This window comes from Triticum urartu, chromosome 1A (genome assembly GCF_056163025.1).
Source record: "Triticum urartu cultivar PI428250 chromosome 1A, HENAU_Tu73, whole genome shotgun sequence".
Taxonomy (NCBI): domain Eukaryota; kingdom Viridiplantae; phylum Streptophyta; class Magnoliopsida; order Poales; family Poaceae; genus Triticum; species Triticum urartu.
Window position 1 is genome coordinate 503885401 of NC_141873.1, and position 72089 is coordinate 503957489.

The 72089-nt window shown below is 44.6% G+C and overlaps 5 protein-coding genes and 1 non-coding gene across 6 annotated transcripts; 1 reads left to right on the forward strand and 5 right to left on the reverse strand.

The window, feature by feature from the left end:
- The first annotated feature begins 20044 nt into the window (after positions 1-20044).
- Positions 20045-22480, forward strand: SIC (hydroxyproline-rich glycoprotein family protein). The gene is made up of 2 exons (XM_048687862.2): positions 20045-20492; positions 21238-22480. Exons 1-2 carry the CDS (start codon positions 20177-20179, stop codon positions 22188-22190), a joined length of 1269 nt encoding a protein of 422 aa, XP_048543819.2. The 5' UTR covers positions 20045-20176; the 3' UTR covers positions 22191-22480.
- A 574-nt stretch (positions 22481-23054) lies between these two features.
- LOC125522814 (phosphoglycerate kinase, chloroplastic) lies at positions 23055-25980 on the reverse strand. Its single transcript, XM_048687852.1, has 6 exons — positions 25303-25980; positions 24654-24731; positions 24291-24551; positions 23814-24131; positions 23529-23687; positions 23055-23441 (listed from the first exon to the last, which is right to left on the reverse strand). The coding sequence occupies exons 1-6, from the start codon at positions 25963-25965 to the stop codon at positions 23223-23225; spliced, it is 1698 nt and encodes a 565-aa protein (XP_048543809.1). The 5' UTR covers positions 25966-25980; the 3' UTR covers positions 23055-23222.
- Positions 25981-29142: 3162 nt separating this feature from the next.
- Positions 29143-30664, reverse strand: LOC125522839 (uncharacterized). The gene has a single exon (XM_048687879.2). The coding sequence runs from the start codon at positions 30501-30503 to the stop codon at positions 29328-29330; it is 1176 nt and encodes a 391-aa protein (XP_048543836.1). The 5' UTR covers positions 30504-30664; the 3' UTR covers positions 29143-29327.
- Positions 30665-34164: 3500 nt separating this feature from the next.
- LOC125522802 (polyubiquitin) lies at positions 34165-38251 on the reverse strand. The gene is given in 5 exon segments (XM_048687840.2): positions 34165-35646; positions 36945-36989; positions 37241-37314; positions 37560-37632; positions 37743-38251. Coding segments are annotated over 5 exon segments (1581 nt in total). The 5' UTR covers positions 37929-38251; the 3' UTR covers positions 34165-34443.
- Positions 38252-63886: 25635 nt separating this feature from the next.
- LOC147991992 (uncharacterized) lies at positions 63887-64522 on the reverse strand. Its single transcript, XM_087538894.1, has one exon. It carries the CDS (start codon positions 64520-64522, stop codon positions 63887-63889), a length of 636 nt encoding a protein of 211 aa, XP_087395020.1.
- A 2764-nt stretch (positions 64523-67286) lies between these two features.
- TRNAY-GUA (transfer RNA tyrosine (anticodon GUA)) lies at positions 67287-67372 on the reverse strand. Its single transcript is given in 2 exon segments — positions 67287-67322; positions 67336-67372. It is a non-coding gene; the product is annotated as a tRNA-Tyr (tRNA).
- Positions 67373-72089: the final 4717 nt, after the last annotated feature.

Genomic DNA, 72089 nt, shown 5'->3' on the forward strand with positions numbered 1-72089 from the left:
CCTTGCTTTTTTTTATATTTTCAGATTACAAAAACCTTTATCTACCATCCATATTGCACTTGTATCACCATCTCTTTGCCGAACTAGTGCACCTATACAATTTACCATTGTATTGGGTGTGTTGGGGACACAAGAGACTCTTTGTTATTTGATTGCAGGTTTGCTTGAGAGAGACCATCTTCATGCTACACCTCCTACGGATTGATAAACCTTAGGTCATCCACTTGAGGGAAATTTGCTACTGTTCTACAAACCTCTGCACTTGGAGGCCCAACAACGTCTACAAGAAGAAGGTTGTGTAGTAGACATCAGCACTAAGTATTCAAATGTTTACTTTAATTTTTTTCTCAAACTTGAATTTTGAACTTCATGGAAAGAGTAAGGGAGGAAAGGGGATACACTGATTTGGACGTTTCTTACTTAATATTCAATGAAGGTGCTCATAGCAAACGCAAGCTTATGGTATTCGACCTACTTCCAGTCCAAAAAATGTACTCTACAAATCGAGATTTCTTGGAAGAAATAGACTTTTTTATGAATTCTGATCCATTTAGGTTTACGGACTCATAGTCATGAAATCATCAAGTTTCCGTATTTGAGATGGGGTGAATGGGAGCAACACTTTATTTGGGAATCAAAATCCATGTTTATAAGTATATGATTTGCCAATATCATCAACATGCACAAGCTATGTTCGAAATTCAGAACAATGTTAGTAATAGTATTATTACCCCTCCTAAACAAATGGTCATACTTTGTTTGTTTCTTGTGCGCCCTTTCATACGTAGTACCGTCCTACAAATAACTACGGAATTCATTCTTGAGATACACAAATCGTACATGCTTCCAGGTGAGACACTAAAGTCCTAAGTTACAACACGACTTCTCTCTATAAGATACCAACACTTAAGCAACTCTATCATGCCCATCTCCTGTATGTATAGGGAGAACATGGAAGACAAAGAGAGTGTGTAAGATGGCAATGAACAACATCACAAGTTTAGTGGCGTCATGTGTTGAGAATGGGATGCATCGGAAATTTGCACCACATTGGCAAATGGTCTTTTAGCTAGCATAATTCATAAACAATCCGCCTTCAATAGTCATCTAGTTCTAATCGGCTTTCCATGTCTAGTTCTAAGCAAGTTGACTGCATGTCACAAGATTGAACATGTTATGCACCCACATGAGGATGGTCGTCTCACTCATAGGCTAGGACAGTTTCAGTTGGAGCTGCTCCTAGCCAAACCATCTCTTCTCCCTTGTCGCTAAACTAAATTTTATCCCCGACAAGGAATTTACGCTCCAAGAGGATTTTATGCTCCTCCCTGAGATTTTACGCAACCTTCTTCCTCACAGTAATGCCCCTCAATAACCCCCCAACAGATGTACTGAAGAAGAACACAATGGCTTTGCCGAGAGACGCTTCTTCGGTGATCATTGTGGCTACATTGTTTCTCCTTCCGGCACCTTTTCTATTGTTCAGCGCAATGCATATATACAACAACTAACACCATGATCCATTTCCTATGCTCCCATTCAGGTCGTGTGAAACAACCATAGTAATACAAGACTCTCTAACACATGACTCGGCAAACATGCAAACAAACTTACTAACTCACCGACTCTCTTCGCACAAACTGATCGTCTAGCCCGTCTGGATCCATCCTTCACATGCCTTGCCGCTTCACACGACCATGCCGCATCACACAACACCACATTGTTCACGTCGCCATAGGCATCGCAAGGCTTCTTTTTATGAGATACCAATACTTGAAGCAACTATACCAACACTTGCTATGCTCCTCAATGCGAAGAAAAACTCAAGAAAGCAAGCAGGCAACTAGCACTCCACTTGCCAACTATAGCGGCATGGGAGAACTTTTGTGATATTTGAAGCGAAAGAGCCATGTATAGATTTTGAAATTTATAAATTGGGATGATGGAGACTGGAGGAGTAGCATCCGGAGAGATTGGGGAGAAGCGGCGTGGTTGATTGGCTGGTTCATGTAGTAAAATAGATTGTGTGCTACTTACTTGTACACTACTTCCCCAAGCAAAACATGAGTGACGTGGTGGCTTGCTAGTTTGATCGAGTTGTGTGTAGAGAAATGTGTGAGGTTTGTGACTCCCCAACTGCATTTATTTCTAACTACTTAGTTCATGTTTTACTTTCAACCTAGGAAAGGGTCTGGTGGGTCTTGCATGGACGATGGGTATTCTAATTAAGTGGTGGGTGAAAGATCGTGGATGTGGCCTAGAGGGGGGTGAATAGGCGCTTTAAAACAATTACGGTTTAGGCTTGAAAAAATGCGGAATAAACCTAGCGGTTAATTTGTCAAACACAAAACCTACAAAAACTAGGCTCACCTATGTGCACCAACAACTTATACTAAGCAAGATAAACAACTATGTGATAGCAAGATATATGACAAGAAACAATATGGCTATCACAAAGTAAAGCGCATAAGTAAAGGGCTCGGGTAAGAGATAACCGAGGCACGCAGAGACGATGATGTATCCTGAAGTTCACACCCTTGCGGATGTTAATCTCCATTTGGAGCGGTGTGGAGGCACAATGCTCCCCAAGAAGCCACTAGGACCACCGTAATCTCCTCACGCCCTCGCACAATGCAAGATGCCGTGATTCCACTAAGGGACCCTTGAGGGCGGTCACCGAACCCATACAAATGGCAACCCTCGGGGGCGGTCACCGAACTGTACACTTTGGCAACCCTTGGGGGCGGTCACCGGTACCCGTCAAATTGCTCGGGGCGATCTCCACAACATAATTGGAGACCCTGACGCTTGCCCGGAGCTTTACACCACAATGATTGAGCTCCGAACAGCACCAACCATCTAGGGCGCCAAAGGACCCAAGAGGAACAAGCTCAAAGGTACCAAGCACCCAAGAGTAATAAGCTTCTCAACTTGTAACTTCCACGTATCACGTGGAGAACTCAAACCAATGCACCAAATGCAATGGCAAGGGCACACGGAGTGCCCAAGTCCTTCTCTCTCAAATCCCACCGAAGGAACTAATGCTAGGGAGGAAAATGAGAGGAATACCAAGAACTCCAAGATCTAGATCCAAGGGGTTCCCCTCACCTAGAGGAGAAAGTGATTGGTGGAAACGTGGATCTAGATCTCCTCTCTCTTTTCCCTCAAACACTAGCAAGAATCCATGGAGGGATTGAGAGTTAGCAAGCTCGAAGAAGGTAAACAATGGGGGAAGAACATGAGCTCAAAGGATAAGGTTCATTGGGGAAGAAGACCCCCTTTTATAGGTGGGGAAAAATCCAACCGTTATGCTCACAGCCCGCACCGAGCGGTACTACCGCTCCAAGGAGCGGTACTACCGCTAGGGCGGTAGTAGCCCTTTGAAACACAACAGCGAGGAGGCAAAAAAGCCAGAAGAACCGTCAGAGCGGTAGTACCGCTTGACCTCACGGTACTACCGCTAGGGGTAGCGGTACTACTGCTAAGGGTAGCGGTACTACTGCTTGCGAGCGGTACTAAAAAATTACATCCGTGCCTACCACCGCTGGACTTGTGACGAGTTTTTGGTCCCGAGCAGAAGTAGCCACAGAAATAGCCACGGTAGTACTGCTCCAAGCGGTAGTACCGCTCCCAAGAGCGGTAGTAAAAAACTACATCCGCTCCTGTCCGCGGTAGTACCGCTGCAGCCTTTTCAGAACACCAAAACTGACAACTTCTGCAAACGGACTCCGAATTCGACGAAACCAAGTTTGTTGGAAAGCTAGCGACAAGGGCTAACACAATCTTGATAGAAATTCCAATAAGAAGCAAATGAGAAAAGTCCCAAAAGAAAATGGTGAGAACCCTTCCTCGGATAAGACCGGTAAAACCTCCAACACCGAAAACATCATAGAAGACGCATGCAAACTCCGTTTTCGATGAACTCAAGCTTGTCATCAAGATGACCATAAGCTCTAAGACTCACAAAGAGAACCAAACAAGAACCAAGAAACATGATGCAAGGATGCAATGGTTTGAGATCTCGACGAACGATACGATCAAGCTACTCACTTGAGAGGCCCCCTTGATAGTACGTCTATCGATCCTATAACCCGGTCTCCCAACTACCACCATGAGACCAGTAAAATACAAAACCTATCAAGGGCCTTTGCCTTGCACATGATCCACTTGAGCTAGATGATGACGATCTTGTCCTCCTCAAGATGGACCACCTTTCTTGATTACGTTGGGTCGATGGAGACTAGATGATTGCTCCCCCATACTCCACTATGGGTGAGCCACTCTTCGGCACATCTTCACAAGTCCATTGACACCACAATGGATGGCAAGCTTCAAGCACTTGATCTCTTCATGATTCTCCACTTGAACTTGCACACGGCAATCTTGATGACGATCACCACTTGATGTCATCCTTCCCATGGGTTGTATGATATCATCCTCTTGACGCAAGCCCATGGACACGTACCTAACCCCACATAGACTCTCACATATACTATGGGTTAGTACACAAAGTGCAATGGACAATGCTTACCATACCATGGGATCACTTGATCCCTCTCGGTACATCTTCTACTCTTTGTGAGTTGATCAACCTGATTCACTCTTGACTTAGTCTTGATCAACCTTGAATCTTTCCAACTCTCTTCGTTTGGATGATGTCTTGAAGGTAAACATGAATGATCACACAATCTTCTTCTTCAAGACATGCTTGCAATAAGCTCAACACTCACATGACCAATCTTTGGATAATTCCTTAATAGCACCTTGGTCAACCTGTAAACTCCTTGAAACCAACACATGGACTTCAAGAAATGCCTATGGAAAAATCCTTCAAATATAACTCAATGCAACCATTGGTCCATAGAGAATGTCATCAATTACCAAAACCACACATGGGGGCACCGCATGTCCTTTCAATCTCCCCCATTTTGGTAATTGATGACAATCACTTTCAAGAGAGTTTATATAAGGAATTATGCATCACCATGCAATGCAACAACCAATAATGCATGCGTAGGAGATGCGTATGCTTAGGAACAAACCAAAGCCAGAAGATACAACTCTCTAAACTTCTCCACAAAACTCTCTGAAACTTCTCCCCCATTGGCATCGATTGCCAAAATGGGCTAAAAGCTTAGAAGGCCAATATAAAATGTGTTCCTCCATAAATTGTGTATTTCTCAACAAGAGAGTGGAATGCAATACACATATCCAACGATAAATACTTGGAGGAAGACAAACTATATTGAGGCCCAAAGATTGCAAAAGGAAGCTATGCCATAAAGACATAATCAAAGAGAGAAAGAAGCAATCAAGCAATCAAAAGATACCAATTGAAGCAAGCTATCAAAATATACCAATTGAACCAACTAGGCCAATGATCCTACGAGCCACATGAATAAAGGATATTATGATAAGAGCGGAGCAGTGTTCTAAAGAAACTAGAGAAGCTCCCCATGATTTGTGCACATCAAGAATTTTTGTATTTGGATACAAAGTGCACAAAATAGGATCATAGCTCCCCCAAAATCAATAGAAACTTACAACAAGTGCAAGAGAGCATATAGGAAACTAAGCCTAGTACTTGCAACAAAGACATGGTTGAGCAACAAGTAAGAGAGGCAACTTAAGACTGGGCTCAACCAAAAAGATGTGTGTGAGTCAAGGCAATGCACTTGAGAAGACTAATGTACAGAAGAGCATTAAGCATCAATAAAGTCTTCAAAGAATGAGGCACACGGTGCAAGGCCTATCATTTCCACACACAACTAGCAAATGGGTTCACAAGCTTACTAATAAGCATATAGAGAACCTATGCTTGTGACAACCCGCGGTGAAGATAGAAGATGAAAGGCGCATCAAGACGAGGGATGCCAATTAAGATGGCAAAAACCTCGTAAAGATAAGCATGAGGAAAATAATCTTCACCACACAAGAGCACATCAAGATGCAACGATAGAAGACACGCACTCAAGGCAAAATCTTTCACGGAGCCACCAAAGAAATAACATAAGAAAGACAAGGTGGACGTGAAAGAAAGGATATCATCTAGATATGCAACTTCTTCAAGTGTATAAGATTCTAGGTAGACGAAATCATGATATATATATATATATATATATCTACAAAGAAGGATGTACACCCGAAATAGTTACAACACGAAGGAACAAGATATCCAAAAGGAAGTCATACATATACCAATAAGATATTTTCTTGAGAGCATAGCACATGGCTAGATATGGTCTTATTGTATATAAATGAATTCCAACCACACGAACATCAAAGACATCACAACTAGCAACAAGACATCATTGTTGGGATGCTTTGAGAAAGAAAACAAGTATCACAAGAAAGAATGGATAACATGCCATGATACAACCTACACAAGGTTGATGCAAGAAATGTGTGCATGAAGTATATGAAGATACTTGTTACTGAGATAACATTGGAAGGATGTAGTAGATACCAATTGAAGGTACAAAGTAGTTCATTGATCATCCTAGCTTGACTCTAATAAGCACATGGTGACAACACCTTCCTTGTGAGTGAGCCGAGCATCCAATGCATCTCCACTTGTTCCTAGAACAACAACACAAACAAAATAGTACCCAAACTCATTGGGACCAAAGAGTTAGAGAACCAACAACACCTAGGACAAACTCCACATAAATATGTGCATATAGATATGAAAATGAATTTCATGCACATCTCATCCAATTTGAGACTTGGTGGAGTTCCCCTATATATTGGGTCGAAGAAAGAAAACATGCCAAAGAAACTACAAGAAGTAAATATGCATGCTCAAGACTTTCAAGAACCGAGACCAAAAGACAAAGAAATACCAAGCGAAGAAAAGATACCAAATGAATAAATCATCACTTGGAGGATATCCATAAAAGATACATCAAGGAATGAGATATCCATTTATACACTCAAAAATAAAGATGTCAAACTCCCAAAATAGAGAATGGTTCCAAACAAACCAAGCCCTCTACAAAGTTTCATGATGGCACAAAGCGCCAAAAAGAAACGGCTTGCCTTCCACAAACACACACTTGATAAGGATCACAAGATGAGTGTTTTATAGAGAATAGGATAGCTCCCCCAAGACTAGTGCATTATAGAGAATTTGCATTTGAATACAAAATGCACGAGGTGGGATCACTACTTTCACTATATCTAGAAAACACTAGACAAGGTCAAGAAATTAATAAGATCCACAAGTGGTATGGAATACAATGGGAGTTGACACAATCCTAGGCAAGAGATAAAGCAAATAAAAGCAAAGGCCAATGTAAAGATGATCAATAATTTCTACCACACATAAGTGAGTACCAATTGTCAAAAGGCAAGAAGTATTTGGAGATAATTCCCGGTGGTAGATAACAAGGATATCCGACATCATCTTCACACCAAACAAAAAGCAAATTGCAACTTGTAGAGCTAACATGCCACCTAGGAATAAGATAATTTACAATATCAATTCTAGGTGACAATATCTCAAATGTACACATTTTCTAGGCTAGTAATATACACATAGCATATTACTCCCCCATAATGTGATACCAATTAAAGATAAACAAGAGGCAAAATAACGATCCAACACGAGATAATTAATGGACAATATAGAATTTGAATTTCTCATGAGAAGACATACCACATAGCGACTAGATAATCTTGAAATATCAATACTATATGGTATTACTCATGTACACACATATATAGGATTGTGAGGTGCACAAAGCACATCACTCCCCCATAATGGGATATTCCATTAATCTCTCGCAAGAGCCAACTAAGAAAAGAACAAGATGCAAAAGGCTCAATGCATGACACACATGTACATGATGTGCAAACCAACACACACATACTTGATTGCTCAAGATAATCAAGTTGGAAGCACAACATATAAAAACACATGCAAGGAACAAAACCAAACATGCAAAGGGTTAAGAAACTATCAATATAAACACTTTAAGCACGAGTTATCGCATGTAGAAACATTGGATATAAGATAGAAACTTGATAATTCGAGTAACTTGGCTTGAGACAATTAGAATGATGAAGTCCCCTTAATTCTTCATAAAGTAGCCAAGTCTCCAATGCCCTCCAACAACACCTATTGATCAAGTTTGAGCTTGTTGGTCCCCAACCAAGTTGGGTCCTAAGAGGTTAGTCACAATAGGCTTGGCTACCCAAATGGTTCTCTTCTTGACACCACTTTGAGTACCAACAACTTTGGCAAAAACATTGCCAACCTTATCCTTCCCAAGAGAATAGATATCATCAATAATAATTGGGTTGGATAAGTTACCACTAGTGCATGAAGAGGCGAGGTGACCTTTCTCATGACATAAGTAGCAACGTCTACTCTTCACCTTCTTCTCACTTGATTTCTCAACTTGAGAAGCATTAGCTTGAGGATTCTTGGGAAGAGGACTTTCTTCAACTTGTGGTTGAGCATGAGATCAAACTTATGGCCGCTTCCCTTGTTGCTTGTCACTAATGGCCTTCTTCTTCAATGGGCAAGATCTAACATGATGCCCTTCTACTTTGCACTTGAAGCAAACAATCTTGGCCGAATTCTTGACTTGTTCTTGGCCCTTATTTTTGTTCATCTTGGACTTCTTCTTCTTCTTGGAGTTGAATCCAAATCCACCTTTGTCATTGGGGGATTTTTGCACAGTCAAGATATTGTTGAGTGTGAATTTCCCTTCATGACTCTTTTCCAAGTCTTTCTTCAAAGAAGTGACTTGGGCCTTGAGCTCTTTGATTTCCTCTACATGGTTAGTCTCAACACAAGTACTAGAGGAAGTATAAGTTTCATTGTTAGAGCAACAAGGCAAGGAAAGCAATTCATCACAAGATGTACCAACAATGTGAGTAGATGAATTACAAGGACTAGCACATGGCAACATAGCATTTTGACTAGTAGTGCTAGTATCCACATGAGGCTCACTAGATGTTACCTTAGCAATCATGGCCTCATGAGCTATCTTTAGCACATTATGGGATACTAGAAGATCATCATGAGAGCTTGAGAGCTTTTCATGACTTTCTTCCAATTTCCCATAATTGCTAGATAGCAACTTAAGTTGAGCCCGTAGCTCAACATTCTCCTTCAAAATGGATGCTTCACAAGTAATAGAGTTAGTAGCACAAGCATCATCATTAACAACAAGAGGAGAGGACAACTTGGAAAGATCTTTTAAATAAGAAGCTTCAAGTTGAGCATGAGACTCGGTGAGTTTGATGAGCTCACCCTTAATGACCCTTGAGCCATTTTCGAGGTGCTCAAAATCCTCAAGGAGTCTAGCATGAGCAACTTCAAGCTTAGCATTTTTAGTTTAAAAATCATTGGCCACCACAAGAGCTCTATCACGAGATTCCCTCACTCTAGATAATTCTAGAGCAAAAGTCTCCTCAAGAGATTCCTTGGTGGTTTGTTCAAGTTCAAGAGCTTGAGAGAGGTCCGCAATCTCATTAGCGTAATCACGCTCATGACCTTCCATTTTATCAATGGTGACCTCATGCTCCTCAAGACAAGATTCCAACTCATCAATATATTTCTTGCCCTCAGTAGCAATAGACATGATTTCCATGAAGTTGGAACGAGCAATTTTATTCTGAAGAAGAGTTTTAAAAATCATTTCCCCCTTAATTTTTAAGGACGCAACATCATCATTCTCTTCATCATAATCAACATCATCATCACTCTTGCCATCATCAATATCATCACAAGATATATTGGGATTCAAAGTGGGAGATACCTTTGAAGCCTTGGCCATAAGGCAAAATGCAATAGATGATGATTTAGGATCCCTTGAAGCACCATCCAAGACCACATCTTGTTCCATGGAGTGTTGGGTTTCCTCTACATTGTTAGCACAACAACTCGAGGAAATACATGCATTTTCATCATGGCAACAAGATATAGCAAGCATATCATCATGAGATTTAGTCAAGCAATTTCTACATGATATGCAAGGACTATCAACACAAGCATGTGAAACATTTGGAGTGCTCGAAGTGCTAAAGTCCAAAGATGAAGCATTGCAATAAGAAAGTGATGAAGGATTATCAACAATGAGCCCACTATCATCATTGCAATGAACACCACTACTCACCATGTCATTACCTTGTGGCAAACCACACGTAGGTGAAGTAGAAGAAGTTGAGAACACAACACGGATGGAGGTGGAGGGAGAACAATCATCCCCACAAAACTTGGACACGCCATATTTATCTTGAAGCTTTGTCCACAACTCATGAGCATCCCGGAACGGCATGAGTTGAAATATAACTACATTGATCAAAGCATCGAAAAGCACATTAGAAGCTTGAGCGTTGAGATAAGAGTTTTTCTCATCCTCTAAAGATAATCTTAGGGGATCCTTTGGAGGAGAAAAACCCATATCTACAATTCGCTCTAAATTTGGGTCCATGACCCTAAAGAGATTAAGCATGCGAATTACCCAAACATCAAAATTTGTGCCATCGAAACTAAGAGTGTCAGAGAATCCTAATCCCCTAGTCGACATCTTTACTCTCTAGGTGGTTAAGCCTAACAAAGAGAGACGAGACTCTGATACCAATTGAAAGATCGTGGATGTGGCCTAGAGGGGGGGTGAATAGGCGCTTTAAAATAATTACGGTTTAGGCTTGAACAAATGCGGAATAAACCTAGCGGTTAATTTGTCAAACACAAAACCTACAACAACTAGGCTCACCTATGTGCACCAACAACTTATACTAAGCAAGATAAACAACTATGTGATAGCAAGATATATGACAAGAAACAATATGGCTATCACAAAGTAAAGTGCATAAGTAAAGGGCTCGGGTAAGAGATAACCGAGGCACACGGAGACGATGATGTATCCCGAAGTTCACACCCTTGCGGATGCTAATCTCCGTTTGGAGCGGTGTGGAGGTACAATGCTCCCCAAGAAGCCACTAGGGCCACCGTAATCTCCTCACGCCCTCGCACAATGCAAGATGTCGTGATTCCACTAAGGGGCCCTTGAGGGCGGTCACCGAACCCATACAAATGGCAACCCTTGGGGGCGGTCACCGAACCCGTACACTTTGGCAACCCTTGGGGGCAGTCACCGATACCCGTCAAATTGCTCGAGGCGATCTCCACAACCTAATTGGAGACCCCGACGCTTGCTCGGAGCTTTACACCACAATGATTGAGCTTCGAACACCACCAACCATCTAGGGAGCCCAAGCACCCAAGAGGAACAAGCTCAAAGGTACCAAGCACCCAAGAGTAATAAGCTTCTCAACTTGTAACTTCCACGTATCAAGTGGAGAACTCAAATCGATGCACCAAATGCAATGGCAAGGGCACACGGAGTGCCCAAGTCCTTCTCTCACAAATCCCACCGAAGCAACTAATGCTAGGGAGGAAAATGAGAGGAAGAACAAGGAGAACACCAAAAACTCCAAGATCTAGATCCAAGGGGTTCCCCTCACCTAGAGGAGAAAGTGATTGGTGGAAACGTGGATCTAGATCTCCTCTCTCTTTTCCCTCAAACACTAGCAAGAATCCATGGAGGGATTGAGAGTTAGCAAGCTCGAAGAAGGTCAACAATGGGGGAAGAACACGAGCTCAAAGGATAAGGTTCATTGGGGAAGAAGACCCCCTTTTATAGGTGGGGAAAAATCCAACTGTTATGCTCACAGCCCGCACCGAGCGGTACTACCGCTCCAAGGAGCGGTACTACCGCTAGGGCGGTAGTAGCCCTTTGAAACACAACAGTGAGGAGGCAAAAAAGCCAGAAGAACCGTCGGAGCGGTAGTACCGCTTGACCTCACGGTACTACCGCTAGGAGTAGCGGTACTACTGCTAAGGGTAGCGGCACTACTGCTTGCGAGCGGTACTAAAAAATTACATCCGTGCCTACCACCGCTGGACTTGTGACGAGTTTTTGGTCCCGAGCGAAAGTAGCCACGGAAGTAGCCGCGGTAGTACTGCTCCAAGCGGTAGTACCGCTCCCAAGAGCGGTAGTAAAAAATTACATCCACTCCTGTCCGTGGTAGTACCGCTGCAGCCTTTTCAGAACACCAAAACTGACACAACTTCTGCAAACGGACTCCGAATTCGACGAAACCAAGTTTGTTGGAAAGCTAGCGACAAGGGCTAACACAATCTTGATAGAAATTCCAATAAGAAGCAAATGAGAAAATTCCCAAAAGAAAATGGTGAGAACCCTTCCTCGGATAAGACCGGTAAAACCTCCAACACCGAAAACATCATAGAAGACGCATGCAAACTCCGTTTTCGATGAACTCAAGCTTGTCATCAAGATGACCATAAGCTCTAAGACTCACAAAGAGAACCAAACAAGAATCAAGAAACATGATGCAAGTATGCAATGGTTTGAGCTCTTGACGAACGATACGATCAAGCTACTCACTTGAGAGCCCCCCTTGATAGTACGGCTATCGATCCTATAACCCGGTCTCCCAACTATCACCATGAGACCGGTAAAATAGAAAACCTATCAAGGGTAAACCTTTGCCTTGCAGATGATCCACTTGAGCTAGATGATGACGATCTTGTCCTCCTGAAGATGGACCACCTTTCTTGATTGCATTGGGTCGATGGAGACTAGATGATTGCTCCCCCATACTCCACTATGGGTGAGCCACTCTTCGGCACATCTTCACAAGTCCATTGACACCACAATGGATGGCAAGCTTCAAGCACTTGATCTCTTCGTGATTCTCCACTTGAACTTGCACACGGCAATCTTGATGACGATCACCACTTGATGTCATCCTTCCCATGGGTTGTATGATATCATCCTCTTGACGCAAGCCCATGGAAACGTACCTAACCCCACATAGACTCTCACATATACCATGGGTTAGTACACAAAGTGCAATGGACAATGCTTACCATACCATGGGATCACTTGATCCCTCTCGGTACATCTTCTACTCTTTGTGAGTTGATCGACTTGATTCACTCTTGACTTAGTCTTGATCAACCTTGAATCTTTCCAACTCTCTTCGTTTGGATGATGTCTTGAAGGTAAACATGAATGATCACACAATCTTCTTCTTCAAGACATGCTTGCAATAAGATCATCACTCACATGACCAATCTTTGGATAATTCCTTAATAGCACCTTGGTCAACCCGTAAACTCCTTGAAACCAACACATGGACTTCAAGAAATTCCTATGGAAAAATCCTTCAAATATAACTCAATGCAACCATTAGTCCATAGAGAATGTCATCAATTACCAAAACCACACATGGGGGCACCGCATGTCCTTTCAGTGGGGAGGGGTGATTGAACTCACCACCACCATGAATTTCATTTAAAGATAGTAGAGAATAGTCGATGAGGATGCTCACAATACTTGCAAGCTTCATGGTACTCCCAAATTTGAAAACACTACTCTAAAAATAAATAATTAAGAGCAAATAGATATTTTTGGACAAACAATGAAATAAATGTTGTAGACACAAGAAACCCATTGAAAGACTATAAAATCTCTAAAAGTGGATAAACTCTTCGGTTGAGTGGTAGTATGGAAGTACCCCGCTTGAGAGAATTTCCTGTACAATCATAAACAAAAATCCTCTATATTTTATTGAGAGTAAAATTTCTTTTTTCGCTGGAACGACTTCTTCATGTATTTTCTGCAATGACATATACAAACACATGGGTTCTCTCTTCTTTGAAGTCTAAACAATAGCCAAGCGGTTGGGGTCCCATGGCCTCCAAAGTAGTAAAGTTGTAGCCGACTTGGTCAACGGGGGCCATAATCCCAACAAGCCCAGGAGGAGTCACTGGCCAATCATTGGGAGCACCTTCTCGCCCTTCGCTCTGCCGCATCCTCCTCCTCAAAAGAAGCAGCGCAATGCCACATTGCCTCTCTTTCGATGAACACATGGTGATCCAACCGACGGCATCAGCAGGGAACATATCTGGTGCACTTGAGCATTTGGTGCTACTGGTGTCCCGGTCACCACAACTTCCTTCGGAAACATAAAAAAAGTTGTGAAATTTTGTGAGGATGTAAGTATAATACATATCAACCATGGTATTAATTTTAGATCTAAGTTCAAAGTTCAAAACTAGAAAATGACAAACCATGGTGTGGATAGTAGCTAATGTAAACTAGCCCTTGAATTTGAACCATTTATTCATCGACAATGAATTTTCTTTATTTTTTCTCATACCATGTTTTGAATTTGGATCTGAAATTCGGTAGCATGATGATTTTTTTGGCTACTACAGCATAATATTTTTCAGAATGTTTAACATTCATAAAACAGTTATGTAAATCGGGTGCGTGGATATCACCAAATGCCCTAGTGAACCATATATTTCCCTGGCAACATCACAAAGCCACACATGGGTTTAGATTAACAGACAGAAGAAAATAAGGATTTGCTTTATTGCCTGGATAAGCGAGAAGAAGTGAGTTCTTGAATCTTCTGCACTTCATTTCTTCATTGGCAATGGGTACAACCTTTACTTGTTTCTTTTAATCTATGCTTAATCCGTTACACCACGGCCTTTTTCCGGGTTTTTTGTAGCTAGAACAATGGTGGGCGGCGGCCCACCAGAATTTCATCTCAAAAGGCTAGAAAAAGCCAACATATACATATATATACAGTAGTGGCTTATCAGACTCCCATAGGAGAGAGTGCACCGCATCAAGGACTGGTACATCAAGTACACCCACGGAATCGGTGCAACACACTCAAAAAAGAGGGGAACACCAGAGATTTATGGGGCAGAGATCAGCACGAAGGGGTGATCAAGTGATAAAAGTCCTTTTTCAGCGGTTTTATCCCATCTAATTGATTGATTCTTATGTGTTTGATTTGTAGTTTGCACAGTTGAATCAACCAAGGGAAACTTGGAGAAATTTCCTGGTGCCTCCCAGGCCAAGCTTTGTTCATCATCCTCGAAGACCAAACTAGCACTTTTTATGTGTTCGCCCAATGGCAATGTGATAGCTATAAACTTGATGGGCGAGCTTACACTTTGGTTGTGCAATCTTGAGTGTTCAACTATATACTCGTCGGGACCATGCAGATAGGTGCAAAGTAGCTATTCAACACTACATTTATGGGCCGGGTGTTGTTGATTTTACCGCCTCAATAGCCATAACTCCATGTGTACGACTTGTATTGGTGCCAGCAATCCTAAAGAATTAATTTTGTTCCAGATAACTAGAAGTCTAGTGTTGTGCTATGTGTAATCTAGGTGAATTTATGAACCTCCGTTAATTAGAGGTCTAGTTGTAACTCAACTTATACACATGTTCAACACAGTTCCAAGAGAAAAACCTGCTTTAGGTTTTCAATTTGTTTTACTTTAATTTATCCTACACAAAATTTATGTTTTTCATTTGAGTTTTTCCTAGCCTATAGTTTTGAAATTTACGAGAGGTGAGAAGAGAAAATAGGTTGATGAAAGTGGTTTGCATGTCTCACACGCAACTAGTGAGTGTATGTAGTTGACACCCACTTTCACAAGAAGTTGTCATTAAATTAGTTACTCCCTCCATAAAGAAATATAAGAGCGTTTAGATCACTATATTTCTTTACATAGGAAGTACATCACACATAATGTAGTTATTTGCCTTTATACTCTAATCAATACTCTATGTAGAGAAGAACATAACATAACAGTGGTGAAGGAGCAACATGATGGTCTAATTAAATTCGAATGAGAACAGTGTTCTTTGATCGAAGTCCATGTGGTTGCCTAGGGGCTTTTTTTCTCGAATATGCACGAGTGTGCGTACTATGTATTAAAGAGAGGATGGGGAGAAGAAGCCCCTCCACGTTGGATATTACATATTACACATACACCAACTCTACTCGGAATCCACCTAATACATATCTAACTTCTCGCGTTTTCCCATGTAGCTAATGCATGCAACATCGGCTCCACGTCTCCCTTGAAGATCCCCGCTTGCTTCCATCTTGTGGCTTCTTGTTCGATCTTCATAACTAACTGGTGCATAGAGGGAGAATCCGCGTCAAACACGATGGAGTTTCGATGCTTACAAAGCTCCATAGGACCAATAGCAACATTGCTCGCACATCCTTCGTGCATGTCGTAGCACCATGCCTGTTGGCACACCATTGTGACAAGCTGGACTGATGATGAGGGATCCAGTCTCATCTATTTAGGCCGGTGCATACAATGGTCCAAATTTGTCTCGCAAAAACGCGAGTGAGGAGGATGTTGTCAATGGTTTCTTGCTCTTGCCCGCAGAAAGGGAAAGCCTCCTGATGCTCTAGTCCATGCCCCGCAAGCCTGTCCGATGTCCAACACCTTTTTTGAAGTGCTAGCCATGCAAAAAACGGCATTGTAGTGGTGCCTTAGACTTCCAAGTGAAATCAGCCATGGGGATAACCTCTCTTCCCCAAAACTTGGCTGCATAGGCCGATCGAGCTGAGAAGACACCATCCTTTCCCCAAGCCCAAACTATGGAATCTAGGATGTCTCGGTTGAGCTCTACTTACTCCATTGTAGTCCATAGGTTAAGGTACTCCTAAATCTCAAGGGCCGACATCTTCGGCCCGATGTCCATGATCCAGTTGCCACCAATCACCGCCCGGTGCACTATGCACAATCTCTTGACACCATTGTTGACTCTGTCGTATAGGGCCGGTGCAACCTCCTGTATCCGGAATCCATTGAACCATTTGTCCTCCTAGAATAGGGTTGAAGTGCCATCACCCACATTCGCTCGTGTCGCCTCCTGGAAAAGTTGTGTCACCTCTTGTGGCACCGGGATCTCGAAATCTGCCCATGGTCGTTGTTGATCAGTTCGTTGAAGCCATGGCCACCTAGCATGCACCGCGATGTTCCTCCACCTGAGATTAGGAATATCGAGGCCACCCGCCCATTTTGGAGAGCATACTATCTCCCAAGCTACCATACACTGCCCACCGTTAGCCTGATCTTTTGCACACCAAAGGAAACATCTGCATATCTTGTTCATGGCCTTGATGATCTTCTGAGGGATGTCCAAAGCAAGCATTGCATGGATTGGAATCGCACATAGCACAGACTGTACAAGGATCATTCCTCCACTCTTGGGCATAGATGGTGATTTCCATCTTGGCAAGCAGCTAGCAAGTTGGTCCATGAGCCCCATAAGCTGAGTCGCGCTTTGCTTCCTGATGGTTAGAGGCAGCCCAAGATACTTACATGGAACATACCCACTGGACATCCAAGAACTTGGCTAACCCTTTCCATCATCTCCTCACTGCATCATATTGGCAGGGCAGCACTCTTCATCAAGTTGACACGAAGGCTGGAGGCTTCGCCATATAGTTGGAGGATTGTAGAGGAGACTTGCATTGTAGATCGAGCTCTCTCGGTCTTATGAATAGCATGACATCGTCATCAGACGTTGACACTCTCTGTTGGAAGCCAGTGCGAGAAAGTGGTGCAAGTAGTCCATTTCTTGCCGCAAAATCCATCGTCTTGTGTAGTGGTTACATGATGAGTATGGAAAGCATAGGAGACAAAGGACCTCCTTGTCTCATGCCTCTTCAGATGAAGATCGGTTTTCCTGGGCATCCATTCACCATTGCTCTCGTAGAAGAATTTGCCAGGAGGCCACAAATCCAAGCAATCCACTTTGCACCAGAGCTCGTTCTCCTAAGAACCTCGAGTAGAAAAGGCCATTGTACGGTATTGAAATCCTTTGAAATATCTAGCTTGAGCATCATTGTTGGCTCTTTAAGAGCATGCAAGCGATGTGTCGTACTTTGAACCAACATGAAGTTGTTGTGAGTAGATCTCCCCTTGATGAAAGCACATTGATGGGAGCCCACTAGCTTGGGGAGCACGGCCACGAGGTTGTTTGCCAATACTTTGTCAAAAAATTAAAACCCCATGGATGACGCTCACAAGCCTGAAATCTTTCACTTCCACCGCTCCATCAATCTTTGGCAGTAGAGAGATGATTGCCTTGTTGATCGCCAGTAGTCCACGCATATCCCCTCGGTGGAATAAGTCAAAAGCTCGCATGAGGTCTTCCTTTATGATGTGCCAACAAGTGGCGAAGAAACGACCGGTGAACCCGTCGGGGCCCTGAGCTTTGTTCGAGGGCATGTCCTTGACCACCTTTTCCACTTTCGCCTTCGAGAAGGGTGCTTCCGGATGTACCATGTCCAAGGATGGCAGATCGAGCTTGTCTAGGTCAATGGTGTGATCTCTCGATGGCGCCACAACGAGGAGTCTGCCATAGTAGGAGTCCACCATATTGGCAAGCTCCTCATGTGCCGTAGCAATGGTGTTAGCATGTCGTAGTGATGTGATCATGTTATGACGCTGGCAGTGGCGCGCGTATTGGTGGAAGAAACCGGTGTCGTCGTCTCCTTCCTTAAGTCTTAGCAGTCTCTGTCTTTGACACGCTATTGTTTGTTCCAGAGAACAAAGCCTATGCAACTTCATCTTCAGCATTTTGCGTAGCTCTCCCTCTGGCTGTGATAGGGCCCTGATGTCCATTGCAGCATCAAGCTGCGATATGACCTCAAGGGCGATTGCAATATAGAGTTTTATATTTCCAATCCACCAGTCACTCCATTTTCTCAAACTTTTGGTCGTGGGCTCTCAACTTCTTGTCCAGCAGCACCTCATTGGGGACCGAGGCCCACACTCTCTCCACCGTGTCTAGAAATCCTCCCGCTTTTGGCCAGAAAGATTCAAATTTAAATCTGCGCCCTATGCATAATTCCGCATTCAAGTCGAGTAGGAGAGGACAATGATCCGATATTGCGGTGCCGAGGGCCGTGAGATAACATGTTGGGGCTCATTTGATTAAAGGATTTCCACAGAAATTTCGTAGGATTATAATCCTTTGAATTTTTCGTATGTTGCGCGTGTTTTGTACAAAAAATCATGTGTCTTGAACTTCCTGGAAATCAAAGAGGTCGACATGCTCTAGAGGAAGAGACGATAGCGGAAACTTCATCGGTACAGTCACAAGTATGGATAGCTCTCTGGAAGCTCAAAGTTATCCCGAAAGTTCGGGTCTTCTGGTCGCGAGCACTAAGGGGAATTCTCCCTGACTACGCTACCATGCGATATTGACATATCAGAACAAATTCTCTTTGTGACCTTTGCAAAGCTACAGAGGAGCATTTGATGCATGCTCTTGTCCATTTTTTCCATGCAAAAAGTTTCTGAAACGCGGCAAAGGAAATCTTGGATTTGAAACTACCCCGTTTGCATGCGGAGACTTGGACACAAGATCTTATTGTTGACAGTATGTTCAACGAATCAGATAGATGCAAGATAGTAACTATTATGCATACAATCCGGAGTTCACGAAGCTGATGGACCCATGACGAGGAAGGGTACAATCCTGCACATGCAATCAAGCAAGCGGGAGATGATCTGATCTTGTTAGAACTACCTAAAACTCATCATGTTGGCCGAGTTAATCAGTGTTGGCGTCCACCTGATCCTGGCTGGGTGAAAATCAACACCGATGAAGCTATTGACACTCAGGCACAAGTGGAAGGAGCGGGAGGTATGGCTCGCTCCCATCTTTCTTTCATGGGTGCATGGAGCAAACCCTTACCTGGGGTTACAGATCTTTTTATCGCTGAAGTGCAAGCAATGCGAGAGGGTGTGATTTTTGCCCAACTCAGAGGGTACTCGCATGTTGTCATGGAGGTTGATTGTTTAGAGGTTGTCAACACTTGGTTCTCGCGTCACAACACTAGATCATTGTTGGCGCCTATCTTTGATGAAATTAGGGACAAAGCTTTAAGTTTCGCTTCTTTTACGGTTCAGCGTAGTTCCAGGGATGCTAATGGCCGTGCGGATCCTTGTGCTAAACGAGCTACTACTTTAGCAGTGTCAGAATGCTGGTTGGACAGCTGTCCTTCCTTCCTTCCTTCCTTCCTTGTAAGCAGCCTCTTGGCTGATTGTAACCGTACCTCTCTGATGCAATAAAGTCCTAAGTTTCGCGTCAAACAAAAAAAAAAGAGGTCGTGAGAGGATTTCATGGCCGTTAAAAGAGAACTCCTCTTTTTCTGAACTTTCTGAAGCTACATGTTTTCCTGCTCCTGCGTATTGTGCGATGACAAATAGTACAAACGCAAGGGTTACTCTTCTCTGAACCCAAGCGGCCGAGGCCCCGTCGCAGGCAAGCAGCAATCCCAGATGGACACCGGCGAGCAAGCCGGGGAGGAGTCGTCGGCGAACCGCCGGGAGCGCCTCCTCGCGCTCCGCTCCTCCGCCGCCGCCGCCGCTTCCTCCACCTCCTCCTCCTCCTCGCCATCTGCCGCGCCGCCGCCGCCCGCGTGGGATCTCCCGGAGCCCGACCTGGCGCCCACCTCCTCCGCCCCGCGTCCGCGCTCGCGGTTCGACTTCTACACCAACCCCGGCGCCGCCTTCTCCTCCTCCGCCGCCGCCGTCCCGCAGAAGCGCAAGATCGCCGACCCCCCGGGCCCCAATCCCGCCCCGGCCCCGCCTCACGGTCCGTACCTTACCCTGCTAGGGTATTGCCCTCTTCTTCCCTTCCTGATGTTTATTGTATACTCCGCTCCTGTGCTTCTAGGTTAATTCCCTTTGTAAGATTCATATTTGTAGGATTTATATTATTGTTGGAATAATTCATAGCAGTTCCATTGATCCAGACAGTAGAGTTTTCCTGGGCTTAAGCTAACCTTCAACAAAAGCACCCTGTTACAAGTATGTAGATGCTAGTAACTTCTAACTGGATGATGTGAGTATTGGTCGATTGAAGAATCTTTGGTGGTCCTTTTAGGTTGAAGAGAGTAATTTTGAACATTTTACATCACCTACCATGGCAGCGAAGGTTGATTAAGAGAACACTTTTGACACTCTAAATAAATACCGGTTTAAAAACTGGCTAGTACAAAATTTTGACTGCTTAGTGATTACTTGTAGCTGTACTGTGCTGCAAGAAATCCAGCTACTGTTTTGGCCTTCTGCACATCCTGCAAAATGTGAAAACTACAATCATGTTTCTAGCCAAACATAACTGTCTTAACGTATTGTTTACTCTTTGCGTTGATCTTAGCTAAATTGCCCTACAGAGAACTGGGTTAGTCAGGATAGCAAGTTAAGTAATTATTACAGTTTTAAGCCATGCATCTGTTTGAGATTTGCAGTTTACATGCAGGATGCCATATAAATAACTAACACTACAAAGTTTCACCCTGATCATTGGTCTCACTTTGCTTGTTTATCTGGATCAGGGAACTCTGGCAACAATTATCCTCCTCCACACCAGCACCATATGGCCCAATCTCCGATGGAAGGTGCACCAGGGAATAGTCCATGGAGAGGTCCTATGCAGTTCCAGACTCCTATGTCTGGATACCGAGGAACACCTCCTGGACCTCCACCTCACTGGAACCCACATTCTGCTTCTCCAGCTCAAGATCCGTATCCACATCCACCCAACTTTGGGTTCAGAGGCCCTAATGTTGGCCGAGGGAGCAGCCCGATGAATTATGGACCAGGAGGTAGCCCAATGAATTACGGACCAAGAGGTAACCCGATGAATTACGGACCAGGAGGTAGCCCAATGAGTTACGAACCAAGAGGAAGCCCGAGGAGTTATGTACCAAGAGGTAGCCCGCACTCGTCTTCCGGACGTGGCAGGGGTGAGAACTACTACCAGAGCCCAGGTTCGAGAGGAAGAGGGGGAAGGGGTGGCTTCCAGAACCATTCTGGATCGCAAGATCAGAGGAACTTCTACAGGAAGTCCATGGTTGATGATCCTTGGCAGGGCTTGCAACCTATCGTTGGCAGCATACTACCCATCGATGGTGCCAAGTCCTGGCTTCCAGAGTCATTGCGCAAAAAGGAGACACCTAATCAAGGCAGGGGTGGGAATTTCTACCACAGCCCAGGTTCGAGAGGAAGAGGGGGAAGGGGTGGCTTCCAGAACCATTCTGGATCGCAAGATCAGAGGAACTTCTACAGGAAGTCCATGGTTGATGATCCTTGGCAGGGCTTGCAGCCTATCGTTGGCAACATACTGAAACCCATCGATGGCGCGAAGTCCTGGCTTCCAGAGTCATTGCGCAAAAAGGAGACACCTAATCAAGGCCGAACAATATCAAATCCAACATCAGGATTGAGTCTGGCAGAATACCTTGCCTCGTCTTTCAACGAGGCTTCTAACGAGTCTAATGAGACGTGACGTGAGCTCTTTTGTCAGTGCCTCCTTTCAGCATAAACTTTTGTACCATTAGGATTGCTGGTGTTCCTCAGTATACATATATTTATCACCTTTTAATTTATTTCTCCTGCATCTAAGACTGCTTCTTTTGGGCTAGATATAAACATTTTGATCTGCGATATCTGTGGTACTGTTTATGCACATTGTGGCCATCTTGTACCTTGGTCTAGGGTGATGTATGACATACCCTTTGAGCTTGTATTGTCTATCATTCGCGATATATTTTCATGAGCTAAACCTAAATTTTGAGATATCATGGAGCCAGGTGGTAAAATTGCACGCTGAGTTGGTTGCATTCTTGTGTGGTGTTAAATATGAGAATTACTGGGCATGCATGGAGGCAGAAAGTGCCCACAATGAAGAAACACCTTTGTGATATCGCTCTTCATGATGCTGAACTGTCGATCGTCGAAATCCATATATGCAGTAAGTTTGTGTGTAAAGCCTGACATGGCCAAACCCCAAATGAAATGTTTCTGAAGAATTTCCACCAATAAGACATTCTTACAACAAACAAAATGCGCTGATGCTTTCAATGGTCAGCTTCAGCACTCTGTTGGTCCGTCAAATTTATGCTGAAATTGGAAATGGAAGGTGAGCATGTCTGCTTGTTCCATGGTGAACTTCGACATGAACCAAATTTTTTACTGCTGATCGCAACAGGCATCCACAAAGTGCATCTTCGACACCTCTAAAGTTTGCTTTGGAAAGGAAAACAAAACAAGACAAAAATCAAACATCCTCAACCAACATCATTCCATCTTTGCCTTATAAATAAAACATTTGCTGGTGCTAATTATGTGAGCTAAGAAAGGGCAACTCAAGTGAGCACAAATTGCTGGGGGTGTTATTCAAACAGTTCCCAGTATTTCTCTATAAAACATTGGCCTCTTACATTTCGAGTGGTCGAAGACGAGCAAAAGAGGGAGGACAACATGGCAGGTTTGGAACGGTACATGAAAGGAATTAAGATGCAACAAATGAAGCTTAGCCTCATACGGTCACCGACCTCGTCATGACACCTTCATCAAGTGCAACGACTCCAGGAAGCTCCTTTCCTTCCAACAACTCCAAGCTGGCGCCACCACCAGTTGAGATGTGGCTCATAACATCAGCCACTCCCACCTTCTCAACAGCCGCAACGGAGTCTCCGCCTCCAATGATAGTTGTCACACCCTTTTTGCTAAGCTCGGCCAACTTCTTTGCAATAGACTACAGGAGAGGGATCACAGTTAAGTTTCTTTCTGTGCAAATTTGTTCCATAATAGAACTGAATGAATGAATTACACATGGCATTACCTCAGTTCCTACTGCAAACTTGTCAAATTCAAAGACACCCATTGGTCCGTTCCAAATGATTGTCTGTGTTGTGTCCAGGGCATCATTAAATGTTTTGACTGAATCTGGGCCAATGTCCAGCCCCATCCAACCATCAGGAATTGCAGATGCAGGGACGGTCTACAGAAAAATTGTAGATCAGGTATATAGCCTTCACATATTTGTGAGCTGCTTCAGCTTGACTAAAAAAGATCTATTGATAATTATCTTCAACGCTTGCATGAGGAAAACAAAAATGTAATATACCTGACTGTTAGCATCAGGAGCAAACTTATCAGCAATGATAACGTCAGATGGCAACAGAAGGGAGACACCCTTTGCCTTTGCCTTTGCAAGGAGAGATGTTGCCAGCTCAAGTTTATCTTCCTCAACCAAGGAAGAACCAACTGAGAGTCCTTGTGCCTTGTAAAATGTGAAGATCATACCACCACCCAAAAGAAGGATGTCACACTTCTCCAACAGGGATTCGATAACCCCAATCTTGGATGACACCTTTGAGCCACCCACAATGGCAGCAAATGGGCGCTTAGGGTTTGAAACAGCTCCATCCAGGTAGTCAAGTTCCTGCAATTAAAGAACAGCACTTCAGACTCTGTCTGGAACCAATGGATGGACGTTAAGTCTTCTGCTCGAAATTCTTTTTCCTTTTATATTTTGTGGTGCATAGCATCAATTGAGTTCAAGCATCAAACTTCAGAAATAGAAATAAAAGAAAGTATGAACCTTCTGCAAAAGGAATCCAGCAACAGAAGGCTTCAAGAACTTGGTAACTCCCTCAGTCGAGGCATGTGCTCTGTGGGCTGTTCCGAATGCATCGTTTACAAACAGATCTGCCAGTGACGCAAGCTTCTTTGCAAACTCTGGGTCATTCTTCTCCTCTTCCTTGTAAAATCTTACGTTTTCCAGGAGCAAAACAGCACCATTTGCCAGGTCAGCCACCAATTTCTCAACTTCTGGGCCGATAACATCTTCTGCTTTTTTCACCTAATTTGCGAACAAAAATGTGTTTAAATAAGTAGACTACAATCACTTCGGCATATGCTTGATTAGAAGCCTCGATGGTGTGGAAGTGGAACAAAAGAATACCTCAATGCCAAGAAGCTCGGATAATCGGGGCACAAGGGGAGCCAAGCTAAACTTAGGAGTAACACCCTTAGGACGACCCTGCAAATCCATAGGAGACAAGGGTTACGAATCTGATATCCATGACATGAACAATCATAAGCAACTCTGTGTGAAACTAGCATCGGATTATCCTTTATAAAGGTTTGCTAGGAAATAAAATGGGGAATCCAAAAGTATCACCAATTAGAATCAAAAGGATAATTCACAACTAGAGAAGTAATGATTCAATAGCGAGATCACATAACGATTTGGCTCGGCAGTAGTCAGCTAATGTTTTTTGGGACTACAGAACACATAAAGTCATCATAAACAGATGATGAATTAAAATGAGTCAAAGATTGTATTCAGTAATTCCTTGGAAACTATGATCAGTCGTTTTAGGACAGGCTAACCATCAGTCAATCGCACAAGGCTTTAATCAAACTGACAAGTACTGTAGTAGATAGAGCTTGGGTGTTACGTGTTCATATATCAGGCTTTCCGAACAGATTATGACAACACTCACATTCTGCAAGTGATGTGTTCCTACATTGTATATACATATATGGGGCTGAGATCATTGATTAGTTTGCGGGGAAGGGGCGAGAGAGGTGGGGGTGGGGAGGCTTACCAGGTGGCTGGTGAGGATGACCTTGGCGCCGTTGCTGAGGAGGTACTTGATGGTGGGGATGGCGGCGCGGATGCGGGTGTCGTCGGTGATGTTCTGGTTGTCGTCGAGCGGCACGTTGAGGTCGGCCCGCACGAGCACGCGCTTGCCCTCGAGGTCGGCGGCGGTGAGGTCGCCCACGCTCTTCTTGGCCATGGTGGCGACGGCGCGTGTCCCGCGCGCGGCGGACGCCGCCCGGCAGCGCGAGGCGACGTGGACCGCGAGGCGCGGGTCGGCGCCGGCCGCGAACGCCAGCGAGCGCGCCGGCTGGCACCCGGCCGCGAGCCCCGCGCCCCGGAGCGGCGCGGCGACGGACGCGGACGCGGCGCGGCGGGCGACGAGGGCGGCGGGCGGCGCAGCGGTGGACGCCATTGGGGCTGGGGCTGGGATCAGGAGGGAGGGGCGGGTGGAGAGGAGGAGCGAGGTCGGGATGGGGGTGGTAAAGAACGGGGCTTTTGTGGACGACGTGGAGGCGGGCGGGATTTGCTTATCGCTGGCGAGAGGTCGGGACGGCGGCTGGGGCGGGTGTGTGGGGGAGGGGGCGCCGGCGATCACGGCGATGGCGACCGTGTGTGTCCCCCTGGCCCCTGTTCTCCGTCTGATCTGGGCTTGGAATCTTCGCAGCATCCGCCCGGGTAGACACACATCGTGTGACCACAGTGGGACTGTTATTTTTAGGACAACCATCTCAACTTCACCTACACAACCAAACTGACCAATACAAGCAAACTGCTGGTAACCATGAATTTGGTCGACAATTATTTTTCTCTCTACAAATGAAATTTAAATTTCAATTCACCCCCCACCCTACCCCCGGCCCTCATAGTGTTGGAAAAAATGACGGCGGAGGGGCAAGAAACTTCTAGGCTTTGCACTTAGATTTCTTTGAATCCTGATAAGTGCCACACGTGTGGCATGAAGCAATTCCGTCTGATGGCAAATTTAGTTACTCGATGATGGCAACTTTAGTTGTGAAGTATGGCAACTTTTTGTTTGGATAGCAAGTTCCAGTTTTTTGGGGGTTTATTTCTTTCGGATGGCAATTTTAGTTATAAAAACGTTAAGTAGTGTTACCTTGTGCCATTTGTGTTCTTTTTTACGGTATACTGGAAGGCCGTTTTTGCTCCAGGGATGAACAATAAAATCAAAACAAATACTCCCTTCGTTCCAAAATTCTTGTCTTAGATTTGTCTTGATAAGGATATATCTAGACAAATCTAAGACAAGAATTTTGAGATGGAGGGAGTAGTAAATAAATTTCAATTATTCTAAAAAAAAATTGTGAACGTTCATGTTAGAACAAGCGTGCTTGAGAATTTTCATGCGAAACGGGATAGCAATGCTTCGTCGGTGAAAAAACAAAATTAAGGGTAACATTTGGAGGTAATATTTAGTGTTCGATTTGTTTTTTCGCACAGGTCAAAATGCTTAAGCTTTTACCGAAAAAAATTCAAGTAGCATTTTGGTGTGACGATGACATCTATTTTCTTTTTAAAAAAAGTGACATTTATAAAAAAAACATTTTTGATGGGCAGATACATATGCTCCCAAGAGCGGAATTGGATTTCTGTTTTACTTTACATATGAAGATTGTCACAAGTCAAACTTTCTAAAGTTTGACCAAGTCTAAAAAGAAAATATCAATATTTGTAATACCAAATCAATATCATTAGGTTCATCATTGAATATATTTTCATTTTGTCAATGCTGATATTTTCAATATTGATATTTTTACATTTTGCCGAGAAAATGTGATTTGTCAACCACTTTCTGGAGGTTTACATACAACAAGGCACAAAAACGATAGAAGTTCTAACGCATGTATAAAATGGTTACAGAGCTGACAGAGAAAGCAAAGAAAGGACTTTTCATCAGCCAAGCCTATGCCAGATGGATGCACTTGAGGCGATCTCGATCGCCTCTTTGTACTGAATCAAGGCGTTGCAAAGCATCAAGTAGTACAGATATAACTTTATACATGGTGTTTACCTTGGTGCGGCCTAGTACAGTAGTACTCCATAACTCATTCGGAAGAGGAAACATTATACGATTCTAACAGCTGACTAGATTAGACCACCATACCTGCTACAACAATCTTAGGACAAATGGATCGTCGTGCTATTTTCTGACAGGGCCTGCAGTTCCGTGCAACCATCACGAGCACCGGGAAATTCAAAGGTGGCAAAAACAGAGTGCTTCGGAGAACAATGGAATGGAGAGTAAGATGTGTGTCCAATACGAATAAACACAAGCGCATTTTACAAAGCAAAAAGCAAGTGTAAGAATCGGTACACTTCTACTCGTATAGGATTTAAAAGCGCGGAATAGAAAGAAAGAAAAACGTGTGTCGGCTAGTAGGAGGCTAGGCAATGTTTTGTGTCGCATTTCAAGCTATGAATAAGCAAATGGGTTCATATGAATCAGTTTACAGCTTCGGTGACATGTTAGAATGGTTCTGAAGTTTGAGATACAAGTGACGCAGAGCTGCAACCTTAGACACCATAGTGCATTTTGTTTACATGCAAACATTTCCAATATGAACAGTGGGGATGTTTGCTGTAATTACAAGTGATTAAATGGGTCAATGGAATCATATGAACAAAAACACTCATAGTGACGTCAAATTTCAACATTTGTAGAACATACAGAAGACATTGGCAACTTTTTTGTTTTTACAGAACCTCCTCTCGACCAACTGCGTACATTTTATTCTTATGTCATCTATCCTGCATATGACCGAAACTGTACATTGCATATAATAACTCTGACCTACCAAGGATAAGCAGTTAAGCACACATCATAGACTGAAACATACTAATTTGATCATCACCCAGATAAGCTTGTGCACCTCTTCCTTTTAATACTAAGTTTAATTGGACACATATGGTGCCTATTAGTATACCCCCAAAGCAACATGACATGTATCTTCCTGATTTTTTTAGTTTAAACGGTTAGAAGATTTTGGACAGCTTGTACAAATAAGGAAACAGAAATATGTTCAGAACACATTTGGTGTTTTGGGGTAAATATTGAAGAGGGCTGGGACTGCACTCACTGCACTTCACGAGTGAGTTGAGATACAAGGATATGGAGTTGGAGACATAAACCATATACGAAATAGAAAAAAAAATATGCGGTGCTTGATTTCATAAGTTGCAACCATTAGCTTCAATTCCTTTATGTACTAGGGATTATTTGCTGAATACAAACTGGATATGACACTAGATTATAATATAAACTGATAGCTACCAATGCTACCACCTATGTGCACTCCTAACTCGGTGCACACTCTATGGACTAGCAATCAGGTGATTCTCCTGATCTGGCCCGACTCGAACCGATCTCCAGGTGGACATCATGGTGCCGGACCCCTAGGTTTCTTGCAGTGGAATATAATAAGTGTGGCCCAACATAACAAGGATGTGTTCCTAGACCAGAGATGTAACTTTATCATGTGCTTGTCATGCCAAGTCGTTCAGCTATAACATGCTGCATTGCATAAACCTTCTCGATATCCTGAACTTCCTAGAATTCATGGTGCAAACTTCAAACATGCCATTTTACAGAGCTTATTTGTAAGAATATCTTATATTTTGAGAGTACAGTAGCTTTAGGTCCGATATTTTATCGTACTCATATATGCTTAAAAGGGATGCAAGCAGGCAACCCACAAAGCCCGCATATTATGCTAAGATCAAGTGAAACATTACACTAGACGGAACATCGCAGGCTGCCCGCTTGCATCCCTACGATTTCCGGGCAGTTTCATCCATCTGCCATTTCTTCCCACTTCAAAAGTCAGAATTTACACAGAAAAATAGGGATAGTCATAACAAACAGGATATAAGTTAAAGTTCTTTGATCCCACGTGCATTGCATGGCATGATTTCAGAAAGAGAAAAGTGCAGTTAAGTTTAACAAAATTAACAGTAGAGGCCAGGGGAAAAACAGTGCCTTTGTGCAGGGTAGAGCGCCGCAGAATCTTCCAGCTACTTTACAGTCACAGCACTGTCTGTCCCAGCTCCTCTATAAGCTTCCAGAACTTCAGGAATAGTTTGCTGGTAACCAGTGACATACTTCTCCATGAACTTCTTCTCCCCCAGTATCAAGTGGCTTATTCGGATTCGCCGGATGACACCCCTTGACACCAATATGTCCAGCACCTGGTACCTTGGTAGGAGCCGCTTCTCGTAGCTGAGCGAGATAAGCATCGGGCTAGCCGAAACATACTCCGGGCTCCAGCCAAGCTTATCGGCAAAGAAGTGCGAGATACGCCTCACTTTGTCGTCCGATACAGACATGCAGTAGGGGTGCCTGACAAAGGCCAGCTTCACCAGCTCCTCTGTCCACCCCAAGCTGAGATAATTGTCGATCCTGCGCTTCCAGGTCACCGGGCTCAGTCTGGCAAACAGCCCAAAGGCGTAAGGGAAGATGCCGGAGGACGGGCTGACCCCGAGCTCTTTCATGGCAGCCAGGCTCTCGTTGAAGAAGGAGGACCTGTGAATGAGCGACCTGGGGTGCGTGGTGACCAGCTTGACGATGACAGCGTCCGTGGCGCCATGGTCACGGAGGACCTTGACCTTGGGGAGCAGGTCGGAGCGGACGTTGCCGTGGATGAGCTCAAAGGACTGCTTGACGGCGGAGCGCACGTTCTGGTCGGTGCCGAGGAGCTCCCGGAGGAGGAGGTAGTTGGGGCGGAGGCGGCCCTCGAGGCTGTAGCAGAGGGAGCGGTACGGGTTGGCGAGGATGGTCTTGCGGATGTGGTCGTCGGTGAGGCCCAGGTCCCGGCGGAAGAAGTCGAGCTTGGGCGCGAGGACGGCGTCGGCGCGGTAGTTGAGCATCTCGGGGGCGGCGGCCACGACGCGGGCGAGGTCGGCGCCCGCCAGGCCGAGGCCGCGGAAGAGGGCGAGGACGGCGTGCGCCCTCTTGGTGGAGCGCAGGTGGACGCGCCCGGCGATCTTGGCGACGGCGGGCTCCGAGAGGCCGCAGGAGCTGCGGAGGAAGTGGAGCGTGAGGGAGCACGGGTCCGCCGCGGCGTGGGAGACGCCGGCATGGCCGCCCAGCAGGTGTTTGAGGAAATGCGCGAGAGGGAGATGGCCGCACGAGACCGGCGATACGGGTGGGATGCCGCCGCCGGGGAGGAGGAGGCGGTGGCTGCGAAGCATCTGGCGGTCGGTCGCGGCGTGGGAGAGCGCCGGGAGCGGCGGCCGGGGAGGAGCACGGCGCGGCGCGGCGGCTGCGCGGCCTCCTCTCTGTTTCTCTAGTCTATCTCAAATCTGTCAATCCACCGTGGCTGGGTCGATTCAGTATGGATGGGGGTAATTTGGACAAATCCTGGTCTATTTGGTTAGTTCTGAATATCAAAAAGGCCCCCGTGGCAAAAGGGGTGGGTGGAGAAGAGACCGCGTCTTTCCCTCTTGCCACCACAAATTGACTGATTTGCCCTATGCCCTTGATTCAATAGTTTAAAAAACCGAACCGGAGATCGAACCAGTGAGCCTGTCGTTTCAGGTTTTTACTGGTTGGACCGCCGGTTCCCCGGTTCATCGCCCGGTTGTTTACATAAAATAATACTATATGTTCAGCAATATAGTGTTAAGTAATGATCAAATAAAATTAATTCCTCATAATTAAAAACAAAGTAGCATGGTCGAGTTGGTTATTGGCACATGAGCATGTAATTCCTGCTCCCTACTGGGATTGAACCCCACTTCTTACAAATTTTGCACTAGTCATTTTCCTGTTCTTCTCAGGTTTATTCACCAGTTTTTCAGAAAACCGACCGATAGTCCAATTGCAGAACAGTCTTATATTAGCTTAAAAAGGCACCAAGGCCGCCGGTTCCCTTTTTTTTCCAGTTCGACCGCCGGTCCGTCTGGTTTTTTAGACTATACTTGATTCACTATAACATGTTATGGGTGGTGACTCCGCTCCTCCTAGCGAGGTTGTTGCTCCCCTCTCCCATTGATTTGCAACGTGTCCTGTGGTGGCGGCACTTCAATGGTGACGATGAATACTTGATTCACTATAACATGTTACGGGTGGTGACTTCGCTCCTCCTAGCGAGGTTGTTGCTCCCCTCTCCCATCGATTGCAACGTGTCCTGTGGCGGCGGCATTTCAATGGTGACGACGACGCCCTGGCGCTAGACCCACCTCAGTCGCTCTTTTGTTGCTCTTGGCGATGGGTCTAGGGTTGTAGGCATCGTGGTGAAGTTTGTGAAGATTGCTTCAGGAGGATTGTCGACGGTTGATGTCTTGGTTGACGGCAGTGTTGGAAAGTGGAGATGTTGGTTATGCCGAAACTGTGCAGGCGGCAATGGAAGGCGGATCAAGCACATTTCTTCGACAAGGGTATCAAGGTCTTTCCCTCTTGTCACGCCAAATTGATTGATTTGCCCTTGATTCCATAGCTTAAAAAACCGAACCGAAGATTGAACCGGTAAGCCTATCGGTTCAAGTTTACCGGTTGATCGACCATCGGTTCACCAGTTCATCGGCAGGTTTTTTTTACCTAAAATAATACTATAAGTTTAGTAATATTTATATATGCCAATATAGTGTTAAATGATGGTCAAATAAAATTACTTACTCATATTTGAAAACAAAGTAGCATGGTCGAGTTGGTTATTGGGCCATGAGCACGTAATTCCTGCTCACACGCGTCCTAGGATTGAACCCCACTTCTTCCAAATTCGGCATTAATCATTTTTCTGTTTTTCTTCGATTTATTCACCATTTTTTTTCCAGAAAATAGGTTGATTTTATCGGTCTTCTCTGCTCCAATTGCAGAATGGTCTTATGAGCTTGAAAAACCGTCAGGGCCGCCTGTTTCGGTTTTTTCAGTCCGACTGTCGGTCCCGTTCGTTTCTTTAACTATGCTTGATCGCTATAACATGTTCTGGGTTGTAACGCCACTCCTCCTAGCGAGGCTGTTGCCCCCCTCTCCCACCGTTTGCAACGTGTCCTGTGGCAGCATTTCAATTTCAACGACGATGCCTTGGCGCTAGACCCACCGCAGTCGTGAGAGGAGTTTGGTGAGTTTATCTTTTGTTGTTCTTCTTGGGCGATGGATCTAGGGTTGTCGACATTGTGGTGAAGTTTGTGAAGATTGCTTCAGGGGTATTTTCGAGGGTTGTTGTCTTGGTTGACAATGGTGTTTGAAGGTGGAGATGTTCGTTATGCCGAAACTGTGCAAGCAGCAATGGAAGGTGAATCAAGCACATTCCTTGGACAAGGTCAGAGCGGGGCCGACTACAATCCCGATCAAAGCGTTACTTCACGTTATTGATGGTCATCCATGGACTTGGTTGTTTCTTTTTCTTTTTCTTGGGTGGTTTCTACAAACTTTCAACACATGTTATTGATGGTCATCTTCAATCACTTCACGTGATGCACTATCATCGATTTTATGTCACTGCTTAAATTTTTGGAGCATTATTTTCCACAAAATAGTACTACTAGGTGTACAACTATTATTTTGTACTACTCTATCCCGTAATATAAAAATGTTTTTTAAGCTAAAACAGTTTGAAAACATTCTTATATTATAGGACAGAGGGAGTAGCAACTAATAGTTTCGACTTGAAGCATAATAATATCACTCTGCTTAGTACTACTGCGGACCGTCTCATTCCGCCTGTCAGTACTTTTATTTTTCATTACGCATCTTTTTTCTTCTAACGTTATACACATCCATTCCTACTGGAACAAGAAGAGAGGCATTTCCAACCGTTTATTCAACAGCCAGCCGGCGACTCTCTCTTCTGCTAAGCCAATGAAAAGCCAGCAACGCTGGATCTTTCAAAAAAAAAAACAGCCAGCCGGCGAGTGAGACTGCCTGTGGGGCCCAATCAATTTGGACACGAGCAGAAGATAACCCCAGCACTCCAGCACTGGACAGGCAAAGAACACTGACTACACATAACCCGAAGAGGTAATTACTTACCATCCCTCCTTTGAACAGCTCAAAAACCTACAGGCCGATCCAGTCCAGGTCATTCAGGTTCAGGCATCTCTCCGCGGCCGAACGAAACTTGATGCTGACATCTGCATCAGTTTCACAAGGCAAACACAACGAAATCTTACTAATATGGAACTTGGTTGGACAATCGCGACAAAGTCGAGCATATTGCTTGCTCTACATTGTGTTCTTGCTGCCAGCTACAGCAGCGATGGGTAGAGTTTCAGTTTCAAGGTCGTTGAATTCGGCGTCTCCTGATTTCAGTCAAGGAATCATCATCATCCCGTGAGCCTGCCTGGAGTTTCTGGTTTGAAATGCACTAGGTGTAAAGGTAACTAAGATGAAAGATCCCAGCTTCCGGAGCTATTATTAACTGAACTCAAGGTACGACCGAATGATCAAATTTCAGACCAATTGTTTTCAGAGTACCAGGAAAGGAAAGCAACCACCACAGGCTCTAGGCCTAGGTGTGTATGAATGACCTAGCAGTTTAATGAGCTTCAGTTACACAAAAACGAAGCCGGTTTCAGAGCAATTAGTTACTTTGGCTGATACCTCTTATTCCCCATTGAAGGCAGAATTTACCGACTCCGAAATTTATACGGGTGCAAGCTCAGAAGTCTTACATCCAAAATTTGTGCGATGTGCTCTCCTTGAGTAATTTGATGCAGGAGACAAGCAAAAGTTGTAGTGATCAGCCCTGGTGATTGGTGAAGATCTCCATTGTCTATCTTTGCTCTGCATCTAGTATATGGTTTAGGGATTCTGAAAAGAAACAAAAAGAAAATTTAGGCAAAACAGAGCAGCACAATGCTCATCAACAGTTAATTTCTGGGCATCAAGGGAACATATATCCTTCTCTCCTTAATACCAAACTCAACATAGTAACATGTTAGGCTAACGACACCATAAGCTTCACGGTGACATCAAGTGCTTACACCTTCACAGAAACCCCACCTACGTACACAGGGTTGCGAGTGAGTCTTGTTACCAGCCCAGAAACTACAACTGTCCATTCATTTTACACCCTGCATTGTACCAAAATGACCCCACGCATGCTAAATTAGCACTTCAAACTCAACCTCTACCGAGTCTGACTTCTCACTAACACCACCACCAGCCAAGGACTGATTTACATCCATCTCATTGACCACCAGGAGGACGGATCTGCAGAACAAGGGTGCACGAACAAGAGATCTCTTCAGCCAGGGGGGCGCCGCCCTGGTCAGAGAGCTGCTGATGGTCCGGGAGAATGCACAACTCAGAGTAGATCCACGCTTTGATATCGTCGATGGTCTGTCTGGGCTTAAACGCACGATCAATGACCTCCTTCCCGTTCACCGTCCTGACAAATATGCGCATCCCACCTCTCTGCCTCGTGACGCCGCGCAACACAACATGAAGGGTAGATGCATGTTGCACGTCGTAGTCAGCCAAGGTGCGGCCATCCTCCAGCACATTCCCAGCAAAGATGAGAGTCTGTCTGTCTGGGGGAACGCCGGTTTCAGCGGAAACCTTTACCTTCACACTATATATGGTATCTTCTCCCTCAGCCACAGCAGTCATGATCTTGTCAGTCAGTCCCCTGATAATGATGTGCATGTGCATCCCACTTCTCTGACACGTGAGGCCGTGAAACACCACAAGATGAATGGTACATTCGTTGTGCACATTGTAGTCAGCCAAGGTGCGCCCATCCTCCAGCTGCTTCCCAGCAAAGATGAGCCGCTGTCTGCCTGGGGGAATGCCGGTTTCATCAAAAATCTTTGCCTTCACACTGTATAGACTATCTTCTCCCTCAACATCAATAGCCATGATCTTGCCAGTCAGTGTCTTGACAAAAATGTGCATCCCATCTCTCTGACACGCCAAGCGGAACACAATATGAAGTGTAGATTCATTTTGCACGTTGTAGTCAGCCAAGGTGCAGCCATCCTCCAGCTCGTTCCCAGCAAAGATGAGACGCTGTCTGCCTGGGCAAATGCCGGTTTCATCGTAAACCTTTGCCTTCACAATATATATGCTATCTTCTCCCCCAACCTCAATAGTCATGATCTTGTTAGCCAGTGTCTTGACAAAGATATGCATCCCTCAGGGGACAAGGTCAAGGGTGAGCGTGGACTCTTCCTCGATGTTGTAGTACTCCAGGGTGCCGCTGTCCATCAGCAGCTCACTGCCAAACATGAGTCTCTGCTGGCCTTCAGGGATGCCCTCCTTGTCTCGAATCTTATCCTTGACATCATAGATCGTATCTGATCCCATGACCTCAAGAGTGATAGTCTTTAAACAGTGGATCTTTCTTGTTTTGCGAAAATTTGAACAGTTTATTTTGACAAAGATCTGCATCTGTTGAACAAGCGCACAAAACATTAGCATCTTAGACACAAGGCTTTCATTAAAGACACCAAACTGTAAATGAAAAGAATAGTAGCAATTCCAACAGATAGTAGAACTAAAAACAGAAATCTGCACATCAACCGCAACAAACCATCAAGTTCCACGATGATGATAGTTGGTGTTGCACGGGGTAATACATCTTGCTAAGATCAGAAGGACTAGCAAATTATTGATAAATATAAACATCACGACTGTTTTGGGCTATGTTGTCAGTCATTCATAGATGTGCAACAATGTTTTGAGAAAATCAAGTATCTTACACAAAGTTGACAGATATTGTGATACTATAATACACTAGTAAATGCACACGTGCAACGCACGTTAATATTTAGGCAATATACTAATTGCACGCGGATATTTGGTATGATATTATTTGTGTGTTAATTCTGTGATTAGTGTAATATTTGGTATGATATTAATTGCACGTTAAACACGTTGAACGCTCGCCATTGAAGCAGTCTAGGTCGTTGGATCGACTTAGTTTGATGGCCGAGATCAGTTGGATCTGCCCCTTTGGGTCTTTTTATATTGGTATAGATAATACTCGAGAATCCTACAGATTAGTCCTTTTCCTTCTATTAAATATAAATCAAACGAGAGCAAGTTTGATATTCTCCATCTAACCAGTCATAAGATCTGACAAGTCTTATGAGATCAACCCCATATATGATGCATTACCCTTCAACTTAATCCACGGATTGTAAATACAAAAAAACTACTACCAGACAAATACATTCAAGATCACATGTTATATGCAGGTAGACCCTACTAGAGACTGAGACCAGACCAACAGCTGTATATGATTCAGGATATTGACCTTTATATCTTTGGCCAGCAAAATGTCACAATTTGTAAATTAAATGATTGACTGGCCAGAAACAAGTATGGGGCAATGTTAACTTGTTAAGTGCTGAACAGGAGCAGGAAGACCTTCAAGTTGCTATATGATCATATAAGGCTGATCACGACCACAGTTCTCGTGCAAGGTTAATTCATCAGGGAGTCTGTCAGCAATATTGGATCCACTCGGATGACAAAAGTGAAAGAAACAGCTATCTTATAAGGAATATGAACACTTCAATCCACTCGATTTCTAGAGAAGATGACACTGCAAAATTGTTTACAGCAAATGAACCAGCAAAATCATCTAGATCTCAAGGAGATAAGCATCACACATGCTGAATCTGGGATGGATCAGGCAAAGATGGAGCAGTACGTGAGAAAAGGAGATTGAAAGAGAGACTCACCGTGCACTGTTCAAGATCCATCTCATTAGTATCCTCACTAGTCACCTGCTACAAAACAGACCCTGGTCTATTAGCACTCCCCAGAAGAGGATTATCCTATATAGACATCAGATATCATGGAAATCGAACCGAACCCCTAATTAATAGTTTTTGTTTCCAGGAACCTTCTTTAGGTTGTATCATGCATTATTAATTAACAAAAAATACATGGATAGAGATCAATGATTAAGAAAATCATGACATACACAAGCTGGACAGATTGCTTTTCAGATGTGGACTGATGTTTCAGCAAGTACCTTGCGTCGAGAGTTATCGGGGTCAGAGAGAGCTTCACAGGCTTCGGAATCCACCAAGTCCCTCTTTTGAAGTTCTACATTGAACACAAAAGGAATGATATCAGTGGCAGCATAATTCGCCAGAACTGGGCGCTTTGTTCTATAAGTTATAATCTCCTAATGGACAACCAAATAGCTATTGAGCACATCATAAAGCTACATAGATAACTCCCTGACCCAAAGGGGTCGAGCCAAAAGGGGGAAATGATGCTCATTTTCCCACCCAAATCATTCAAAACAAGCAACTTTTTGTGGTGGAAACATGAAGAGGAGAGATTACCGGCGAGCTTGGGATTAGCGCCTGGAGGCAGCTCCGCGTAGGCCGCCTTCCACCTCTCCCTGCTGGCCTCCGCCTTCAATCGCAAGCACAGGAGCCAGCATCAGGCGAGAACAAGCCATGATTATTTACGAAACCCCCAAATTGACAGAAACCCTAGAGGGAACCCGCGGTCCAGCGAATCACCTGGAGGAGGCGGGCACGGAGGCTCTTCTCGCGGGCTTCCGACAGCCTGTTGATTTCCTCCAGGCGCGCGCGGTCGGCGGCCAGCTCCTCGACCTGCGGCAGCAACCCCATGAGCCGGTCGTAGACGCGGCGCCACTCCGCGGAGGGGAACTCAAGCGGCGCCGCCCCCGGACCGCCGCCGCTCATGGAGACGACGGATGGTCTTTTCCCCCCTCGCTTTCGTGTGGTGGCAGTGACCCTGGAGCGAGAGCAGAGCAGATCAATGCGTGTGGACGAGACTGGGGTCGACGGGGAGCTCGCGGAGTGGGGAATCCGACGGTGTGGTACGGGCGAGGAGGGGATTTGGGTTTCTCTCTGAGACAAGCAAGCTCGTCATCCGTCCATGGCGGCAGGAGCGACAGAGGGTTACTGGTGCGTGGAGTGGGGGAGTGTTGGGGTTTGGGGGTGGAACGAAGCGGAAGGGTGGGGAAGAAACCTCTTTGACTGATTCGGCTCTCTATATCCAGCCGCCGCCGCCGGCCCGTATGTTTGCGTCCATTTTAACGTTTTCAGATTGTTTTTTTTTTTGAGGGGCACGTTTTCGGATTTTTTTGGAGGGCTGGAACAAATGCGCTATATTTTTCTCGGCCCGTAAAAAAAATATTGTGGCACGAAGAATGCACAAATCAAGCAACATCATTATTGTTGTGAAGATCATCATCACCATCACCAGCCATAGCAACTCGATCATCATCATCATCCACATTGACTAAAGAATGAGCACCATCATCTTCACTGGCCGAAGCAACAACATGAACTTCATTTGTCGAAGGACCACCACCACCATTGCCAAAAGCTTCACCACCTCCACCTCCACATCAATTGTCGAAAGCTTCACTACCTCCAAAAACCTAACCACCACCGCCACCAATGTCGAAGCCAACACCACCTCCAACCCCACAATCACCATTGCTGAAGCCAACACCACCTCCCCCCCCCCACCATTGCCGAAAGCAAAAACAACCCCCTCCCCCCCATCTCCATTGCAGAAGCCACCACCACCTCCAACACCTCACCAATATTGCTGAAACCACCACGACTAGCCATAAGAGTTTTAAGCTCCATCTTCCTCGATCTGTTGCCAATACTTCATTGTGCTTTGATCTTTGTCGGTCACCGCGTCAAGTGGCACACTCTCCCATGGTTGAATCAAACAAACATCCTCTACCATTGTGTAGTTGTCGGTCCTTTTCCCTATTTTGTCTTGGCTAGCATCGAACCCAATCTCCTCGAGCTCCTATACTTCATCACCACCGCTATTCCCTTGTTCCACCTCGGTTTCGACCTCTGCATGATTCGCCGAATCAAATTCGTCAGGCGGAGCACTCAAGTCCACCGCATTCTCCTCCAAAATTTCGGCATATGTTAAGTGAATGTTTTGGCTATGAAAATCAATGGCCGAAACATAAGGAAATGATGCAAAATCTAATCGAAGATCACTAGAGCAAAGGAATTATTTTACCTCTCGGACATTTCATCAAACACATTGTACGTGTGGGCGATGGGGTGGACAAGATCGGGGAGGACATGGCCGGCAGGAGGGGTGGAGGAGGAGTCCAGCCTCGAACAGTAGCCGCCTTCTACCTAGGGCCCTTTGATTGCGACTTCGCCCGTGCACCGGAGGGGCCGGAGGAGGCGCTCTTCCTCGAGCCAGCGACTGCGAAGGGAGGGAGCATAACGACATTGGAAGAAGTCGGCGCGGCGGCGGGCATGCCTCCTTGCACGAGCGATCCCCCTGCTGCTTTCGCTTGAAGCCGACGACGGAAGGTGTTGGCACAGCGGCGGCATGCATGACCGCGGGAGGCGCGGAAGGCCAGAGCGGCACCGTTGGGTCCCGGTGGCTGTGGGTATCCCATAGCGGCGATTGGTGGTGTGGAGTGGCGAGACGGCGAGGGGTCGGCGAGATCAGCAGCGGCGGGGAGTGGAAGCGGGAATGGAAGGGGAGAAAGTTTCCTTCGCGACAACGAGGGGGTGAGATAGACACTACTAGGAAAAGGCCTACTAGTGGCGCACCAGTTTTGCCTACTAATGGCGCACTACTGGTGCGCCACTAGTACCACGCCATGCGCCATTAGTATCTGGCATACTAATGGCTCACTGTGGGGTGATGTAACACCCCGGATATGTTTTACCCAATATGTACTCCAACTCTTGCCGTTTCCGGCTTTAAGTTATTTTATTTTCTCGGGTTCGGGTTTTTGTCTCCGTGTGTTGTTGTCGTTGTCATGCATCTCATATCATGTCATCATGTGCATTGCATTTGCATACGTGTTCATCTCATGCATTCGAGCATTTTCCCCGTTGTCCGTTTTGCATTCCGGCGCTTCGTTCTCCTCCGGTGGTCATTTCTACCTTTCTTTCGTGTGTGGGGATTAAACATTTCCGGATTGGACCGAGACTTGCCAAGCGGCCTTGGTTTACTACCGATAGACCGCCTGTCAAGTTCCGTACCATTTGGACTTCGTTTGATACTCCAACGGTTAACCGAGGGACCGAAAAGGCCTCGTGTGTGTTGCAGCCCAACACCCCTCCAATTTGGCCCAAAACCCACCAAAACCTTCTCCATCATCTAGAGCGTTCGATCACGATCGCGTGGCCGAAAACCGCACTTCATTTGGACTCTCCTAGCTCCCTCCACCTCTATTTAAAGACCCCCCATTCCAAATCTCGGATCCCCTCCCCGAAACCCTAAAAAATCCCCAGATCCGCCGCACCGGACGTGTCCGGCCCGCGCCGGACAACGTCCGCCGGCAACCGCCGCCACTCAGCGCCCGCCACGTGTCGCCGCCATCTCTTCCCGCCGCCGGCCCGCTCGGGCCCGAGACCGGCCCCCGCGAGCCCATCGCCTCCGCCGCCGCTCGCCTGAGGCCGCCCGAGCCCTCTCCCTCGCCGCACCGCCCGCCTCCTCCTCGCCGGCGCCGGCCCCGCCACCCTGCTCCTGCCTCGCCGGCGACCGCCGCGTCCGCCGCCCGGGGCGCCGCTCCGCCCTCCGACCCGGCCCCGCCGGCAACGCGCCGCCCGGAGCTCGCCGGCCCCGGCTCCGGTCTCCTCTCCAAGTCCGGCGACCCTCCTGCGACCTCGAAGCTTCGGCCGACGAACCTCGTAGAGCGTGCCAGATCTGAGATCTAAAATCTCGAGGGTTGACTTTTTGCCCGAAACCCTAGTTCATATGCTCCTGTTCATCGTGCTATAACTTTGCATCCGTAGCTCCGTTTCGCGCATATAGCATATCAAAATGTTCGTCTCAGAGAGTACATCATTTCATTTCATTGCATCATTTTCATTTGAGTTCATCTTGATGCCCGAAATGCTGTTAGAAGAGTGCTACTTGAGTTAATTGTCAGATCTGCTACTTCATTTAGATATTTGTCATTTTTGCCATGATTACTGTGTGCATGATATGCCTATGAGCTCTACATATGTTTTGTTAAGGGTTTTGCCATCTTTCCAGAGGTGCAACCCATGTATTTTTGTGATGTGTGTGGTGACTAGCACAAGCTTGCAAAGTGAGGCACTTGGTAATGCTGATTTCAGGGACTTAGCATTTCCACTAAGTCCTTGAGCTGTTTATCTCATATGGCCATATGTCCATGTTGTTTCCTAGTGATCCGTGCCTCTTTTGAGGATGATCAGTAAGGATGTTTTGTTAATCTTGTAGTGCTCTATCCATCCATGCCTTTGTTTGCAATTATGGAGCACCCTAGCTTGAGTCAATCGAGCTCTACTTTCGCTACTTCGTGAATCTGGGCAGATTGTCTACTTGTTAGCGATTTTGCCGATGATGTTGTAGTTGATCCGTGCATGCTATGCTATTGTTCTTTCCATGTATAGCTTGCATTTTATGTATTCTTGATGGATGTATGCTTAGCTTGTCATGACTTGCTCCGTAGTGAGTGCATCGAGCTCGTAAACATGCCTACTTGATATCTGTTTCAGTATGTTTCAGTTTTCACTAAGTCTGAGATCTGATTATGTTTTTGCCTTGTTCACATGCTTGCAAATGTGTTTTCTGATCCCTTTTGGCTCAAGGTCACTAAGGGACTTTTGTTAAGCTTTTTGAGTAGCTCCATGCCATGCTTTACTTTGCCATGTTCAGGTCCTGTAGCATATAGTTTTGTTGCTCCGTAGAGTGCTATCTGATCTGAGATTCCAGACAAGTGTTAATTTCACCAAGTCTGAAATCTGTTTACCATATGCATTTTTGCCATGCTTGTTTGAACCTGTTAATGGATGAATTGGCCGTAGCTCAGTGCTAGACTTTTGTTAAGCATCTTAAATGCATTCTTGCCATGTATTTTGTTGTCATGTTTGAGTGCTGTAGCATGTTCATCTCGTTGCATTTAGATGGCTACTTGCTGTAAATCGCAGACCGGTGTCATAATTGAATCGCTTGCCATTTCCAAACCGTAACTCCGATTCCGGCGTTCTTTATATCGTTTTCAAGCGATTTCATATCATCTTTCCAGAGGCACACTTGGATTTCCAAGTTGGGGCCAGGTTCATGCCTCCCTTGTCAAATCTTGCATATGCATCCCACATCGCATCCCGCATAGCATACCATCATTGCATCATATTGTTTGAGCTTTGCACGTGGTTGATTGTGTTCCGTTTGCTTGTTTGTCTTGTTTGGGTAGATCCGGGAGACGAGTTCGCTAACGAGGAGCCCATTGAGTTTGCTTTCGAGGATCCAGTCAACTCTGACAACTTTGCAGGCAAGATGATCATACCCTCGAAATCACTACTATCTTTGCTATGCTAGATTGCTCGCTCTTTTGCTATGCCATGCTACGATGCCTACCACTTGCTTTCAAGCCTCCCAAATTGCCATGTCAAACCTCTAACCCACCATGTCCTAGCAAACCGTTGATTGCCTATGTTACCGCTTTGCTCAGCCCCTCTTATAGCGTTGCTAGTTGCAGGTGAAGATTGGAGGCAGTTCCTTGTTGGAACATCTATTTACTTGTTGGGATATCATTATATTGCCATGTTATCTTAATGCATCTATATACTTGGTAAAGGGTGGAAGGCTCGGCCTCTCGCCTAGTGTTTTGTTCCACTCTTGCCGCCCTAGTTTCCGTCATGTCGGTGTTATGTTCCCGGATTTTGCGTTCCTTACGCGGTTGGGTTATAATGGGAACCCCTTGATAGTTCGCCTTGATTAAAGCTTTTCCAGCAATGCCCAACCTTGGTTTTACCATTTGCCACCTAGCCTCTTTTTCCCTTGGGTTTCCGGAGCCCGAGGGTCATCTTATTTTAACCCCCCGGGCCAGTGCTCCTCTGAGTGTTGGTTCGAACCGAGTAGACTGCGGGGCCACCTCGGGGCAACTTGAGGGTTGGTTTTACTCGTAGGATGTCTAATCTGAGTGTGCCCTGAGAACGAGATATGTGCAGCTCCTATCAGGATTTGTCGGCACATTCAGGCGGTGTTGCTGGTCTTGTTTTAACCTGTCGAAGTGTCTTGAAGAACCGAGATACCAAGTCTGATCGGAACGTCTCGGGAGGAGGTCTATTCCTTCGTTGACCGTGAGAGCTTGTCATGGGCTAAGTTGGGACTCCCCTGCAGGGATTTGAACTTTCGAAAGCCGTGCCCGCGGTTATGGGCAGATGGGAATTTGTTAATGTCCGGTTGTAGATAACTTGAACCTTAACTTAATTAAAATGAATCAACAGCGTGAGTTACCGTGATGGCCTCTTCTCGGCGGAGTCCGGGAAGTGGACACGGTGTTGGAGTAATGCTTGCCGCAGGTTTGCCCTCTTTAGTTATGCGTTCGCGCTTTGCCTTCTCTTCTCGCTCTCTTTTGCGAACAGGATAGCCACCATATATGCTAGTCGCTTGCCGCAGTTCCACATATTTTTTACCTTGCCATACCTATTAAGATTAAATAGTCTTGATCATGAGGGTGCGAGATTGCTAAGTCCCTGTGGCTCACAGATTACTTCCAAACCAGATGCAGGGCCTGATGATTCCGCTCCAGGTGACGCGCTCGAGCTCAAGTGGGAGTTCGACGAAGACTCTCAACGATACTATGTTTCTTTTCCTGATGATCAGTAGTGGTGCCCTGTTGGGGGTGATCGGGACCGTGTCGCATGTTGGGTTATCTTTTATTTTGGCGCCGTAGTCGGGCCATGAGTGTTTGAATGATGTAATGTTATTTATGTACTTGATTGACGTGGCGAGTGTAAGCCAACTATGTTATCTCCCCTTTTATTAGCTATATTACATGGGATGTTGTGAAGATTGCCTGACTTGCGACATATGCCTTCAATGCGATTATGCCTCTAAGTCGTGCCTCGACACGTGGGAGATATAGTCGCATCGAGGGTGTTACAGGTGATGCGCCATTAGTATGAATATTAGGTTTTTTTTACTTTTCTGAATTTTGCACAGGTTACAAAATATATTATTGGACAGAATATAGACAACACCCCACAGCAAGAGCAGATTCATCGAATACAATAAAAGATTAGTCTCCGAATACAATTTATCATATTAGTCTCCGAATTCAAAAGACCAAACAAAGATAGAACGCTACAAGTCTCGAGACCGCGAGTAGCGAGTTTGTCGGAAGTAATACTAATCGTAACAAGTCCTACTAATCATCATCATACAACTTCTACTCGTTATTAATAACAAGTCATACGATCATCATCTTGATAGTCATCGAACCAACCCTACTTAATTGTTCTTAGCACATGATCATCAGTATTAGGCAGGACCTAAATACCCTATTTAAGGTAAAATAGCATAAAACAATATAGACTCTGACTCTCCATTATGGAGAATGGAGAACATCATGTCTCCAATTCTTGCGCTTCGCTTCCTTTTGCTTCCAAGAACCTCCTTACGACTGTCCATACATTTTTTCCATCCTTTGATTTTCATGTCTCCACTTCTTTTAGAAATCTCGTATGGACAGTTGAGATTCGTAGGATGACCTGGCTGTATGTTCAAAACATTAAGACTACCTTTCTGATACATCAAATGAGGCACACAATTCTCTGGGATTATCTGTTGAAAAACATAGCAATAACTTCATAGTTAGCAATGATGTACTAGTTTTAGAAGTATGCAAAAGATGCACGGATGTCGTAATAGTAAATATCTTACCAGGATATCTCCATGGTAGTTACCGTAGTTGAACACATGCACTAGTGGCATCGTATTGACCATAATGTTGAGGAGTTTGATTGTGGATATTGTAATTCTCAATGTCAGTACAAAATCCGACCAGATGATTTTTCTCCTTGTAAGTTGTTAATTCGGAGCCATCGGTGTAGTGGGTTTTGTCTACCATCTCCCACACATTCTTTGAACAATAAAAATAAGCTGTCAATGGAAATAAGCTGTCAACTATTTTGAAATAAACAATATAAATTAGCTAATAACTATGTTTGAGAAACTCACATAGCGGTAGAACTAGAGGCGTATCAACAAGGACCCAAATGTCCATATTGTCTTGGTCGATGTCAGGATTACCAAGATCCATGGTGATAAGCATACCCTCATCAAAACCATACATCTTGCAAAATGCTTCCCAATTTTTGCAACCAAAATGGGTTACGCTCTCAGAATTATACAGATTTACTTCAAAGTCCACATCGTGATGAGTCCTTAGGTGAATTTTCTTTGTTTCAGAAATTTCATGGTCTTCAAAATCCATCCTCTCCAAGACATAGCGTCTTGCATGGCATGGGATAAGCTATAATCGAATTGTAAAAGATGAAAATTACACGTTGAAATAGTTGAAGTCATGCTTAATTATGAAAAAAACAATTGCCGTCGTTGTGTACCGTTTCAACTTCGAAGGTCTCCTTGAGCTTAATGCTGAAGCGCCGATCATCGTCCAGGTGAGGCCTGTCGCACAGACCTCGATCGTCGTGGCACCAGCCGCACTCCCCCGGGAGACTTTCCTCGTCCGATGATGACATTTCCTATGTTCATAATTCAAAACTACATCATCTCTTGACATTAGTAATAACTATGAGTTGATATCACACTTCTATATGTATAACACAAGAGGCAGTTGATCCTACTTAATTAAGTACTAAGATACCCAAGCCCATGCATTAGTCGCAAGTACCCCATATGTCCTATTTTTAGCAAAGTCATGCTAAAATTCACGAAAAATTTCAGCAGGACCTTTGCTGAAAATAGGACATATGGAGTACCCGAATTTGCCGGAACGGAAGTTAATCGACATTCCAGCAAACTCAAGGGCCTCTCGGGGTACCTGCAAAATCATCACGGCACGATGGTCGGAGACATGACCTTTGCTGAAAATTGTTTTATGTAAAAAATGATCATGCCAGCCAGCCAGGCAGGTGATTGTCACTCAAATTAAGCTGGGCTTAGACTGACTGAAGCATCTGTCTTCCTCCCTTTCTTTTTCTCTCTTCCTTTCACATTAACTTTACTTTCCAAAGGAAATAAAAATACAATGCATACATACATACTAAAGCAGGTAGATAGATAGTTAGATAGATGAGCATGTTCAGTTTACAAGAATGAATATAAACAAGCAAAGAATGCATGCATGCATATCAAGCCTGCCTTGACAAATCTACCAAGCCTGCCTAAAGCATGTCTGCATGATGGGTATCACACTATCAGTTACTACCAGTTAATTACTAGTCATGCCAAATAAGATACTCCTCCTCATCATCATATAAAAAAATGACCAACCAGAATTAGTTAAGCTTAGTCTCAATGTTCTGAAAACATAAGAGTTCATTTCATACATATGTTGGTGTGGTAAAGGAAAATATTGATAAAATATCTCTAGCTCTCAAGAGTCTAAATGGAAGCATGTGAAAAAATGGCCAAGATTGCACCTTCTATCTACTCTGGCCCTAAGTCCCAATTTAGTTTTACAAGCCAAAGCATGAGAAAACAACAGATAGAAGAAAAATCAAGCTTGCAGATTTAAAATATGGTTTGACACAAGGCATGTTTGCTTATTTCAAGATATCGAACAACCTTCATTTGAGCCAAGGCAGATAACTTTTAAGCTATGCCACTGACCAATTAGGCTCATTTTTCAAACTCCTGAGCTTGCAAATTTGCACCCCCTGCCTAATAGACTAGACATACTGATTAAATCTTACACCCTATCCATCGAGTTTCACACTGACAGAAAGAACATCACATTTATCATCAAATGCTAAGCTAACATCATTCAAGTGCTTCAGTTGACAAATTTGCATAGTAGAGGAGCTCACCGTCCCGTGACAAGGCAGAGGCAGGTTGGCAGCGGCCGACGTTGAAGAGGGGGGCGTCGTCAAGGAGGGCGGTGAAGAGGGGGGCGTCGGCGTCTCGCCTGGATGCTCTGCACGACGGGGGAGGGGGCGGCGTCCGGAGGCAGAGGAGATGGTGGGCACGGCCTTGAACTCGGGGTTGTCGGTGGAGGAGGAGATAGTGCGGGGAGCCAGCGGCGGGCAGAGTCGTCGGCGGCGTGGCTGGATTGGGGGGTGGGGGAGGAGGAAGGCGGCGGCGGGGAGCGATAGAGAGATTTGGGGGCGGCGGCGGTCTGGTGGGGGCGGCGGCGGGTGGGGCGGCGGCGGGTGGGGCACGAGGCCGAAGGCGATGGACGGGCGAAGGAGACCGGGCGGCGGCGCAGTGGGTGGGGCAGCGAGGCCCGATACGACGAGGCGGGGCGCGGGGGTCGTCGGAGCGGCCGGGTGTGGAGCGAGGGGGGAAGTGGAGGGAGGGACGAAGGGATCGGGCGAATTAGCTAGGGGGAAGATTACTAATGGCGCACCCCCTGACGGTGCGCCATTAGCTAGGGGGAAAACTTAGTAATGGCGCACCTGTGGACAGTGCGCCATTACTAGTTAAACTGTCTACATGATGCGCCATTAGTATGTTTGGAAAAATGAAAAAAAAATTGTTACTAGTGGTGCACCGTGTATCTGGTGCGCCATTATTGCGCCACTGCTATATTGTAGTGGCGCACCACATGTCAGGTGCGCCATTAGTATCCATTTCATCTATAGCCCTTTTCCTAGTAGTGAGAGGAACTAGCAAAAAGAGGGGGGGCTATAGATATGGCGGACGTGGGCCGGAATTTACAGGATCCTGTAGAAAGAATTAGCGGACGGCCGAATAGAGCGGATCGGCGTGGGGCAAAAAATCGTCCTGGTCCCTTATATCGACAATTATTATAGTAGATGAACGGTTTTAGTGGATCTGCTAGAGTTTCTCTTACCATATCTTCCTCTTCTATCTCTCTTGCCACCTCAAGTTGACTGATTTACCCTTGATTCATTTTGACCCGACCTGGCCAATGGGCCGGCATGGCCCACCCTTAAAAGGGTCAAGCTTGGCACGACGCGCCATGCCCGTATATAAGCGGGCCATGCCGGGCTGGCACGCGTGCCTCGCCTTGATTCCCAGGCACGGCCGACCTGTTTGGCCAACTATTATTGTGACATGTCCAGCCCATTTGCCCCCCCTCACCCCCTTCTCCCATGTGCGAGCAATGCCATGTGGGTGGCGACTCCTCTCCTCCTAGTGATGTTGTTGATCCCCTCTCTTTAGGAACCCGATCCTCTCCTTTGTCGTCGTAGATAGTGGTGCCTTAGTGCCAACGACATCATCGGGCATAATAAGTCCCACCTCAGGTGCGAGAGGAGTTTGTTAGGTTTATCTTCCGTTTTTCCTCTTGGGTGGCGAGTGTAGGGTAATCGGCGCCGTGGTGGAGTTTGTGAAGATTTCTTCAGGACCATCGTCAATGGTTGCCGTCCCCGGTCGACATGCCACACACACTGTATCAACTAAACAACTTGTAACAATGTATAATCTCACCCTAATTGTAGAATTGTATTGAATAATTGTTGATGCAATATTATGCCGGTACAAGAAGTATATATAAGAGCTAAGCCGCACCTGACCTAGCCTTATTAATAACCGAGTAGGTGTCATAATCCTAATACAAGTTGTATTCTAACATTCCCCCGAAGTGTCAATGGTAGGCTCGACGACGTTGAGACTGGAATGAATGTCTTGAAACGGAGTAGTCGCCAGGCCTTTAGTAAAGATTTCAGCAAACTGAGCAGAAGTAGGCACGTGGAGAATGCGAACTTGACCGAGAGCCATCTTCTCTCGAACAAAACGAATGTCGATCTCAATATGATTGGTGCGACGGTGTTGAACCGGATTCCTTGACATGTAGACAGCTGAAATATTATCACAGTAAACAATGGTAGCTTGCTCAATAGGACGGTGCAGCTCCGACAGCAACTGGCGCAACCAAACCGTATCAGCAACCGCATGAGCCACAACATGGTACTCAGCTTCAGCAGATGAGCGGGAGACCGTAACCTGCCTTTTTGAAGACCAAGAAACCAAATTGTTACCAAGAAAAACACAAAATCCGGATGTGGACCTACAGTATCTGGACAACCAACCCAGTCTGCATCAGAGTAAGCTGTCAAGGAGGTGGGAGAGGATTTGTTGATATGAAGACCTAAGTCTAGTGTGCCTTTGAGATACCGAAGAATACGTTTGACATGATTGTAGTGTGGAATACGAGGATCATCCATGTATAAACAAGCTTGTTGGACAACAAAAGAAATTTTAGGACGAGTGAGAGTGAGATACTGAAGTGCACCGGCAAGACTACGATAAAGAGAAGGATCAGAGAAAGGATCATCGTCGGCAGATAGTTTGGAACCTGTATAACCGGGGTATGGGAAGTTTGACAATCAAGCATACCAGCACGAGAAAGAAGATCCAGAGTGTACTGACGTTGAGACAAGAAAAGACCAGAGGGTTCACGGATAACAACAATACCTAAGAAGTGGTGAAAAAGACCTAAATCTGTCATAGAGAATTCGTGGCGAAGAAGAGAGATAATATGATCTAAAAATTGTTGTGAGGAAGCGGTGAGGATAATATCATCAACATATAAAAGAAGGTGATATGTCTCCGTGGTATCTACTTTTCCAAACACTTTTGCCCTTGTTTTGGACTCTAACTTGCATGATTTGAATGGAACTAACCCAGACTGACGCTGTTTTCAGCAGAATTACCATGGTGTTATTTATGTGCAGAAACAAACGTTCTCGGAATGACCTGAAACTTCACGGAGCAACTTTTTGGAAAATATGAAAAATACCTGCAAAAGATGAAGGCCATGGGCCCACCACCTGTCCACGAGGATGGGGGGAGCGCCTGCCCCCCTAGGGCGCGCCCCTTACCACGTGGGCCCCGTGATGCCTCTCCGACTCCAACTCCAACTCCATATATTGTGTTTCGGGGAGAAAAAAATCAGAGAGAAGAATTCATCACGTTTTATGATATGGAGCCGCCGCCAAGCCCTAAAACCTCCGGAGGGCTGATCTGGAGTCCGTTCGGGGCTCCGAAGAGGGGAATTCGTCGCCATCGTCATCATCAACCATCCTCCATCACCAATTTCATGATGCTCACCGCCGTGCGTGAGTAATTCCATCGTAGGCTTGCTGGACGGTGATGGGTTGGATGAGATCTATCATGTAATCGAGTTAGTTTTGTTAGGGTTTGATCCCTAGTATCCATTATGTTCTGAGATTGATGTTGCTATGACTTTGCTATGCTTAATGCTTGTCACTAGGGCCCGAGTGCCATGATTTCAAATCTGAACCTATTATGCTTTCATCAATATATGAGTGTTCTTGATCCTATCTTGCAAGTCTATAGTCACCTATTATGTGTTATGATCCGTTAACCCCGAAGTGACAATAATCGGGATACTTACCGGTGATGACCGTAGTTTGAGGAGTTCATGTATTCACTATGTGTTAATGCTTTGTTCCGGTACTCTATTAAAAGGAGGCCTTAATATCCCTTAGTTTCCGTAAGGACCCCGCTGCCACGGGAGGGTAGGACAAAAGATGTCATGCAAGTTCTTTTCCATAAGAACATATGACTATATTCGGAATACATGCCTACATTATATCAATGAACTGGAGCTAGTTATGTGTCACCCTAGGTTATGACTGTTACATGATGAACCGCATCTGGCATAATTCTCCATCACCGATCCATTGCCTACGAGCTTTCCATATATTGTCCTTCGCTTATTTACTTTTCCACTGCTATTGCTATCATCACTACAAAATACCAAAAACATTACTTTTACTATGGTTACCTTTTGCTACCTTTACCACTACTATCATATTACTTTGCTACTAAATACTTTGCTGCAGATATTAAGTTTCCAGGTGTGGTTGAATTGACAACTCAACTGCTAATACTTGTGAGTATTCTTTGGCTCCCCTTGTGTCGAATCAATAAATTTGGGTTGAATACTCTACCCTCGAAAACTTTTGCGATCCCCTATACTTGTGGGTTATCAAGACCATTTTCCGGCGCCGTTGTCGGGGAGCATAGCTCTATTCTTTGAGTCACTTGGGATTTATATCTGCTTATCATTATGAAGAACTTGAAAGATCCAAGAACCAAGATTTATCCCTCAACTACAAGGGGAGGTAAGGAACTGCCATCTAGCTCTGCACTTGATTCACCTTCTGTTTTGAGTAAGCTTGCGACACCTATACCTGCTTATGCTATCCGTTCTGATATGTCGCATGTTATTGATGATGCTACTTCTGCTATGCATGATACTTATGATGAAACTACTTCTATGCTTGATACTACTGTGCCACTTGGTAAATTTCTCGATGAACAAGTTGCTAGGGCTAGAGAGATTGAAAATATTGAATCTGATAATACTGATGAAAGTGATGATGAAGAATCACTTGTTATTCCTGAGGGTTATGTTTTTGATCAAGAAGCTTCTTTAGCTATTTTAGCTTGCAAAGATAGAAACGAACTAAAGAGGCTATTAGCTAAATGGAATAAGCAATCTCTAAATGCTAGAATGAAACCTGACCCTGCTTTTGCTACTTCACCTATCTGTATTGCTGATAAGGATTATGAATTCTCTGTTGATCCTGATATAATTACTTTGGTTGAATCTGATCCTTTTCATGGTTATGAATCTGAAACTGTTGTGGCACATCTTACTAAACTGAATGATATAGCCACCCTGTTCACTAAAGATGAGAGAACTCATTACTTTTATATCCTTAAAATATTTCCGTTCTCATTAAAGGGTGATGCTAAGATATGGTTTAATTCTCTTGATCCTGGTTGTGTGCGTAGTCCCCAGGATATGATTTATTACTTCTCTGCTAAATATTTCCCTGCTCATAAGAAACAAGCTGCTTTAAGGGATATATATATAATTTTGTGCAAATTGAAGAAGAGAGTCTCCTACAAGCTTGGGGGAGGTTTCTCCAATTACTTCATGCTTTGCCTGATCATCCTCTTAAGAAAAATGAAATACTTGATATCTTTTATAATGGACTAACTGATGCTTCCAGAGATTACCTGGATAGTTGTGCTGGTTCTGTTTTCAGGGAAAGAACACCGGATGAAGCTGAAATTCTACTGAATAATATGTTGACAAATGAAAATAATTGGACACCTCCGGAGCCAATTCCTGAGCCTATTCCTAAACCAACTCCGAAGAAAAGGGGTATTCTATTTCTCAGTCCTGAAGATATGCAAGAGGCAAAGAAATCTATGAAAGGAAAAGGTATTAAAGATGAAGATGTTAAGAATTTACCTCCTATTGAAGAAATACATGGTCTTAATTTACCGCCTGTTGAAGAAACATATGATCTTAATCCTTTACCTATTGAAGAAACTCGTGATCTTGATAATCCGACACAGGTAGTAAAGGTAAATTCTCTCTATAGATATGATAAAGTTGTAATCCCATTTACTAAATTTGCTAGCCCATGCTTAGATGAGTTTGATAAATTTATGGCTAAGCAAGAAGACTTTAACGCTTATTTTGGTAGACAATTGAAATACAATTCAAATATTCTTGAACACTTGGGTGATTATATGGCTAATGTCAAAGGTGAACTTAAACTTATTAGTAAACATGCTTCTATGGTTACCACTCAAGTAGAACAAGTACTTACAGCTCAAAATGATTTGCTCAATGAATTGAATAGTAAGGATAATGATAACGCTATTAGAGTTATGACTAGAGGTGGTAAAATGACTCAGGAACCTTTGTATCCTGAAGGCCACCCTAAGAGAATTGAGCAAGATTCTCAGAGAAATAATATAGATGCACCTAGTCCTTCTAAAAAGAAGAAAAAGAAAAATGATAGGACTTTGCATGCTTCTAGTGATCCTATTACTGGAACACCTGAGAATCCAAATGATATTTCTATTTCTGATGCTGAAACACAATCTGGTAATGAACCTGAAACTAATAATAATGTTCATGATGATGCTCAACCTAGTAATGATATTGATATATAAATTGAACCTGCTGTTGATCTTGATAACCCACAATCAAAGAATCAATGTTATAATAAGAAAGACTTTGTTGCTAGGAAACATGGTAAAGAAAGAGAACCATGGGTTCAGAAACCCATGCCTTTTCCTCCCAAACCATCCAAGAAAAAGGATGATGAGGATTTTGAGCACTTTGCTGAAATGATTAGACCTATCTTTTTGCGTATGCGATTAACTGATATGCTCAAAATGAATCCTTATGCTAAGTATATGAAAGAAATTGTTACAAATAAAAGAAAGATACCTGAAGCTGAAATTTCCACCATGCTTGCTAATTATACTTTTAAGGGTGGAATACCAAAGAAACTTGGAGATCCAGGAGTACCCACTATACCATGCTCCATTAAAAGAAACTATGTTAAAACTGCTTTATGTGATCTTGGAGCTAGTGTTAGTGTTATGCCTCTCTCTTTATATCGTAGACTTGATTTGAATAAGTTGACACATACTGAAATATCTTTGCAAATGGCTGATAAATCAACTGCTATACCTGTCGGTATTTGTGAGGATGTGCCTGTTGTAGTTGCAAACGTTACTATTTTAACAGACTTTGTAATTCTTGATATTTCCGAGGATGATAGTATGTCTATTATTCTTGGAAGACCCTTTTTGAATACTGCAGGGGCTATTATTGATTGCACTAAAGGCAATGCCACTTTTCATGTTAATGGTAATGAGCACACGGTACACTTTCCGAGGAAACAACCTCAAGTTCATAGTATCAACTCTATTGGAAAAATTCCATCGATTATATTTGGAGGTTTTGAATTTGCTCTTCCTACTGTCAAGAAGAAATATGATATTCTTATTATTGGGGATGTGCATATCCCCGTTGAGGTAACATAGTGTTATTCGAAATTTCTCCGGTTCCATGTTATTCGGAATGAGTTCGTTAACAAGACTTGATCAACCTTGTTAGTGGATTCCTTTTGATGATCATGAGATGGATGAAACTAGAAGGCACAACCTTCTGTACCCCACTTTTACTTTCTGTTATTTATATTAGTTAAAATAAAATTAAATATTTTTCTGACTGTTATCTGATTATCCGTGCAATATAAAAATACCCCGAAAATAAAAGTTCTCCAAATGCCCTGAAATTTAAATATGAATTTTTCCAGAATATTTGAGAATATTTGGCACTGAGAACACAGCAGGGGGTCAACCACCTGCCCACGAGGGTGGAGGGCGCGCCCTATCCCCCTGGGTGCGTCCCCCTGCCTCGTGGGCCCACGGTGGCCCTCCTCCACTTATTCCTGCACCCACACACTTCTTCTTCCTTCCCCAAACACGAATAACCAACTCAAACCCGAGTCCAAGCTCGTTTTGCTGCCATTTTTGATCTCCTTGCTCAAAGCACCTCTCACAAAACTGCTTGGGGAGATTGTTCCTTGGTATGTGACTCCTCCGTTGGTCCAATTAGTTTTTGTTCTAGTGCTTTATTCATTGTAAATTTTTGCTGCTTAGGTGACCCTGTTCTTGAGCTTGCATGTCAAATTTATTTGGTCAAAAGTAGTTTTGATGCATGATATAGGCTCTAGGCACTTGTAGGAGTAGTTGCTATCAATATTATTGAGTTTGGTTTACTTTTATTTTGAAGTTACTAAAAATTTCAGAATTTTTCAGAAAATGATGAAGATATTTTTGAGGGGCTCATCAAGCCAAAGCTCGAAGGAAAAGGCACCAAAGCCTAAGTATAATCTGCCTCGCACCGCGGAGGTTCGGGCATGTGAATGGCCTTCCCATGATTTCTTGAGGGCAGCCGGGATTTATGAAGATTTTCATGAATTGGCTAAGAATGCAGGCCTCACTGCTTTCCTCCACGACCAATGCGATCAGTATCTCTTACTCACAAATATCTTTGTGCAAAACTTTCATTTCCATTCTAGGAGCTCACCACCTACGGTGGAGTTTTATTTATATGATGATCATAAGGATATGTCACTTTATGATTTTTGTCGGGTTTGTTTAGTCCCTTTTGAGGGCAAGACAGAAGAACCACATCGCGATGATGTGGACGGGTTTATTGATACTATCACTGTAGGGGAAACATGGAAGGTTTCCGATGCACGAATCACCAGCATACATTTTCCTGTTTTATGTTATTTTGCATTATTTGCTAGTCGTTGTTTAATTGGTCGCGGAAACTGTGAAAATCTTAGTATCCCTGATATTATTATTTTGCTCCACGGTTTATACGGTGATAACTCTGTTAGTATGGGCGGCATTATTGCCAAACGGCTAAGTCTGAACCGTACCAAGGGCCCCGTCTTTGGAGGCATCTATGCTTCACGCCTAGCTGCACATTTTAACATACCTATTAGGCATTATGAGAAGGAAGAAAAAGTGCTACCTCGTGTTTATCCAGATTATAAAATTATGGTGGCACATGATTTTATTGTTAAGAATAGGGAAGGAGAGCTTAAATACCAATTGTTCTTTAATAAACATCATCCTGAGACTATTACCCTGACTGCTCCTTCTTTGTTTGATTTATCTGCAGGCCAGTACCTTGTTCCGTTGAACGCTATTCACGCCTACCGGAACCCTGCACCAGCCATGGAGCCAGAGCCGGAACCACAAGTTGATCCTTCACGACAATTTAATTACCAGTGGGATCCGGAGATGATTGTCAGCTGATACGTCTCCAACGTATCTATAATTTTTGATTGCTCCATGCTATATTATCGACTGTTTTGGACTATATTGGGCTTTATTTTCCACTTTTATATTATTTTTGGGACTAACCTATTAACCAGAGGCCCAGCCCAGAATTGCTGTTTTTCTGCCTATTTCAGTGTTTCGAAGAAACGGAATATCAAACGAAGTCCAAACGGAATGAAACCTTCGGGAACATGATTTTCTCACCGAACGTGATCTAGGAGACTTGGACCCTACGCTAAGGCATCAGAGAGGCGGTCACGAGGGTGGGGGGCGCGCCCCCCCTAGGGCACGCCCCGCTGCCTCGTGGGCCCCTCGGTGCTCCACCGACGTACTCCTTCCTCCTATATATACCCACGTACCCCCAAACGATCAGAGGGGAGCCAAAAACCTAATTCCACCACCGCAACATTTTGTATCCACGAGATCCCATCTTGGGGCCTGTTCCGGAGCTCCGCCGGAGAGGGCCGTCATCACGGAGGGCTTCTACATCATCATAGCCTCTCCGATGAAGTGTGAGTAGTTTACCTCAGACCTTCGGGTCCATAGTTAGTAGCTAGATGGCTTCTTCTCTCTTTTTGGATCTCAATACAAAGTTCTCCCCCTCTCTTGTGGAGATCTATTCGATGTAATCTTCTTTTTGTGGTGTGTTTGTTGAGACCGATGAATTGTGGGTTTATGATCAAGTCTATCTATGAATAATATTTGAATCTTCTCTGAATTCTTTTATGTATGATTGGTTATCTTTGCAAGTCTCTTCGAATTATCCGTTTGGTTTGGCCAACTAGATTGGTAGTTCTTGCCATGGGAGAAGTTCTTAGCTTTGGGTTCGATCTTGCGGTGTCCTTTCCTGGTGATAGTAAGGGCAGCAAGGCACGTATTGTATCGTTTCCATCAAGGATAACAAGATGGGGTTTATTTCATATTGCATGAATTTATCTCTCTACATCATGTCATCTTGCTTAAGGCGTTACTCTGTTTTTAACTTAATACTCTAGATGCATGCTGGATAGCGGTCGATGAGTGGAGTAATAGTAGTAGATGCAGAATCGTTTCGGTCTACTTGTCACGGACGTGATGCCTATATACATGATCATGCCTAGATATTCTCATAACTATGCTCAATTCTGTCAATTGCTCAACAGTAATTTGTTCACCCATCGTAGAATACTTATGCTCTTGAGAGAAGCCACTAGTGAAACCTATGGCCCTCGGGTCTATTCTCATCATATCAATCTCCATCACTTTAATCTTGCTTTGCTTTTTTTACTTTGCCTTTACTTTTTACTTGGCATCTCTATACCAAAAATATTATATCTATCAGATCTCACTCTCGTAAGTGACCGTGAAGGGATTGACAACCCCTAATCGCGTTGGTTGCGAGTAGCTATCGTTTTGTGCAGGTACGAGGGACTTGAGCGTGGCCTCCTACTGGATTGATACCTTGGTTCTCAAAAACTGAGGGAAATAGTTACGCTACTCTGCTGCTCATCCCTTCCTCTTCGGGGAAATCCAACGCAAGCTCAAGAGGTAGCATCAGCCAGTGGCAATCGGAGTCTTCCTCTTCTTCTTCTCAGTACGACCCCAACTTTTATTATGGATATCCGCCAGGCCAGCCGTGGCCATAGACCAACTTAGACCAAAAGCCTAAGCTTGAGGGAGTACATGTTTTCCATCGACATTACATTTATGTTCACACACTCATTGCTAGATGTCGGTGCTCATATTTTTTCATTGTATCATCCATGCTAGTTTAATTTCCTTTTTATGCTTTCTTCTTGTGTGTTTAATAAACCTTAAGAAAAACCAAAAAATTAGTTGTAGCTTTTAATTAGTTTACTTCCATGGTTGTAGTAGTAATTAAAAAAAAGAAAACCCAAAAATATTTCCTGTTCTTCTTTTGCTTGTTGGGAGCTCTCCCGTGTAAATAGTTTTGTTTCTTTTTTCTTTTCTTTGGGGGTCGATAGGAGAAGACCATAATTAAATTGTTGAAGTGGCTCTTGTATGCATACTTGTTGATCTGACAAAAGAGCCCATATTGCCTTGTCTTCTCCTGTTTATTGAATGCTTGCAGATTCCAGCTTAGTCCAATGCACGTGCACTATTATTATTCACATCGTTCGGTCATGCAAGTGAAAGGCAATTATGATGATATATGATGGACTGACTGAGATGAGAAAAGCTGGTATGAACTCGACCTCTTTTGTTTTTGTAAATATGATTAGTTCATCGTTCCTGATTCAGCCTATTATGAATAAACATGTTTGCAATGACAACTAGAGATCATAGTTTCTTGTGCCATGCTTGATTAGCTAGGAGCTTATAATGGTTTACCTTGCGTGCCAACATGCTATTAAAATGATTGTGATGTGGTATGATAGGGTGGTATCCTCCTCTGAATGATTGAAGTGACTTGACTTGGCACATGTTCACGCATGTAGTTGAAACAAAATCAACATAGCCTTCACGATATTTATGTTCATGGTGGATTATATCCTACTCATGCTTGCATTCGATGTTGATTAATTTTAATGCATGTTCATGACTGTTGTCACTCTCTAGCTAGTCGCTTCCCAGTCTTTTGCTAGCCTTCACCTGTACTAAGCGGGAATACTGCTTGTGCATCCAATCCCTTAAACCCCAAAGTTATTCCATATGAGTCCACTATACCTACCTATATACGGTATCTACCTGCCGTTCCAAGTAAATTTGTATGTGCCAAACTCTAAACCTTCAAATAAATATCCTGTTTTGTATGCTCGAATAGCTCATGTATCAACTAGGGCTGTCTGTATCTTCCATGTTAGGCGGGTTATTCTCAATAGGAGTGGACTCCGCTCCTCACTCACGAGATAAATGGCTGGTCACCGGGATGCCCAGTCCCATGCTTTATGTAAACTAAATCAAAATAATTGCAAACAAAACTCCCCCTGGGACTCTTGTTAGTTGGAGGCACTCGTTGTTTTGAGCAAGCCATGGATTGATGCTTGTTGGTGGAAGGGGGAGTATAAACTTTACCATTCTGTTTGGGAACCGCCTATAATGTGTGTAGCATGGAAGATATCGCCATCTCTTGGTTGTTATGTTGGCAATGAAAGTATACCGCTCAAAATATTATTCACCTCTGTTTCAAAACCGAGCTCTGGCACCTCTACAAATCCCTGCTTCCCTCTGCGAAGGGCCTATCTATTTACTTTTATGTTGAGTCATCATCCTCTTATTAAAAAGCACCAGTTGGAGAGCACCGCTGTCATTTGCATTCATTACTATTAGTTTACATTGAGTATGACTTGACTGGATCTCTTTTACCATGAATTACAATGTCTAGTCAGTCCTTGGTCTTTAAAGGTGCTCCGCATTTATGTTTTGCAGTCTCAGAAAGGGCTAGCGAGATACCATCTTGTTATACCATATTATGATTGTTTTGAGGAAGTGTTGTCATCCGAGATTTATTATTATTGCTCGCTAGTTGATTATGCCATTGATATGAGTAAACTTAAGACCTAAGCGTTATTGCGTATGTGGTTAGTTATAATCTTTGCTGAAAACTTGAATGCTGGCTTTACATATTTACCACAACAAGAGCAAACGGAGTTTGTAAAAGTTTTTCTTTATCACTTTCAGTTTATCAACTGAATTGCTTGAGGACAAGCAAAGGTTTAATCTTGGGGGAGTTGATACGTCTCCGTCGTATCTACTTTTCCAAACACTTTTGCCCTTGTTTTGGACTCTAACTTGCATGATTTGAATGGAACTAACCCGGACTGACGCTGTTTTCAGCAGAATTACCATGGTGTTATTTATGTGCAGAGACAAACGTTCTTGGAATGACCTAAAACTTCACAGAGCAACTTTTTGGAAAATATGAAAAATACGTGCAAAAGATGAAGGCCAGGGGGCCTACCACCTGTCCACGAGGGTGGGGGGCGCGCCCCCTACCTCGTGGGACCCCTGATGCCTCTCCGACTCCAACTCCAACTCCATATATTGTGTTTCGAGGAGAAAAAAATCAGAGAGAAGAATTCATCGCGTTTTACGATACGGAGCCGCCGTCAAGCCCTAAAACCTCTCGGGAGGGCTGATCTGGAGTCCGTTCGGGGTTTCGGAGAGGGGAATCCGTCTTCATCGTGATCATCAACCATCCTCCATCACCAATTTCATGATGATCACCGCCGTGCATGAGTAATTCCATCGTAGGCTTGCTGGACGGTGATGGGTTGGATGAGATCTATCATGTAATCGAGTTAGTTTTGTTAGGGTTTGATCCCTAGTATCCACTATGTTCTGAGATTGATGTTGCTATGACTTTGCTATGCTTAATTCTTGTCACTAGGGCCCGAGTGCCATGATTTCAGATCTGAACCTATTATGTTTTCATCAATATATGAGTGTTCTTGATCCTATCTTGCAAGTCTATAGTCACCTATTATGTGTTATGATCCGTTAACCCCGAAGTGACAATAATCATGATACTTACCGGTGATGACCGTAGTTTGAGGAGTTCATGTATTCACTATGTGTTAGTGCTTTGTTCTGGTACTCTATTTAAAGGAGGCCTTAATATCCCTTAGTTTTCATAAGGACCCCGCTGCCACGGGAGGGTAGGACAAAAGATGTCATGCAAGTTCTTTTCCATAAGCACGTATGACTATATTCGGAATACACGCCTACATTATATCAATGAATTGGAGCTAGTTCTGTGTCACCCTAGGTTATGACTGTTACATGATGAACCGCATCCGGCATAATTCTCCATCACCGATCCATTGCCTACGAGCTTTCCATATATTGTTCTTCGCTTATTTACTTTTCCGTTGCTATTGCTATCATCACTACAAAATACCAAAACATTACTTTTGCTACTGTTACCTTTTGCTACCTTTACCACTACTATCATATTACTTTGCTACTAAATACTTTGCTGCAGATATTAAGTTTCCAGGTGTGGTTGAATTGACAACTCAACTGCTAATACTTGAGAGTATTCTTTGGCTCCCCTTGTGCCGAATCAATAAATTTGGGTTGAATACTCTACCCTCGAAAACTGTTGCGATCCCCTATACTTGTGGGTTATCAGAAGGTAAGCAATGTTGTTGTTGTGATGAAAGGTGACGAGTGAAGTGTCAAAACGGGAAGGGGTAAAACCGATGGTTTGAGCATAAGTAGAAAAGCGTTGGAACCAGACATGTGGTGCTTGTTTAAGACCATAAAGAGATTTTTGAAGAAGACAAACATGATTAGGATAGGAGGAATGTTCAAAGCCAAGAGGTTGTTGACAATAGACTGTTTCTTGAAGAGAGCCATGAAGAAAAGCATTTTTGACATCTAGTTGATGAATTGGCCAGGAAGAAGAGACGACGATGCTAAGGACAGTGCAAATAGTGCTGGGCTTGACAACTGGGGAGAAAGTCTCATCATAATCGATGCCGTGTTGCTGAGAGTATCCACAGGCATACCCATCGAGCCTTATAACATGCAAGACTCCCATTAGAATTAAATTTGTGGCGAAAAACCCATCTGCCCGAAATGATATTTGTATTGGAAGGCCGAGGAACTAACTGCCACGTGTTATTCTGCAGAAGGGCATCATATTCATCTTTCATAGCTGCGGCCCAATTAGGATCTAGGAGAGCTGATTTGTAAGATTTGGGTAGAGAGGAAGGAGATAGAGATGCATGAAGATTGAGACGATATTTTGCACGTAAACGAAACCCGGACTTGGCACGTGTGCACATGGTATGATCGTTAATTGGAGTTGGAACGGGAATAGCATGAGCAGGAGGGGTGGAGGAAGATGTGGTGGACGCGTCCGGCGCAACGGAGGAAGCGGACGCGAGAGATGGCGGTGAAGACTGCGGCGGCAAGAGGTCTGCCGCGACAGAGTGTAATGGGTTTTCCTCTGCCGAAACAGAGGTGATGACAGAAGTGGTCGCGGTAGGATCCGCTACCGTGGTAGAGGATTCAGCTGGTTTCGCTGGATAGGTCGGCGGGTGAAAGAAGGGAAGATGATTGCGATGAGAGGGACTAGTGGACGGCGTGGGTGAGTTGGGATCTAACTGTTGACGCCCGGAAAAGGGAAAAATGTTTTCAGCGAATGTTACATGATGAGACACATGAACACGACCACTAACAAGATCTAGACAACGATAACCCTTGTGCTCGTCAGAAAAACCTAGATGGACACACGGGGTAGAGCGCGGGGAAAGTTTGTTAGGAGAAGTGGAGTAGGAGTTTGGGAAACAAAGACAACCAAAGACGCGAACATCGGAGTAATTTGGATGAGAGAGAAATAAAGAGAAGTAAGGAGTAATTTGTGGGTTAACTTTGGATGGACGAATATTGAGTAAATATGTGGCCGTGTGGAGGGCCTCAGCCCAGAACTTCGGAGGCATAGAAGATTGAACAAGCAGAGTGCGAATGATGTCATTACGAGTACGAAGAGAATGCTCGGCTTTGCCGTTTTGAGGGAAGGTATAAGGACAGGAGAAGCGCAAGAGAATTCCATATTGCAGAAAGAAATTTTGATTTTTAAAGTTGTCAAATTCACGACCATTATCACATTGGATGAATCTTTTAGGAAGGAAAAAGTGGATCGAGACATAGTGCTGAAAGTTAAGGAATATATTATGAACGTCGGATTTGTTGTGTAAAGAAAAAGTCCAAACATAATGAGTAAAATCATCAAGGATCATGAGATAATACTTAAAACCAGATACACTTTCTATGGGTGATGTCCAGAGATCACAATGAAGTAATTTAAAAGGAAAAGTACTAGAGGATTGAGAGGAACTAAAGGGAAGGCGAACACGTTTGCCCAATTGACATGACTGACACATAGAAGAATTATAAGAGTCTCTATTACAAGGTATTGAAAATTCACTAAGAAGTATGGATAACATATTTTTATTGGGATGGCCGAGACGTTGGTGCCACAGATCAACCGAGGCCACCATAGATGTTGGAGGACCAGCGACCGGAGCACCATGGATAGAATATAAATCACCAGAGCTATTGAATCGAGCGATCTCGGCTTTGGTCGGGTAGTCCTTCACAGACAAACCAAAGGGGTCAAACTCAACAGAAACATGATTATCGGTGGTGATTTGGCGAACAGAAATCAGATTTTTTTTAATAAGAGCAGGAGCTACAAGAACATCACGAAGAAGCAAAGGCTTAATTGGGGATTGGATTTGAGCCTGACCGACACAGTAAATAGGAATAGAAGATCCATCACCGAGAGTAATAGAGGGAAAAGACGAAGGTGTGCAAGAAGAAAGCAAATTGCTCGATGCAGACATATGACGAGAAGCACCAGAATCGAAAATCCAATTTGTACCTGAGTTCCCTTGTGCAGCAAAGTTGTTCATGGCTTGTAGAAAAGCAGCTTGGTCCCAGCTCGGAGTCGAAGTAGAGGCCGGTGTAGTCATGGGAGTTTGCGGGTGTGGTGGCGTCGGCAATAGGGTCGGCATCAGCGTAAAGAGAGAGACACCATCATTGTACTGCTGCATGTAGGGGGACGATGGAGCGCCATAGGATGCATAAGGACTGGTGTTGTAGATCGGTGGCGCGTAGGAGGGAGCAACGTGGTACGCGGCCGTCGGCTGTCGAGGCACGAGGACTGGCGCGCCAGTGTGAGGGCAAGCACCGGGCTGCTAGCCACCGGTATAGGCAGACGGGGCACCATATGGCATAGGGGCGGACCAGGGCATAGGCCACGCCTGGACTAGCCCTGTCCATGGATCAGGAGATGGGCGCCTTCCGGGCGGCGGTGGTGGTGCAGTTGATGAAACCGGGGGCGGTGGTGGTGCAGTTGGTGGAGCCGGGGTGGAGCAAGAGCGGGCGCCGTGCGAAACTGCGACGGCCTAGGGTTTTTGCCCCGGTAGTTGGGACTTGGACGCAAGCCGGATGGTTGAGGAGGTGTTGTTGGTGGAGATGGTGGTGGCGGCATCGACGCAGGCAGTCGAGGAGAAGCAGTGAAGACCTGAGGATGGGAGTCCTTCATAGTTAGGGCACGATCGGCCCATTGAAGCATCAAGCGAACCTCGGTGAAGGAGGGACGCAGACGCATCATAGGGATGAAGGAGGCCTACTTCTCGAACCGCTCGCTGAGGCCGACGAGGAGGACGTTGATGAGATGGCGATCATCGATCGAATCACCAAGTTCGCGGAGTTCATCCGCGATCGCCTTGAGGCGTTGGCAGTAGATGCCGACTGGTGAATCACCTTGCACCGTATTCCGAAGCTCGGTGTGGAGATTGTTGGCGTGAGCGTCGACGTTGTCCTGGAAGAGCTGACGAAGGGCCGCCCATAGATCGGCGGCGGAGGCACCGTTACAGTGGACGAGATTAAAGATCTCTGTGGAGCCTCGCATGTAGATCCATTGAATAATGGCGAGATCATCCTTGACCCATCGCGGATCATGAAATTGAGGAAGAGAGTTGTCGGCAACGTGAGAGCGGAGATTGCATCGTCCAAGGTGGACGTCGAAGAGGTGATGCCAATGGTAGTAGTTGTGAGCAGCGAGGTCTACGGTTACGGGGATGTATGGTCTAATATCGGAAATTGTGTCGGTGAAAGAGATGGAAGGGGGTATTAGTGGAGGTAGAGCTCGAGTAGAGGTACAGGCGGAGGAGGCCGTGGTGACCTTGGCGGCGACGATGGCGGCACGCCGCTCGAAGTAGCCGGGCGACGGCAGCGGTGGCGGGGCTGGCGGGTTAGCCATACCTTAGGATCGAAAGTCTGATACCATGTGGAATTGTATTGAATAATTGTTGATGCAATATTGTGCCGGTACAAGAAGTATATATAAGAGCTAAGCCGCACCTGACCTAGCCTTATTACAAACCGAGTAGGAGTCATAATCCTAATACAAGTTGTATTCTAACACTAATTAGTAGCACTATCAGTCTGCTTCCCATCACACACACCTCCATTTCTCTTATAATACTGTACACATCCATTCGTACTGAACGAGAAGAGACACCTTGCAAACTTTGGCTCATCAGAAAAAGAAAAGAAAAGTCAGTCGGCGAGCTAGATACTTAGACTGCCTCAATGGGCCAAATTTTGACACAGAGCAGAAGATAACCCCAGCAGTGGACAGGCGAAGAACATTGACTACACACACACCCACAAAAAGATAGCAGTCACGGGCCAAGCATGCATCCCTTCCTTGGAGCAGCTCAAAAATCTACAGAACCAAACAGTCCGGGTTCAGGTTCAGACTTCAGAGCACAAGGTCCAGAATCTACATCAGTTGGTTGCCCACGGACGGGGTCGACAAGGAAATGCAGCTCGACACATCTGTCTGCGACCGGATCGAACTTCGATGCCCACATCTGCATCGATTTCACAAGGCAAACACAATGGAATTATATTCAGATGGAACTTGATTCGGCATTCACGACGCAAGCCGGCATAGTGCTTGCTGTTCATTATTCTTGCTGTCAACTAGCGCAAGTGGGTAGAGAGTTCCAGATTTTAGGCTTTTAGCTAAGTAATCATCATCATCATCATCGTTCTGTGAGCCTAGCCTAGCTTGAGCTTCTGGTTTTGCAATGCAGTAGGTAAAGATAACCAAGATGAGAGATCCCAGTTTCCAAGCCATTATTTACTAAACTGAAGGTACGACTGAATGATTCAGTTTCAGAGGAATTATTTTCAGAGCCCCAGGAAAGTTACGACAGAAGGTTCTAGGGTATGGAACTATGGATGATCTAGTAATTTACTGTACTCTTGTTAGTCTCTTGGTATTGTCTCGATAAAAACAAAAGTTCCCCTTCAAAAACCATCCAAAACAGAATTTACCAACACCCAAATTTCTATGGATGCAAGTGCAGAAACCTGACATCCTTGTACGCCGTGCTCCCCTTGAATAATTTGAAGTCATCACCTGTAGAAAACAGGAGAAATGTGGTAATCAGCCGGGTGATCAGTGAAGATGTCCATCGTCTACCTTTGCTCTGCAATCTATATGGTTTAGGGATTCTGAAATGGAACCAAAACAAAATGTAGTGAAGAGTTATTTGATGGTAAACGGATAATGGCAGCGACAGTATATATTGTCCATATATATCATCAGGAATTGTTCTTTCAGACCAAGGACAAACTATGCAGGGGAATGCCTCTGCAAATAATAAGCTGCCAAGCAGATCAAGATAGAAATAATAAGCTGCCAAGCAGATCAAGATAGAAGGTGCACCTTCTATCTTGATCTGCTGTGGCCTGCATCTAGCTTTATGTGGCCTGAATCCAAGAGACACATGTTTGCCAACAAATCAAAGTGCAGTTCATAACTTGATGAATTCTCTGTCAATAGTTTAGACACAAGTCCCTGACCTAATGACACGTGAGTATCCCCCTCATCCGATACTGAGCTGTATATAAGTAATCAGGCATGTCCTTTTCTCCAGCATCGAAGAATCTACAGGGAAATAAAAATGGTGTATACAGAATTCTGAAGTTTCAAGGGAAATAGCTCCATGTAAACCTGAGGATGTAAATTATTAGCTAAAAAACACAGTTCCCACCTTTTCTTGACATCATCACCAGATGGAGCACCATTGGCAGGTCAAAATACACCGAGGATAATGAATCACCTTGCTTTTAGCCCCCCACCACCTACAATCTGCACCAGGAAGATTTAGCCCAACTTTGGGCATTATACACATACATGGAAAAGCATAAAGATTGAGCAAAAGCCAGATCAAGATCTCCCATCATCCAAAATTCTGCACGGGGCAGCGATGCAGACCAAAAGCAACTTGCAACGGGACGTGTAGTCTGAGAGGTCAGATTCTACATTTGATTGCTCAAGGTACGCGCATAGGAAAGGATGAATCAGGTGTTCAACTGCATGTTGGATCCGTGAGGGCCGGTTTACATTACAATCGGGGACGGCGGTAGCATTGAGAAAATTGGCACTGATCATGCAGATGACCTTGGAAAGTGTCCCTCGCCAGGTGACAACCACCCTGAATTTGGTGGAGTCTGCCATCTGAACTTCACTTCTGGTCCTGGTCCTGCCAAGGGGAGATTTTGCTGGGAACGACAGCCGGAATGGAGGGCATTCAGGGGAAGCAGTTTCGGGCACGGCATTTTAGATGCAATTAAATCACTTCACCTTCTCCTCCTCCTCGCCCGATGTGTGTGACCTGGAAGGGAATGTGTTACGTGTATGTTTTTCACACAAGAGATCATACAGGTTGTGAATTCCACATATGCCTTGTGGACATGGCACCAGAACCGGGATACATATGGAGAACACAATGTGGGAGATCATATCTATATTGTACGGGAACCAGATAAGTGCCTATTGCAGCCAAAGGGTGTGATTTCACAGGACTGGTGATTCTGAAGTCTATCTTCTTTAACTTTGTGTTTATCACCCATGTAGATTCTCAATGCCTCGGCGGGATCCCCTCTCCATTAAGTAACATCTCTTTGTGTAAAAAAAAAGGAGTTGTAAACGAATAAAAAAAGAAATATCCGACCTACCGGATTCGAACCAGTGACCTAAGGATTTATCTGCACATACTACAGTCCTCCGCTCTACCAACTGAGCTAAGGTCGGATTGTGATTCTGGATGGCCAAAGCCTAGAGAACATTTCCTAGTGAAGCCTGAAATGCATCTCCGCAAGTAAAACCAGCAATGCTGGTATAATACTTGCAGTAAAACAAACATCTGAACCAAATACATACACAGGCAACTTAACGTTAAAAAAATAATTGAACATATATCACGCCCAACACCACCATTATATAGCTTTCAACTCAAATGATAAAACTTATAGAAAGAATTCCTTATTTAACACTTTTAAATTTGCTTTCCCTATTTGACCCCTTTATATCGTAGTTTCTTATGCAGAGTTGTTTGCATTGATGTCTTTGTTGTAGTATTTCTTATTCTCTGATTGGTTCTTCATCCGTGGCTTATCGTTGCCCACTAAGAGCACATACAAAATCATCCTCCACAAAGAAGATGAAACCCCATTGATAGGCTAGTCTCGGGCAGCAGAGTCCCTAACAAAGTTACATTGCTCCCAAAAATATTTGCATGCCTTGTGATCACCATGTGGAAGACCGTGACCACATCTTCCTCCATTGTCTACTCTCCGCAGGTATTTGGAAATTAATAGACATTCTCCAGGGATATCTATCTCGACACTCTCTAGGACTTATCTCAGTCCCTCATCTATATGACCTAGTATACCATTTGATTCTATTCATTTTCTTTGGAAATTTTGGGATGCTAGCAACGCGAAGGTTTTCGCAATGAACACCAGCGCCACTCCCTCACTCTCAAGATGATTATTTATAATCTCATCATATGGTCCCTTGTCTTTCAAAAACCGAGCAACAAGGTGGTTGCCTCCACATGTGCCAATACCTCAGAAGTGCAAATCCTAGCTTGTAAGTCGGGCCACAGAGATGATTCATGAAGGAAAAATAGTACTCCCTCCATTTTTATTTACTCTGCATATTAGGTATGATTGAAGTCAAACTTCATAAAGTTTGACTAAGTTTATAGAAAAAATATGAACATATACAATAGCAAATCTGTATGATGTGAAGTGTATTCAATAATGAAGCTAATGGTATTGATTTGTTATTGTATATGTTAATATCTTTGTCTATAAACTTTGACTTTGACTAAAGCTAATATGTGGAGTAAATAAAAACGGAGGGAGTATATAAGTAATGTCCACCAGCGACAAGTTTAGGGAACTATATTGAAATAACCTGATCCAACAATAAATTATTGTAGTCGGTTGAAAAATCAAAACCGCCTCAGAGAATTCATTGAGCCGGTCAAAATTTCAAACCAACTAGGATAAGTTTTCTATAGTCGGTTGCTTTGTGGCAACCGACCATAGTCATTCCTGTTGGGGAACGTAGTGATAATTCAAAAAATTTCCTACGTGTCACCAAGATCAATCTAGGAGATGGTAGCAACGAGAGAGAGGGAGTGCATCTTTATACCCTTGAAGATCGCTAAGCGTAAGCGTTACAAGAACGCGGTTGATGGAGTCGTACTCGCGGCGATTCAAATCGGGGAAGATCCAATCCAAGCGCCGAACGGATGACGCCTCCGCGTTCAACAGACGTATAGCCCAGGGACGTCTCCTCCTTCTTGATCCAGCAGGGGGAGAGGAGAAGTTGATGGAGAACTCCGGCAGCATGTCGACGTGGTGGTGGAGCTCGTGGTTCTCCGGCAGAGCTTCGCTAAGCACTACGGAGGAGGAGGAGTTGGAGGGGGGAGGGCTGCGCCAGGGGAAGGGTGCGGCTGCCCTCCCACCCCCTCACTATATATAGGGGGAAGGGGAGAGGGGCCCGGTCCCCTTAGATGCATCTAGAGGGGGGGGACGACCAAGGGGGGAGACTTGCCCCCAAGCAGGTGGGAGGCGCCCGCACCCCCTAGGGTTTCCAACCCTAGGCGCCTTGGGCCCTTGGGGGGGGGGCACCAGCCCACTAAGCCCTATGGGGCAGGTGGCCCTACCCGGTGGACCCCCGGACACCTTTCGGTGGTCCCGGTACAATACCGATAACCCCCGAAACTTTGTGGCGACTGAAACTGGACTTCCCATATATAAATCTTCACCTTCGGACCATTCCGGAACTCCTCGTGACGTCCGGGATCTCATCTGGGACTCCGAACAACTTTAGGTAACCACATACAATTTCCCATTACAACTCTAGCGTCACCGAACCTTAAGTGTGTAGACCCTACGGGTTAGGGAACCATGCAGACATGACCGAGACACCTCTCCGGCCAATAACCAATAGCGGGATCTGGATACCCATATTGGCTACCACATGTTCCACGATGATCTCATCGGATGAACCACGATGTCGGGGATTCAATCAATCCCGTATACAATTCCCTTTGTCCATCGGTATGTTACTTGCCCAAGATTCGATCGTCGCTATCCCCATACCTCGTTCAATCTCGTTACCGGCAAGTCTCTTTACTCGTTCCGTAACACATGATCCCGTGGCTAACTCCTTTAGTTACATTGAGCTCATTATGATGATGCATTACCGAGTGGGCCCAGAGATACCTCTCCATCATACAGAGTGACAAATCCCAGTCTCAATTCATGCCAACCCAACAGACACTTTCGGAGATACCTATAGTGCACCTTTATAGTAACCCAGTTACGTTGTGACGTTTGATACACCCAAAGCATTCCTACGGTATCCGGGAGTTGCACAATCTCATGGTCTAAGGAAATGATACTTGACATTAGAGAAGCTCTAGCAAACGAACTACACGATCTTGTGCTATTCTTAGGATTGGGTCTTGTCCATCACATCATTCTCCTAATGATGTGATCCCGTTATCAACGACATCCAATGTCCATGATCAGGAAACCGCAACCATCTATTGATCAACGAGCTAGTCAACTAGAGGCTCACTAGGGACATGTTGTGATCTATGTATTCACACATGTATTACGGTTTCCGGTTAATACAATTATAGCATGAACAATAGACAATTGTCATGAACAAGGAAATATAATAATAACCATTTTATTATTGCCTCTAGGGCATATTTCCAACAATTCTTAAGCAGTTCTGACATTCCAACCAGCTGTAATAATACCACACCCAAAAGTCCCACCAAGTCCATCCATATAAGTATACTCTTTGAGCTCTAACCCACTCCTTCTACCCTCCTCTTTCTGTCGCTATTGTGGTGGCAACACCCTCTTCCCACCGCCCACCACACATCCGACCGTGCTCACCACCTGTTACTCGATTTGACAAGTCTAGTTGTCCCTACGTGGATTTGGTTACACTGGCCATCTCCATGTGTGGCTTTGACATGGTTTAAGGTTGTTAGGATCGAATATTTAAGGATTGGAAGCAGGGTGAATAGTCATATACAAATAAAACCACACTTATTTTAAAAGTTGGTTGTTTTAAGCAACAAGCTTCTATGTTGGTCCTAGAGCACTTTAACAACAAAGCTAGAAAGAGCATTGTGGAAGAATAAGGTAACTTGCCAGAAAGTAAGAGTTAAGTTTACGGAATGCAAACGCAAATGGCTTGGCTTGTTTTCCCCGTGGTTTGAATAGTTGGCGCTATCCTACTCGACATTGATGGAGGCTAGCTTTGAACCAAATGATTCTAGGATCACAAGGATCCTAGCTATGTTGCCCACCAAAGAGGCCTACCAAGGACAAGATACCTATTGTACCGTGGAGTGCATCAAGAAGCCACACGAAGGGGTACATCCTCATGAAGTAGGAAATCATTGAGACCTCACAAACTCTTGAGTACTTCACAATATATATGAAACATGTGTTGGGGAACGCAGTAATTTCAAAAAAATTCCTACGCACACGCAAGATCCATCTAGGTAATGCATAGCAACGAGCGGGGAAGAGTGTTGTCTACGTACCCTCGTAGACCGTAAGAGGAAGCGTTATGACAACACGGTTGATGTAGTCGTACGTATTCACGATCCGACCGATGCTAGCACCGAAGGTATGACACCTCTGCGATCTGCACACGTTCAGCTCGGTGACATCCCACGAAGTCTAGATCCAGCTGAGTGTCAAGGGAGAGTTTTGTTAGCATGCCGGCGTGATGACGATGATGATGAAGCTACCGGAACAGGGCTTCGCCTAAGCACTGCAACAATATGACCGAGGTGGATTATGGTGGAGGGGGGCACCTGATACGTCTCCAACGTATCTATAATTTTTGATTGCTCCATGCTATATTATCTACTGTTTTGAACATTATTGGGCTTTATTATCCACTTTTATATTATTTTTGGGACTAACCTATTAACCGGAGGCCCAACCCAGAATTGCTGTTTTTTGCCTGTTTTAGGGTTTCGAAGAAAAGGAATATCAAACGGAGTCCAAACGGAATGAAACCTTCGGGAACGTGATTTTCTCAGTGAATACAACTCAGGAGACTTGGACCCTACGTCAAGCCAATTAACAGGAGGCCACGAGGTAGGGGGGCGCGCCTGGGGGGCACGAGGTAGGGGGGCGCGCCTGCCCCCCCAGGCACGTCCTCCACCCTCGTGGGCCCCCTGTTGCTCCACCGACGTACTTCTTCCTCCTATATATATCCACGTACCCCCAAACGATCAGAACATGAGCCAAAACCCTAATTCCACCGCTGTAACTTTCTGTATCCACGAGATCCCATCTTGGGGCCTGTTCCGGAGCTCCGCCGGAGGGGGCATCGATCACGGAGGGCTTCTACATCAACACCATAGCCTCTCCGATGAAGTGTGAGTAGTTTACTTCAGACCTACGGGTCCATA

Excerpts from the sequence above, each read along its gene's own strand:
- SIC (XM_048687862.2), top strand. The coding sequence starts at position 20,177 with ATGGACACCGGCGAGCAAGCCGGGGAGGAGTCGTCGGCGAACCGCCGG. Across the intron at positions 20,493-21,237 it reads CGCCCCGGCCCCGCCTCACG|GGAACTCTGGCAACAATTAT; the intron begins GTCCGTACCTTA and ends TATCTGGATCAG.
- LOC125522814 (XM_048687852.1), bottom strand. The coding sequence starts at position 25,965 with ATGCTGCGAAGATTCCAAGCCCAGATCAGACGGAGAACAGGGGCCAGG. Across the intron at positions 24,732-25,302 it reads TCATCCTCACCAGCCACCTG|GGTCGTCCTAAGGGTGTTAC; the intron begins GTAAGCCTCCCC and ends ATGGATTTGCAG. Across the intron at positions 23,442-23,528 it reads AGTTTGCAGTAGGAACTGAG|TCTATTGCAAAGAAGTTGGC; the intron begins GTAATGCCATGT and ends CCTCTCCTGTAG.
- LOC125522839 (XM_048687879.2), bottom strand. The coding sequence starts at position 30,503 with ATGCTTCGCAGCCACCGCCTCCTCCTCCCCGGCGGCGGCATCCCACCC.
- LOC147991992 (XM_087538894.1), bottom strand. The coding sequence starts at position 64,522 with ATGGCTAACCCGCCAGCCCCGCCACCGCTGCCGTCGCCCGGCTACTTC.